The 59,192-nt window shown below is 38.7% G+C and overlaps 3 protein-coding genes across 6 annotated transcripts; 2 read left to right on the top strand and 1 right to left on the bottom strand.

The window, feature by feature from the left end:
* The first annotated feature begins 13,834 nt into the window (after nucleotides 1–13,834).
* Nucleotides 13,835–27,349, top strand: evpla (envoplakin a). The gene is made up of 21 exons (XM_059340320.1): nucleotides 13,835–13,912; nucleotides 14,007–14,161; nucleotides 14,384–14,507; nucleotides 16,101–16,232; nucleotides 16,361–16,402; nucleotides 16,782–16,943; nucleotides 17,095–17,202; nucleotides 17,348–17,443; nucleotides 17,618–17,728; nucleotides 18,570–18,716; nucleotides 18,857–19,008; nucleotides 19,099–19,196; nucleotides 19,331–19,503; nucleotides 20,678–20,847; nucleotides 21,040–21,178; nucleotides 21,268–21,461; nucleotides 22,003–22,153; nucleotides 22,273–22,356; nucleotides 22,454–22,561; nucleotides 23,326–23,418; nucleotides 23,574–27,349. Exons 1-21 carry the CDS (start codon nucleotides 13,850–13,852, stop codon nucleotides 26,955–26,957), a joined length of 5,886 nt encoding a protein of 1,961 aa, XP_059196303.1. The 5' UTR covers nucleotides 13,835–13,849; the 3' UTR covers nucleotides 26,958–27,349.
* Nucleotides 27,350–27,446: 97 nt separating this feature from the next.
* ten1 (TEN1 subunit of CST complex) lies at nucleotides 27,447–32,373 on the bottom strand. Of its 2 annotated transcripts, none has more exons than XM_059340360.1 (3): nucleotides 32,228–32,373; nucleotides 30,558–30,715; nucleotides 27,447–29,680 (listed from the first exon to the last, which is right to left on the bottom strand). In XM_059340360.1, the coding sequence occupies exons 1-3, from the start codon at nucleotides 32,314–32,316 to the stop codon at nucleotides 29,529–29,531; spliced, it is 399 nt and encodes a 132-aa protein (XP_059196343.1). In that variant the 5' UTR covers nucleotides 32,317–32,373; the 3' UTR covers nucleotides 27,447–29,528. The 2 variants fall into 2 exon arrangements, with proteins under 2 accessions (XP_059196343.1, XP_059196349.1); XM_059340366.1 differs by having other exon boundaries at nucleotides 30,579–30,715.
* Nucleotides 32,374–32,465: 92 nt separating this feature from the next.
* Nucleotides 32,466–58,729, top strand: acox1 (acyl-CoA oxidase 1, palmitoyl). Of its 3 annotated transcripts, none has more exons than XM_059340350.1 (14): nucleotides 32,466–32,665; nucleotides 38,940–39,099; nucleotides 42,780–42,940; nucleotides 47,538–47,645; nucleotides 47,870–47,989; nucleotides 48,080–48,195; nucleotides 49,753–49,922; nucleotides 50,646–50,808; nucleotides 51,149–51,339; nucleotides 52,174–52,350; nucleotides 53,462–53,567; nucleotides 54,639–54,782; nucleotides 55,196–55,402; nucleotides 56,482–58,729. In XM_059340350.1, exons 1-14 carry the CDS (start codon nucleotides 32,557–32,559, stop codon nucleotides 56,530–56,532), a joined length of 1,983 nt encoding a protein of 660 aa, XP_059196333.1. In that variant the 5' UTR covers nucleotides 32,466–32,556; the 3' UTR covers nucleotides 56,533–58,729. The 3 variants fall into 3 exon arrangements, with proteins under 3 accessions (XP_059196333.1, XP_059196325.1, XP_059196316.1); XM_059340342.1 differs by lacking the exon at nucleotides 42,780–42,940 and adding an exon at nucleotides 45,670–45,830 and having other exon boundaries at nucleotides 32,467–32,665; XM_059340333.1 differs by lacking the exon at nucleotides 42,780–42,940 and adding an exon at nucleotides 41,145–41,305 and having other exon boundaries at nucleotides 32,467–32,665.
* Nucleotides 58,730–59,192: the final 463 nt, after the last annotated feature.

The following is a 59,192-nucleotide window of genomic DNA, read 5'->3' as shown; positions in this document are numbered from 1 at the left end:
CAGCGTCACAACACTGCTCCAAATATCAGTCAACCTATCAATCAATGTTAAAAAAAAAAAAGGCAATACTGGAAAAATGAAATGAAAAGCAAAAGATTAGGATGTTATCTGTCCTTAAAAGAGACCATGAATTGGCAGAATATCTCTGTACTTTCAGAGATAGAAAGCAGAGACACGTCCTAACCATGTACAGCCTCAGTGACCACAGAATGGCCATTAAAACAGGAAGACGCAAAAAGCCTTATGTTCTTGTTTGCTCCATTTTGTTTATATCTTTCATTAACATTTGTGTTTACAGGTGTATCTCAATAAAATAGAATCATAGAAAAGTTTATCAGTATTTCAATTTTAAAGTCCATCACACACTGAATTCAACATTTCATGTCTTAATTTATTTAATGTCTTGTAATTATAATTATTTGGGCTTACATCTAATAAAGACCTAAAAAGTATGTTTAATATTGAAATGTTGGCCTCTGAAAAGTATGTCCATCTGTATGCACTTGATACTTGGTTGGGGCTATTTGACTTGAACTACTGGAAATGGACTTTTCCATGATATGCTGATTTATTTAGATGCACCTGTATATATATCCAACTTATTTTGATCTTTCAACTTGCAGACAATTAGTAACCCATTACTTTGTATCACTTTGTAACCCTATCCCTAAGTTTGTTCAAATGTCAATAGAAAGTTGATCAAAAAAACTAATCCTGACAACAACAAAAAAGCCGGATACGTGGTCATTTTTTATAAACGGTGATGCTGAGACAAACAACCTTTACTTAAGTGCAACTCAAAATTAAAAATACCTTCTTTTAAAAGCAGTTGTATCTTGCCATTCAACCTGTAACATTAACCAATATTAATATAGACAACATGTGATTTATTGAAATGTAATTGGAGAGATGGTCTGTTCCTCCATATCATCCAAAATGCTGCTGTTAAATACATTCAGAAGATATACTTTAAATATATACAATTTAAATTAATTTAAATATAATGGTAATGTTACTTGACCTTACTGTAATGCAGCCCTTAAAACAAGGTAAAGATAACACTTTTGCCATATAACAATATCCAAAATCTAAGAAGCTATCCAGTCTCATATGATATCGATATTTTGCCCAGCCCTATGGCATCAGCTCTGATTTTGTTACATTTACGACTAAATCTCACACACATTTTACACAGTAAAAGGTGAATTCCTGCAGGAAGTTAAGAGGCGTGTGACTGTCGTGGGTGTGTTAGTAGGATGCCTTCGTAGGGTGTGAATGTGTTTAGGTTTACTTTGCGTATTTGCATTTTCATCAGAATGAATAATTACAAAGGTGTGTTTGTTACCCAAAACACAAGAAGCCAGGAAAATTACTTTCTCCCCTACATTTTAACATTAAAGTCACAAGTTAATTTAAATTAATTCATTATCCACATACCCACAAACAAGCGGAGCATCTCTACTTGATGTCTTATTTGTGCCTGTCATCACTAAATGCCACATGCATTCCTCTGTCGCTCCAGAAATGTGCTCTGCCCGGACGGACTGAAGATGTTTGATGAGGCGGAGATAAATGCTTATCTGCAGGAAGAAAACCAGAGATAAGACACAGTATCACTAACAAGTCTGCTCTGTGTTTTTTTTACATTTATGTTCATCAGTTGTTGTTTTTTTCATATTCATATTCATTTTATTTTGCTGTGAGATGAAAAGACAAGAAAAAAAAAACATGGCATATAATATATTTACCAAAGAAAACCTAATTTGCTAATTAATTTGCTTGTTAACTTGTAAATATCTGCTAGTACTGTACAAGTACTGGTGAGAAGTGTAACCAAAAACCCAAAGCTGCAGTAAGAGCATCAAAGCTTTGTAAGATTGACTTTGTATACCAGACAACCACGCTGAGACTGACACACCCTCGCTGTGATTCCACCTTTGTTGTTTCCTCTTACTTCAACTGTTTGGAATTTAGAGGCATGCAAATAATTCTCTGCCTTGTTTAATCTTAACATGTAAACTATGAAAATTAACTCAAGGATTGATTGATCCTGATTGATTGATTTAAACCACAGTTAGCTTTGACCTCCAGTAACGTTGCTGGCCTGAAGGACCAGAGTGCTGCCGGTCATCTAGATTAACAGGAGAAATTGTCACTGATGTACTGTGGAGGAATTTATTACTTTGGTCGAGGCTAAGCCCAAGATTTAAGACGAGGTGTTGTACCACTGGTAGAATAATTCACGCACTTTTTAACGTTTTGGATTAATGAAAGACCCAGTCATATTTGCAATTAAAACCATTGGTTGCATTTATTTCCTTCAATTCTTCTTTGTTTATCCAGACAAACTGTGGCTTGTACAGTAGTGTTCAACATAATAGCAGCCCAATGTGACTAACCAGATGAATCCAGGTTTTTAGTATATTTTTATTGCTACATGGCAAACAAGGTACCAGGTCTTAAGGCTGTGCAATTGGGCAATTAGTTGTTTGCCTATGACTGGGTAGTCGTGTGGTGTGCCTGTGGTAATAGCAGTGTGGCTCTGTGGATGGCAATATCAATCTGTTGGATGAACTGCAATGCAATTATGTACAGACGTTAACGGTCCCGAGAGGATGAACCCTGATGACTTTGGTGATCTCATGATGTTTCTTTACTAAATTTGACATTTTTGTCTTTTAGTCAAATGTCTCTACAACTATTGAATGGGATGCCATGAAGCTTAGTTCATTTCACCCTCAGTATAAACTGTAAAACCTCTGATTCTTCGGCTTTTCATCTCCTGCCACAATCAGGCCAAAATTTCACTTTGTCTAATAGTTTTGTTTATGATCAAATACTTAATCTAATGACATTCCCATCAGCCTCAGCTGCAGGCTACTCTTCTTCTTTTACAAATATTAGCATGCTTACATGTTAGACGAGGCAAAACGGCTTGATTTTTCCAGCACATTTCATACACAATTACAATGCAAAGTGCTTTACAGAGAAAGTAAGAACAAAATACATAACATTTTTTAAAGATAATAATAATAAAAGAAAGATAAAATGTGTAATAGAACTTTTCTCTCACTAAGTACTTATTTTTGTGTCTTGGGTCAGTTAATAATTTTGAACAACTATCATGGCTAATCTGAATCTCTTTTGCTGAAGAGAGAGTCTTACTGTCCAGCGAACACAAATTCACCTCCTGATCTTGCCCAATTTCGAAATTGATTATTTTAACAATCCACAACAGCAGGGCTCCCCTCTGGGTATCTGCTCACAGTTTGATCTTATCTGTGTCGAGCTACAGCTACAGGCTGGCCCAGACTTTAAGATGCACAGGGACACCAACACAGCCCAACCGTCACCAACTGCAATGTCAAACTGATGCTCTTCTAAGATGGTGAACATGGTACCTGTAAAACATCACTATGTTAACATTGTTAATGTGAGCATGTTAGTGTGCCGTTCTCCATGGTTTTCTTGATAATAACCAAAATAATTATCAAGAAAATCATTGAAAATGGCTAGATATCACTTCTTAAATTTAACTCTTATGAGCTATTTTTGTTGTTATCATTATATTTGTCCAAACAAATGCACCTTTAGTTGTACCAGGCATTAAAATGAACAAGAAACTAAAGGAAACAAGGGTGGTCTAATATTTTTTTCCATGACTGTAGATCCATTACACACAGAATGAAACATTTAATGTCTTAATTTATTTAATTTATTCTAAATATAATGATTATGGCTTATATTTAATGAAGACCTAAAATTACAAAATACTAATTTTAAAAAGTATGTTTAATATGGAAATGTTCATCTAAATGACTCAATACTTGGTTGGGGCTATTTGACTTGAACTACTGAAGATGGACTTTTCCATGATATTCTAATTTATTGAGATGCACCTTTATCTCTGAGCAACAGAAAGAGTATCTGTTTTTCCAGACAGGTGGACGCACCCACAGAGAGAGAGAGAGAGAGACTGTATGACTGGCCGGATCAAAAATGTGTGCTCTCTGTGTCGTTCCTCACTCCGCTTCAAAGAACGCTGTCCAGCTGCATTCCTCGCCATGATTCCCTTTTGTTGCTATGCTGCAGAGAGACGCCCTGATCCTGAATGACTCGTGTGTCTGTAGCTGCTCATGGGACTTTGCAATGTATGGAGCCGTCTTTTATCATTAACACTGTTCATTGCACGTCCCTCTATATGAATGTATTACGTAATAAACTTCTTTCCGGCCCACTGGCTGTCAGATGCTTTTCCATTGTTGACTGTATACATTTTGTGTCTGTGTTGTAGCTCTCACTGTATCTGTCAGGCAGAAGATGGGTGTGAAAAGAGCAAGTACAGGCTCTTAGAAAGTAAAATTGTCATAGTAATAATAAAATTGCCTAACAATTCAATTAGTCTCAAACCCAATTAGATGTTGAATTAAAACACATATCCAAATAAAAGAAAATAGATAAACACATGTTTATATATCCCATTCTTATTACTTTATATAATGGGTCTCAAACTTGCGGCCGCGGGCCAATTGCGACCCTCGTGACAATATTTTGTGGCCCCGACCTTGATATGAAAGTTTAATGTGAGTTTTATATGAATGGCACTTTACCGTGTTGTGTGTGGAAGGTCCCTTTATTGCGCAAGCTGGAGCTTTGTTTCACTTGTTTCTATGACAACGGTAATTTGTGTCTTTTTTTGGTAATTTTGTGTCTTTTTTAGTAATTTTGTGTATTTTTTTTGGTAATTTTGTGTCTTTTTTGTGTCATTTTGTGTCTTTTTAAAATAATTTTGTGTCTTTTTTGGTAATTTTGTGTCTTTTTTAGTAATTGTGTGTGTATGTGTTGGTAATTCGGTGTCTTGTTTTGGTCATTTTGTGTATTTTTTAAGTAATTTAGTGTTTTTTTTCAGTAATTTTGTGTCTTTTTTGGTAATTTTGTGGGGGGTTTTTTTGGTAATTTTATGTCTTTTTTAGTAATTTTGTGCTTTTTGGTAATTTTGTCTCTTTTTTAAGTAATTTAGTTTTTTCTGTCATTTTGTGTCTTTTTTTGGTCATTTTGTGTCTTTTTTTGTCATTTTGATACTGCCTCCAGCGGCCCCTAGGTAATTTGAGACCCCTGCCCTAGAGAGTGAAATTACAAGTGTTTAGGGATGGGAAGCTATCATTAGGATTTTATTTATACTAATATCTATATTGCTTATTGATACGCTTATTAGTAGGCTATACTTCTGTCCATAATTTGGTGCAAAATATAAAGTTGTTTTAATTTTCACTTTTTTACAGATTTTTTCACAGGTTTCTTGTGTATATATATATATATATATATATATATATATATATATAAGGGAGGCGTAATTACTAGAAATATCTGGTCAGCAAATGTCTGGTGGTGACGTGCCTTAATGCTTCGTCATCATTCGGAATTTGAAAATGCCAGCTATGTCACAATGAATTAGCATTACACAAATACTAACAGCACTATTGTTTATGCAGGTGCTTATCAATCTTTGGATAATGACCAGCCAGGAACCGGTAATAACAGCTCTCGATACCTACTCCTACAGGTATTAGTATGCACCTTATTTTGGGGTGCTTCTGTAAGAATGAATATAGGTGTAACATCCAGTGAGTAAGCTTAAGTAGCAGTAAGCAAGTTAGTCCCTAGCTTAGTTTGTTTATTTTATTGTGTGACTACTGTTTCAAGTTTATATGGAGACTCTAGGTGAAATTATGCTGGAGAAGTAGACGTTTAAAAATCTCCAATTATTGTTCTTTTTCGCTCATTTTTTGTCGGACGTCCCATTCATTTCAATGCAAAATTTTGGGCAGTTTTTCGACTTACGTTGCGAAAAATTCGTATTCTGTAGAGAAAAGTAATAGCACACCGATCCCGATCAAACCGCACGTTTTGATATATAATTTGTCCTGCAACTCTTCAAGTTGTAGGACTAGTAGCGGGACGAAATTGCGTCCGAAAGAGGAAGAAGAAGAAATCCACAGTATAACTGGTCCCTACAGCTATTGCTGTATGGGACCAGTGCTCGGTGCGATTGCCCCGAGGCCCTCATTATTGTCCTTATGCCCCTGCTGCTTCCCATACTTGGGGCCCTATTCTACCTGTGATTAGTTTACCCAGATAGGAACCCTAACCAATCATCAGCCCTCATGTCTAATTGTAACCGACCCCACGAAAGGGAACGAGAATCAACCAATCAGAGGGAGAGCATGGCGGTTCATGTCGTCATCATCTCAGGAAAACAAACTTTCGCACGACAGATGATCCAAAAAATATTGTGAGCTGACTAATGCCATGACTGTCTTTTAGCTGAAGCGGAATGTTAAATGGTAAGAAACGACTTAATGTCAAAATATGAATTATGTTAATTTTTTGGGTTAATAAAACGTGTTCATTGATTCCGAAAGTGGCCTTGAGCCGCAATGGTTCAAGTTTCCCTGCCACTGACATCAAGGCAACAAAATCTGCCACAAACACCACCAACATGCAACATATGTCAACCAAAACACACACACATGTACCAGGGTTGCCACGGGTTAGGGAAGTGCATATTTGTTAGTTTAAAGTAATGTTAGTGGATAAACAGTTGAAATAGTTCTTGAAGATTTGAATAAGTGGCTAAAAATACCGATGAAGCACTTGAAATAACAGTTAAAATAGTTTCCTAAAAGTATCAGATAAACAGTTGAAATAGTTATCTAAAAGAAATGGATATGAGGTTAAAATAATTAGTTTCACTCTTGATTGCTGACCAAACCAACCTTTCAAATCCAATTATTTTAAAAATATTAGCAATCCACCATCCACTTCTACATGAGAATGATTGAATGATTAAATGTGTAAGGCCTTATATTTGCAGTATATGAAGGGGCATCCCCATGCTAATTTATGTCTCATAAATAATTGGATTGATAGCATATTTGGTGCCAAATTTGATCACTTTTAACACCCACAATCCCATTTAAACACATCAAGACCTTGAGGAACACCACAGAGAAGAAGAAACTGACTCTCATTGTGGAGAAATAAAAAAAATGAATGAATGAATAGACTGAGAATTTTCTCCTATTTGACAAAGGGCCAACACAAAAAGGGTTAGACCGCCACAGCACCCCAATAGTGTGAAAGATTGTGACTCATTAGCCAGATTTGGTATACACTTATATATATATATATATATATATATATATATATATATATATATATATATATATACTTACTGCTTTTTAAGTTGATTTCTGCTAACCTTAATCAGTGTTGAGTTTGTTTACTTGTGAATACCATTATATAAATGGTGTTTTGTTCACAATCCTTGCAGCAATTCAGTGTCCCTCCAGCCCTATGCATTATGCACCCATTCTAATTTAAAGGGCCCTGAGAGATCTGAGAGTGTGTCAGGGCCCCGATGAAAAGGAATGGCAGGACCGAGGGTGGGAGGATGGGAGAGCGTGCAGGAAACAGGTCCGTCCGGTCTGCAAGGTGGATGTCTGGGCGGTGACACACCTGTTAACCTGTCTGGGAGGAGCTGCCAGCGTCAAACACTGTGCTGACGTGAATGTGTGTTTGAGTGTGTTTGAGAGGAACCAAAGGGAGAGGAAAGACAGAGTGGGAGCCACAGGGTGAGGAAGACAGAGACGAAGAAGGAGTAGGAGAGAGAAGAGAGAGATTTCTGTGCGTCTGACCCCCCCCCACCACGACCTCCAGGATGTTTAAGAAAAAGGAAAGTAAGGACAGTACGCTCAAGGGCTCGAAGACCAGCAAGTGAGTTGTTTTTCTTTTTTCCCAGAGGACTTTTTGAATGTAACGTACGAATGTATGCGTGTGTTGACACTGTATCTCGGTCATGTCACCCCTCCTCCTGTTCTTCCCCAGCCGAGAACTGTGTCATGTTTCCTGTGCGTGCTGTTGTCCTCTTTCTCTCTGAATGTTGTGTTTCCCCTCCTGTTACATTATGGCTCAGGTGAAAGTTTTGTGCAGGGAGTTTCTGAGTTACATCTCCAGAGATGGTGCAAGCTTAATGAGAGGCCTTTAAGAGGGCGCTGAGGTCAGGTTTACTTTGTCAACATGAGGTGAGACAGTGTGCTTAAACACAACAGGTGAAAGTTGTGAAAATGTGTTTCATAACTCGGGGTGAAAGTCACAGAGAGACCAGATCTCAAAAGATCCTTTTCAACCTGCTTATTCAGGCTCCAAAATCCTTAAAATATGTCTTATGGGACAGTTTTTACTTTGCCCTTTTGATGGCTTGCAAACATTGTTGTTGGTGATCATATTTCAATGAGAGAAAAAACCCTCTGAGAAGTGTGTGGCTGTCAGGCTGCAAAAATCAGCAAAACAGTTCCTTTTTTCAGAACAGTTCCTGATTTTAGTAGGTGGAGAAGGAACGCTGCTTTCAACTCAATTTGGTTTGTTAAATGTGAATAAATGATGTCCTTTTCATGCATTAATTTTAATTAGCCATAGAGAGTAAAGAGCCAGATGATCATAGATCCGTATAGAAAGTTACTGACCTCGCTGCAGGGAAAGAGGGATGATGAGAGGATTTCACACTGTCCTCTACTATCTAAATAATGCGAGCGGTGAGGACAGCTTGTATTTGTGTTTGTACTTTCGTCTGTATTTGACTTGAGGTGATTGAATTGACACAACGCTTTGTGCCACACAGTTTGTGTCAGGACCACCAGAATGAGAGAATCTGAAGATCAGCTGAAATGATTCATAGTTTCTGCTTTTTGTACCTATAAGATGTCACAATGCTGGGGTGGTTTCACCTGGTCCCTGCCCTGAACATGATGTCTGAATGCTGAGGTGTGATGAGGGCTGGGCTCTCTGTACCGCTCAGCTGGTTTCTTTCTCTGATGGGGGCGTTGGTTCCCAACTGTACTCTACACTGTGACACAGAACATGATTGTTCATTTGGCTCTTAAGATCACCAATTAAATTAATGAATGTCTGGTACTGACTATGACTATTTCAAAATAATTTCCTTATTGATTTAGATTTAGATTCGTTTTTCAAATTATTACTAAATCGTTTAGATTATAACATTTCAGAAAATCTGGATTATAGTTTCCCAGAGCCCAAAGTGATGTTTTCATGTATTTTTTGTGTGACAAATAGTTAAAAACCTGTCTTTGTTATTTAAAATTAAAATGATAGAGAACAGAGATCTGCAGCAAACCCCCACACTTCAGAAACTAAAACCAGCAAACATTTCACATTTTTACTCAATAAATGACTAAAATTACTAAAATAAGAAAAGAAAATCTTTCATTAGTCCCACAGTGGAAAAATTAGTACAGATGCAAGATATAATTATAAATAAATCAGTTAATAGTAAGAAAGTAAAAAGCAAGTATTGCATGCAGGAGAATATTGATATTTCACAGTTTAAGTATCAATTGAGGTTTCAGGCAATCCATAATCACTTTTGTTGTTAAAATATTTTCTATTAATAGACAAACGCAATAACCAACTGACAGATGAATCAATAGTTAGTTTCAATTAGTTGGTTCTAGATCTCTTTAACTTTAGAGATCCAACTATAGTGTGACGAAATGCGAAGAAACTTTAAATAATCTGCAGTAATATTCAGAAATGATGACATGCACAGATAAAGTGCAGAACATAGTGATGTGTCATTGTGTGTGTGTGTGTGTGTGTGTGTGTGTGTGTGTGTGTGTTTGTGTGTGGGTCCTGGTGGCTCCATCAGGGTGAATGACGTGATGCCCCTAAGCACTGATGCACTCATTTACATCACGGCTCACGTCGTTGATGACACAGTTGAAACTACTAAAAACTGTTAAGGTCAATAAATCTCTTTGTAAAAAGTCAGAATGGAGCTTTTAACTTTCATATTCACATTAAATAAAACTCCTCTTTGTGATGTAAAATGTTGAACTGAACTGGCTGAGAAATCAAACCAAACTCTGCTGCTTCTGAGTCACTTTCAAGCTCTTCAAGAACAAATAATTGTCGCAATTAAATGTCATAATGAAAACCTCGAGCTGGGACGAGATTTGAAAGTTGTTACCAAATCAAGGCGTGTTTGTGGTTTGAGTTTTGTCATCTTGCAACTCACGCAGAAATGCGACAAGCCCTTCTAAATTATGCGGCTTATCCAGTTATTCTACATTCAAGTCAAATCAGCCGTAGCTGAGCGCTGTCCTGCTGTGGTCATTCATAAATGACACAGAGAACTCACTGTTAAGACTTTTTTAAACTCCTTTTTTTTATTACCTCCGCCAAGAACATTCTTTTTTCCGTTTGTTTTGTTGGTTTGTTTGTCTGTTTTTCAGCAGGACTGTTGAAAGCCACAAATACAATTTTGAAGCAAATCTGAATCACAAGCTGATGCATTAATTATTTTTTGCTTTTATTAACATTGCAGCATTGGACTGGGGGGAGGTCTCTTTCTTTGAGTGCCATTCTGTTGTTGTTTTTTTATATTTTGCTGCATTCTTTGGTATTGGAAGTTACAGTTGAGGACACTAAACATGAGAAACTGAGTGTTGTCAAAAGTATTCACTTTTTGAAACCCACACAAGCTACCTCCTCCACAACAGCTGACAGTAGAGCTGTTGGTGAAGAGCCCAAACACTCTGCAGCCCTGATCAGAGGAGACACACTTCACTAAAAGCAGATACACAGAGGTGTCCACACCTGTGACACCTGTTGTTCAGCTCTTTGGCCATCGGTAATCAAGAAATGTGAACTTTAGTGGACAGCCCAGATGAGGGAGACAAACAAACCTCTATCACTTATTTGTCATCACCCTCCACTCAATCATATCCAGTAACAGAAAAATGTAAAGAAATCAAATCAAACTCGTGCCACAAATATTATACATCACCAACATAAATTGAAAAAGAGGCAAAAAGCTTAAGGAGGCAACCTTAACTTTAATAACAGAATTTCCTTTTCTAAGGCCGTGCCTTTTCAATGTTTTTTATTTGCTTTATTGACAACTTTCTACTGTATTTATATATAATATTAGACTTTTTCATTGTTATTACACAGCACACTAACCTGGAACTGTTTCGTTCTCATATAGTTCCTACCACAGTCTTAATAAATAATGGACATAGTCACCGTGACGCCACTCATTGGTTTGTGGGCCTGCTAGCTATCTAGCTTGGTTGGCTAGGAAGAATTATCATTCAAAATGAACAGCTGACTAAATGTGTTTAAGTCCAAACAAACACTGAAGAAGGCATTTTTAAGTGACCAAAATGTTACAGTGAACTTTGATAACATGAACTTGATGAGTGAACTTTCCCTTTAATCTATGCTCTGTGGACACTTGTAGGTCCTCAATGCCTCTTTCTTTAATTTTTTTTTGCCAGCAGAGAGAGCAGTGGCTCCTCACCTTTGATGAGAATGTGTCACAGTTGGTTTAAACAATAGCACAGTATTTCTTTTGACTGAAACGGAGGAAGTTGAGGAATAATGTTTGTGTGTCTACAGTACATACCTGTCTCTCCTGCTGAGTGAGCAGGCATAGGGAGGCCATTGTCAGAGCGGCTGCAGAACCAGATCGGCTCGCACCTCCGTGAGTCAGTGCAGGAGGAGGAACACTGCATTCCTCCGCCGCTCCATCGTTAAAGAGCCACACAAATTTATGCCTAGCCCATCGTAAATCTACCCTATACGACATTGCGTTGTTATCTCGCCAGAGAGACACAACTTTGTACCGAGGTATCTTTGGTATGTGGGTCAATTAACCAGCCAACATTCTTTGGTTCAGTGTTACACACCAGCGTTAGTTTAGAGTCTGAGTCTACGTGCATGAATTAAGCTTTTTCAGGTTTAAAAATTCCGCCCTGCAGCAAGAACTGTCATGTAGGAAAGCAATTGATTGATGATACATGGGGTTTAGTTTTGCAGCTTCCTTTTAGTTTCCTAACTGGTGGGAGTGTAAGTGCTGCATGTTGTGAGGATGTTAAAGGGAATTAGAAAATAAAAAAATACCAACATAGTATTTTCAACCAGCTGACTTATTAGCCATGTTTCCATTTACATATTTTTATGCACATTTTGGCTTTTAGGCTCGTTTTCAGGTTGTTTTTTCCTTTATCGATGTGCTAAATGGGATTTGGAAATACTGACATAGCAAACATTTAGCTCACATGACTGAAGAGCTGCTTCAGCATCTTTCTGGATATAATTTCAATTTCTCTCCATCTACATACAGCATGAAACATTATTGACATTAAAGAACAATTTCAACTTTCCCAACTGAACCAAATTCATGAAGACGTCTCTCCATTTTTCTCTTGTAGATGGGTCAGACTGTCAAGGAGTTGTTTTGTTTCCTCTACTTCTTCTACTCATGAAGATTACAAATGTGTCATCTATCGCACCAATTTCTGAAGAAAAAAATATGTACCCTTGTTTATTGGCTCCAAATGTGGCCTAATTTGCATTTCTTTTTTGTGACATTTTAAAAGTTTTGCTTATAATAAACTTGACAATTGAAAAAGCCCTAGTGTGTAGTGTAAGACAGTAAGACATTCAACCTGCAAGTTAAATGGGAGCTAAAAACTTTATTTACTGTGAGTTTGAAATAAAACAGGCCTCATAAGTGTGTAGTTTCCATTTGATCACAAAGTTAAATACAGTTAAAAGTTTTCAAAGCTTCTCGCCCTCTCTTGTTTAAACTAATTGGATTTCTCACCTGTTTGCAGATGATTTTATTTAATTTGCATCCACTACAATTGATCGCTCACTCTCCATTTATTCAAACTCAGGAGACTAAATTACCACAAAGAAAAAAACAGGTTCATATTAGATTCTCTGTTATCTTTAGTCAAAATCCTGAGCTCCAAATCACACATAGATATCTCATTTAGCTTTATGGGTGTAGTTCATGTCTCAGTGCCTGCCTTTTGTCTGCCTGAGGCATTGCTTTATCTTTTCTCTGTGGTATCAAAAGAGGGCAACACAGACACTGAAAATCACCACACAAAAAATTCACCACGGTATGGTGAGCATTTAAGAAAGCTTCAGGTGAGAAAAGAAAAATCCTCGCACTGACCCTATAAGACTTCAATCTTGACAAACAGGCAATATAACAGAATATAATAGAATATAAACCTCAACACCATTTTTGATAGTGGAGATCTTAAAGTATTTTTCTGTCCTTATTGTCCTGAAAAATGTTTGATCCAAGCAGCAAGATGCAAAAAGAAGTCTAAATTGTATAAAAGTGAACAAGAAAATTGCCCTACTTCACATTTGATTCCTAACCTCAGTCAACATTTTCCTAACAAGTTTATTGTCTTAATCTTAGATTTCAGGTCTTCTTTCATTACAGCATGGTGTTCATTTAGTAACTTATGATCCCACGTAGAGACAATAAAGCAGTGTATGTTTTAAGCTCCCTTCTGACTGAGAGGTTGCTACTACTGCACACAGAGTGTTCTCTGTTCATCAAAGTTGATTGTAAAATGAACTCTGTTAATTAACTCTTTGGTGTATTTAAAATATGTTGCTGTGAAGTTTGTACAAAAATATAAACCAAATTGACTCCTGCTCTTGTACAAGACGGAATAATTCTCCCTAACTAACTAAATGAATCATCCAGATACCCTTAAAAGTTGGCTTCAGTTTCTGAATTTACACTTTCAAATTGTTGTTTTTAGAGTTTGAGTTTATCAATAAAATGCTTCCTTGCTTCGCTTTATTACAGTCTTTTAGCTGTGTTGACTGTGGGGGGGATTATGGAGTACGAGAGGGAATACCGAGCTGATTCTCAATCTGATCTCATGTCCATCTTCCTCTCTCTTCACCCTGCAGGGTCACGACCAACAGCTTGGCCTTGCTGATTGCTCAGATGCAAAAGAATGCCGACACGGTGGAGAAAGACATCCTCCGGTCTGAGGAGCTGCTGGCTATTGTGAGAACACACACTTTATAAAAAAAACGAACCACTTTTACTGCACCTCTCTCTAAACAAAATCCCCCTAAAAACTGCTGTCTACTTCCACCAGGATGCTGAAAATGACAAGAAAGAGCTGCCCTTTGAGCACCAGACTGAGATCTCGGACAAGCTGGGCGAGGCGGAGGGCCTTCTGAAGGACCTCTTCCTGGACGTCGACAAAGCCAAGAAGTCCAAACACCATCAGGCTCGAGAGATAGAGAGCGAGTGAGTTGTGACAGTAAATACAACACAGAGATATGGCAACATACAGTGTGGAACTCTAGGGGGAATACAAGCTGAAAATTAAGCTAAACTGGATGTTTTGGTTATGTTATTTGATCTGCATTTATTCGTATGATTACTTCAGAATGTCTTTCACACTTCGGGTCTCAATAAATACTCAGTTCTTTGTCTCTTTGCGTCTCCTCTGCCCTCTGGTGACTCCAGTGTCATCCACCTCCACGAGCGCTGGTTGAAGGACTGCGCCTTCTACCGAGACATCTTCGAGCAGGTTGACGACGTGTCCCTGATGCCCAGAATCAACTGGGGGCCTGTTTTCAACGGAAAGCAGGTATGAATAATAACACTGAACATTTAGGTCAGTCTGCTAAAAAACAAATCTTTAACCCTTTATCGGGCGAAGAACTATATTTGGTAACTTCAGTGGATATCAGAATGAGGTCCCCATGTCTCTCTGTTTGGTCGTAGAACCACATGGATTTCTTCCAGCTAATCAGCAAAGGAAAAAAAAATTGCAAATTTACTTGATTAAAGTGGCAAATCTACAAGAAAAAAAGTCGCAGATTCAAGAGATTTAAAGTGACAAATCTGTGCAAAAAAAGTCACAGATTTACGAGAAAAAAGTGGAAAAAAGCAACTTTTTTCTTGCAGATTCACCACTTTAAATCTCATAAATCTGCAAAAAAAAAATTCTCATAGATTTGCCACTTTAATCTCACAAATTAATTTCTCAAAATATTACCCCCCTCCCCATGGTCCGTATATTTTTTTTTACACATTCTGGCTGTATGTAATATCCTCCAATATTCTCTAGGGTTGAAATTTGGAATTTGCAAGTATTTCAAAGATCCAGGATTGATTGAACTGAGTTTTCAACAGAGGGGTCTGCAGCCCCTATGGGTACACAGAGTTACTGCAGTGGGGACGCCACATTATTACTACTTGATATGTGTGTTGTTGTTTTTGTTTTAAAAATGTGTCTGAAAATACACATTAACATGAATCCAACCTGTTTATTATCACAGATATTCTTTGCCTGTTTTATAAGAAAACATGTCATTTAACAACATTGATGACTAACTTTCACTGCATCAAGATCTTCAACCTAAACAGCAGAACAGGTCGTCTGTCAATACGACCCAAAACAAACCATATGAGCTTTAGTCGAATATGAGTGTAGCACACACGTCATTATACATACACCTTAGGTATGTCGTCAAATTTATGCTATAAAACCACCAAAAAGTTCCTGATTAGGTGTTATAAAAGACAGTTTAAAAAGTAAATAAATGCTGGAAGTGAAGCACTTTTGGAAAAAAGATGATACATGGAAGTGCAGTGATGTTTGAATCACATCATTGACTTTTGTTTCCAAATGGGACACAAACCTTGTTCTCCTGGGTGAAAGTCGGGGTCTGTTCGAACCATCCACGGGCCCCGAGTGCAACTTCTGTGCTTTATACTCCACCTCAGCATCATTCATAATTACTGTGGCTGCTAAAGGACGGGGGAGGACAGTCTGAAACTTAAATATGGGTCGTTTTTTGTTTGTTGTACAAACAACCTTTGGGATAGTTTTTGAGGGGAGAACAGTCTGTACACCACCATCAATCTCCGGTAAATCACTTTGTGGCACCTTTTCATAACAATGAGCTACTTAGCTATATATTATTGAATAAGTAGCTGTATTATCATTATGTACAGAGATTCTTGTGAGCCACAATGACTTCATATGGCTTCTTGTAACGTCTCAAACAAAACACTTTTACACATCCAGCTCGGGTTAGTCAAGAATTCTTATTTAAATAGTGAAGTACTGTGTGCACCTTGTGAAGATACTCAGTAACTAAATAGTGCTCATCCTGTTCGAATTGCCCTGTGGTGGTTAAATACAATTAACTGTATTCTGTGTGTGTGCTCTCAGAAATCGGTGAACTCGGAGGAGTACGGCCCCACCATGGCCGACCTGGAGAAGCAGGTTGCTGCTCACAACATCCTGCACAAAGAGGTTGAATCCTACAACTCACAGCTCTGCGTCGCCTCTGCAGGGAGCAAGGTGAACACACATGAAACACGTTGAGCTGCACTTGAGCTACAGCAATTAACGTCCTGTTTGCCTTTTTACATCTGAATGAAAAAGTGTTTCCAGCAGCTAACAAGGCTTGTTGTTATCTTGTCTTTTAGGAGAAATATGTCGAACTGAAGAAGCAGTACAACAATCTACTGGTGAGTTGTGTTGGTAGAGTAATTTTTGTAAAAAAAAAAAAAAAGAAAAAAGTAAAGTTTAGATGAAAAGTTAGATGAAAAGTCTTGACTATAAAGGCAGCAAGTGGACAATTATTAGGAGACCTTAAAATAAAACTTTCATCACTTTCTATCTAAAGTTGCAACAAAATTTGAGCCACAAGTTCTTTTTTATTCTGTTGACGTATTGGAGTTCATTCTGTTATTTTTAAGAAGTTTGAGATATTTTCTCCTTCTCCAAAACTGATTTGTTTTATTTTGTATTTTCAACAAGAAATGCATAGAATTAGGGAAGCAAAAGCCTTTAATTTAAACAATATTTTTTTTCGGTTTAATTGAGTTTTATTGAATTTCTCCTCAGGACAACTCCAAGTGGCGTCGCCACTACCTGAACAGCCTGTACGAATACATGCATGGCTGCAACAAGGAACTGGTCTTCCTGGGAGCCGAACAAGACAAGATCAAAAAGCAGGACTGGAGTGACCGCATGGTGGACCCACCTGATGTCCGCAGGCAGTATGAGGTCAGGACTGACGGGTTGCTAGGATAAAACAGTGTCATTTTATAAGTCTAAATAATGAGATGGTTTTGTTTGTCTGTAGTGATCAAAACTGAGTGGTATCTTCTGCACTCTGAATAACAAACACCTAAACAACAGCATTTTAATTTATCAGAACTTCAAGAACAACAGCCTGCTGTCCCATGAGAGCGAGGTGAACAAACTCCAGGACGAAGGAGAAAGACTGATTGGACTGAAGCACCCGGCCTCTGACACAATACAGGTAAGTCTGACGACCAAGAAGACCCTGCTCTCAACAGCAGAGACGACACTTTGAAAGCCAAAGGTTTAAACTTTTAAAATTACACAAACTCAGTTGAACACCACTTAAATCCAGGTTAAGCTAACTCATAACGTTACACCTCCAGGCGCAGAGAGATGCTGTTCGAAACGAGTGGCAGAAATTCCTCAATCTCTGCATTTGTCAGGAGACGCACCTGGACAATGTCGAGGAATACAAAAAGGTAAACATCAGACACTATTCACTACAATTTCTCATTTCCACATCTGCATTCGAGTCAAGTTTGTGCTAGAAGATACAGACTATTTCTCTCTTTTTCATGCACTGAAGATATCATCTCCCTGACACATTCAGGTTTTAAACAAAAAAAAAAAAAATTGTGCTGTTTTTTTTCTAGTATCAAATGGTGACGGAGCAGCTGTCAGAGACACTGTCCAAACTCAACAACAGCCTGGACCCAAAGTCTGTCAGCAAGAAGAGCAATTCAGAGACGCTGCTGCAGCTTGAGGTATGGAGCTAAGGAACTTTTAGAGTCCATTTTATCACAGAGAGGGAATCAAGCACTACATGTCCACATAAGAAACATAAGAAACCTCCCTCACTTCTCTTATTATAAATAGTTATGAGAAGAAGTGACTCGCTGGTTCTTACTTTATTATATGGAGCGTAACAAATACTGTTTGATTCCATAAATAAATAAATAAATATGCCTATAAAATAGAGATAACCACACCACATTCATTTCATTTGATTTCATCCTGAACTATCATAAACTCTCATTTATTTTCTGTTTTTTCTCTGTATTTTGTATCTGTATTTGTTTCGTGTCTTGTGTAAAGCGACTTTACCTTTTAAAAGCGCTATATAAATCAGATTTATAATAATAACTATTATTTTTTTTAAATATAAGAAATTGAAGTAAAAATACCTGGAAAGTAAATTTAGCATTATCAAATAAAAGTCCCATAAGATAAATAATAATAATAATAATAATAATAATAATAATAATAATAATAATAATAATAATAATAATAATAATAAATTGTATTCATTACCACTTTACATGGTACTCAAACACACTTTATAGTTTGAACACAATGAAAATGCAGTTAAAGATAAAAACAAACAATTAAAATCAACAGTATTTGTCATACATTAAAAGCAGTTCTAAGGAGGGGATTTTTGACAAGTTTTTTTGAAGGGGGTGGATCTCAGCAGTCTGATGTCTTTAGGGAGAGAGTTCCAGATGGAGGGGGTGGCTATTGACAAAGCTCTGTAACCCCAGGTTCGCTGCTTATGCGCATAAAAGTGAGTATTTCTAAGATACCTCTGTGTCTGTTTCCCACCAGGCCGAGGAGAAGGCCGTTCAGAACAGCGAGCAGCTGCTGGCAGACCTGAGGAGGCGCAGCACCACCATTGCTCCTCTGAAGCTGCGACGCAATGCCCCCAACAGACCCATCACTGTGGAGTCCCTGTGTGACTGGGAGACAGACAAGGTGGAGCTTCTTAAACTTTAATTGTTGTCAAAAAATATCCACAGCTGAGATGTTTCGGTCCAGGCGTTCTTCTTCATGCACATGCTGATGTTTCTTGTGTTATTACATTTTTTTTTTTAATTTAAATTATCATCGTGCAGGCAAGCCTGGAAAGAGGCGAGAAGTTCACCCTGAAATCTAACTCAGACGACAACTGGGACATTACCTCCACTGATGGAGCAACAAAATCCTTCCCGGGAGTTTGCTTCCTTATCCCTCCACCTGATCCAGAGGCCATCGACAAAGTGGACCTGTGAGTAATGCACCGTTGTGCTATTATGCAGCTACGACAAACAATGCAAGCACATGTCAATAATACTGTTTCTATTCTCCAATCCATTAGGTTGGGTGGTGAACTGGCTGACATCAAGAAGAGAAGAGCGGCTCTGGCAGCATCCCTGAAAAATCACAAATCGGACATCTCCAGGTCCCTACAATCAGGTAACTGTCTACTAATTAAATCCTTAATAATTCTAATCATAAGGTTAAAAACCAAGATATTCTTTTACGACCAGTTGCACAAGTAGTCCTTCATTTTAAAAACAATCAATTAACTTTCCCGTTTCCTCATTCAGCCCCAGTGTCTTCAGCCCCACTGGATCCCAAAGTGACAGCTCTGTCTCAGCAGTTGGACGAGCTGGACGGTGACCTGAACAGAGCTGAGGAGAGCCTCCTCAGCCGCCTGCGAACCCCGCTGAACCGCAGCGACACGGCCGGAGACCTGGCCAAGAGGCTGAGGGAACAGGAGGTGAGAGGAAGAAAGTGACACACAACTGTGTTATTCATTTAAAGCAGGGTTGCTCAATTAATTTTCCCAGGGGCCACATGAGATACTGCAAAGATTGCAAAGGGCCGGACCAATACCAATTCTGCTCAATATTAATTTAAAAGCTTTATAGAATGCAGTATATTATCTGGTTTTGAGCTGCTACTGCTAAGAATACATGTCATGATATGACTATGTTAATGTTGAGTGAGTCAAATATAGCAGTAAAAAATAGTAAAAACCATCTGTATCTCACTTTTCCATTTATCTTTATTATTTTAACTCAGTGTTACGAATTTTTGTGCAGGAGCATATGCAATGCACACACATATATGCAAAACGCTCTCAAAATAAAAGCAAAGCAGTTGCATTGATTTCTAATTTCGGGCTAACCTCACACGGGCCGGTCAGGACTACCAATTGGCTGGATGTGGCCCGCGGGCCACCTTATCCCCAGGTCTGATTGAAAGGGACAGTTCATATGACCTCTGATGGAAAAGTCTATTTCCAGTAGTCAAATAGCCCCAACCAAGTATTGAGTGCATATAGATGGACATACTTTTCAGAGACCAACATTTCCATATTAAACATACTTTTCAAAATTGGTCTTTCGTACTATTACATTTTTTTTGAGACACTAAATTTTAGGTCTTCATTAAATGTAAGCCATAATTATTATAATTAGAAGAAACGAAATAAATTAGACAGGAAATATTTCAGTCTGTGTGTAATGGATCTATATAATGTGTTATTTCCACTTTTTGAATTGAATTACTGACATAAATAAACTTTTCTATGATATTCTAATTTATTGAGATGCACCTGTAGTCCTTTTATATTCTCTTAACCGGATTATATGGCCCTTAGTTCTGACAGGCAACTGCTTACAACAAAGTCTGTGGATTTTCTTGAGTAACAGAGTCTTAATTCCTGGAAAAAGACACAAACTCTCCTTTTATTCACTGGCACGAAGCTTGCCAAATGACATCAACCATTTGGATAATGTAATTGTAGAAACTGTTTAAAAGCTTCTGAAACATTTAGACCATGTTTTTTTTTACTTTTATTTTGTGGTTTTGAGTTTAGTATGAGTTTATTCATACAGTATTTGAAAGCAAGTAAACTAAACTAAAACATCTACATTTGTCCCCTACAGGAAGCTGCCAGGGCTCTGAAGGATCTGGAGCGGCAGAAGGCGGCAGCTCAGGCTGACCTGCAGCCTCTGTTGTCCAAAGATGGCAGCAACAATGCACTGCCACTCAAACTGAGCGCTGCCAACAACAAGCAAGACAGCATCGCAGCACTTACTGACCTCTACACCAAAAAGTGAATATATTTTGTTTGGGAAGTTTGGAAAATATGCTTGTCCTGTTTCAAAATGGCAAACATTTTCCTAAAAGAATGCAATACATTTTTTATATATTATATTTTCATAGGCTTGTATCTGTCCTTGGCAAACTGCACTGTTCAACAAAATATTATTGTTACACTCACAGTTACATCTATTTTTTTTTTCAGAGTGAATGCATCTCTCAACCTGGAGAGACAGATTAAGAAGGTGGACGGACTCGTCTCTGGATTTGAGAAAAAGCTGAGTGACGATACTGCAATCCCTGACGTGCCGAATGCAATCCAAGCCCGCACTGACGACATTCAGGTGAGGAAACATAAAAGAAACATATTAAATTCTATTCCACTCAAACTTTAAACAAATTTTAAACTGCATGTTTTCTTTGCTGTATTCAGTACCAGCGAAAGGCTGTGGCAGCAGCTCAGGACGACATGAAGACGCTGAGTCAGGATCTAGAGACTACGGAGCAGCTGTGCAGCTCTCTGCAGCAGGGCTACCAGGAGTACTGCCCTGACATCGGGCGCCAGAGGACAGAGGTCAAGCAGCTGCAGACCCGCTACAACAACGTGGACAACCAGCTGAAGGAGAGGTGAGAGATCAAGATCAGGTTCCCCAAAGGAGTCCCAAGATCAATAATGACTAAAAGGATATGGAAGACGAAGAAAAAACATCTTTTATAAATTTAGAATTTAGCCTTTTCAGCCCTATAAAAAATATTCAAATGAAACTACAGTTTTTTTTTCTATTTCTATTTTTTTAAGGAGTTTACATGTACTATAACTTTACTACTCAGACTTACAGTATTACAAATGATTTGCGATGCTTTTTATGTTGCTTTTTAGCTTTGTTTGCCTAAAAAGACAATTAATATTGCAAGTAAAAGCATTATCTTGATCCTAACTAAGCTGAATTTATCTGTTACATTTAAACTACATACATACAACACATAAAGAAAGCAGCATACACTGATATAATGTGGTCAGGCAAATATTTATACAGATTATACGTCAGATGTCAACATGTTTTAAAAAACGGCAAGAAAGAAAAATAATCTTTTGAGTGAGAAAGTATCATAATGCAGACCTTTAAAGATTTTGTTAATGTTCCGTCATTTTAATCAATTCTTTCAGAGAAAAACTTTTACAAGAAGCTGGAACAAAGAACATGGAGTTCCAGAGTACATCCAGATCCCTGAAGTCCTTCCTGGACAACCTGCCGCGAAATGATATTAGCTACAATGACGGTCTGTCTCAGGTCACTTCCAGGCAGAGCTCCCAAGAGGTCAGACTGGGATTTATTCATACATATGCTTACATCTGTAAAAATCTGCACTTCGGAAATGATAGATGCTATTAATAACCCATGGTGAATAACTGAATTTGTTAAACTTTTCCACACAGAGGGTGATGGATGACCTGAAGAGAAAGGGAGATGACGTGGACAGAGTGTCTGACCTGTCTCAGGACCTGCAGAATCTGCTCAATGTAAGACTCAAACAAATTATAATACAAATCTATGCTTAGCTTCTTTATTAGTACTTGATTAACTGAATATACCATTTAATTCTTCATGTCTGTGCAGGACTACGAGACCAACGTTGACAAATACAACAGCACACTTGAGGATGCTGGAGCCAATGTTGCAAATAAACCTCGTATGGTCACACTTGCTGAAGCTGTTCAGAGAGAGGTAGCATTTAAACCCAGTCATAACATAACATAATGTGAAAGTCTCACATCCATTAAAGGGGTGAAATGCTCATTATAAGGTTCATACTTGTATTTAAGGTTTCTACTAGAATATGTTTACATGCTTTAAAAAACATTGAAACACTCCTTTTTAGTCTCTTTAAACCCTCCTTCTGTCTGCTCTGATTGGTTAATATTGGTTAGAAGTTATGCTTTCAGAAGTCTATCTCCTAAAAAGCTTTTCAAGAACATTGTTAATGTTCTAAAATGGTTTATTTTAATGGTTTACTCTTCCTCAAAATGACCAAGTACTTTTGTTACTTAAACCTAGAAAATGTTACTGAAAACTGAAAAAAGTCAGAAAAAATAAGTCAACAAAGTCTAGTTACGTTTCTTACAGACCACAAGCCCCAGTCTCCTTGATGAAAGTCCTACGTATACTCCACTCACAACCACAACCTCTTCCCTACGTGTACTTTGTCGTTCCTTTATACTACTTCCATAAGGCTGTTTGGCAGACAGCCTTAACTCCCATGTGCTCAAACTGTGGGTGGAGATACTCAGATGGAGGCAGTTTATTATAATGAGCCTGCATGTGACAGAGAGAAGGGAGTCACATCTGAATGGGTTATTACACAGGTTTTGGGTTGATATGCACTTCAGATACCCAATTTTATGAGCTCAAGCACTGAAAAAAGTGATTTTTTTTTTCACCTTTAAAGTTCATGATTATTCATGGTTTGCTGCATCTCTTGTTTATTACAGGAAAAGGATCTGATCAACCGCTATACTGAAGCAACAGCTGAAAGCACCCAGCGCCAAAAACAGATGAGCTTAGCCCAGAACTTCATGGTACAGGTAAGAAAACAGGTCATAAATGAAAAAAACAACAACATTCATATTATGACCTTCTCTATGAAATAAGTTTTCTATAAAACTACCTCAAGTTTGGTCACAAAATTAATAATTTAACAACTTATTGTCATTCAATTAATTTGCTTTTCCTGCTGCAGAATGAAGAGAAAGTCCAAATGGTGGCACAGCAACAAGTGCAGCTTGAAAGCCAGCAAAAGAGTGCTTTTGAGCTAAGCAGTCTATTAAAAGAGCTGGATGAAGAGAAGGAAAGGACAAATCATACTGAGACGGACCTGAGAACATTCAAAGAGAGGATGTTTTCGCTGAAGAGTCGCAGAGGAGTGGAGCGCGTTCAGGAGACAGAAGTTCTGCAGTACTACCGCGACCCGAAACTGGAAAGTGATTTGACTGAACTGCAGAAAATCCTTCGTGAAGAGTCCCTGAGGCGTAGCACCATCCACTCTGAGGTTGAGGTGTTTAACACGAAAATCACCGTTGTGGAGGAAACCCTCAAAAACACTCCACCCAAACTGGCGACCAGAGAGGTGACGGAGTTTGAGAGAGATCCTCAGCTGGACGTAGAGGCCGCTAAGATAAGAGACGAGATATCCAGGATGAGAGACGACATTCGGGTTAAAGATGGAGAGCATATTCAGATGAGGACAGAAGTCACGATCCTCCAGCAGAAGCCACAACGCATCAAAGAGAGGGTGGTTAAGAAGGAAGTGCTAAAGGTGGAACAAGACCCGCAGATGTTGAAAGCAGTGCGAACATTCGAGACGGAAATCGGTGATGAGGACAGCAAGGTCAAGCTGATCAATGATGAAATTTTCCAGACAAGGAGCCAGATTAATTCACTTGAGGTACTGATTCCTAACATTAAGCCAAAGGTCATCACTAAAGAAGTGAAGAAGATTGAACAAGACCCTGACCTTATCACTGAGTCAAAGAGGATTCGAACAACCATTGAAGATGAGAGGGTTGAAAACGACACTCTGTCCCAAGAGCTGATGACGCTCCACAGTCGCTACCGAGAAGTTTCAGACTGGAGGCCAAAAGTTGAGGTGAAGGAAATCGTAAATGAGATCTACCGGATAGACCCGAACACAGAGGTGGAGATAGTGCGGCTCAGGAAAGAAATACAAGACCTCAGCAGGCAGCGCTCTGATCTGGAGAGGGAGCTTACCCAGGTCAAGTCCGATGTGAATGTCCTTCGTTCTGAGAAGCCCAAGGTGGAGGTAAAGGAAGTTCTCCAAGAGGTGGTTAAGGAGGAAAGAAGCCCTGAAAATGAGAGAGAGATTCAGAGGCTAAATGATCAGGTGAACCACTTGCGCACCTCTTACACCTCCCTCGAGGACCAGGTGAGAGTGCTCAGGAGAGACAGAGATGAATGGAAGGCTGAAAAATCCAAGATAGAGACCAAAGTCCTCACCAGAGAAGTCATCAAGTATGAACCTGATCCTCTGCTGGAGAAAGAGGCTGAGCGCCTGAGAAGAGATTTGCGGGAACAGGCTCAGCTGCGGCGCACCACTGAAGAGATGGTGTTTGATCTGCAAAACAAATACATCCTGCTGGAGAGACAGAAGCCTGAGGAGAAGGTGGTTGTGAAGGAGGTTGTGCGTTTACAGAAGGACCCAAGGCAGCTGCAAGAACATGAGAGGCTCGGCAGGAGCCTGGATGAGGAAGTAACGACCCGACGTCAAGTAGACCTCGAGTTGCAGCAGCTGAGAACAAAGGTGCAAGAACTAGAGAGGATCCTCAGACAGAGCGATGAGCGCCAAAAGAGGATTCAAGCTGAGTCTGAACTCAGAGAGATCCGTCTGCGCATCACACAGCTGGAAAATGCCCCGCCTCCTGTTGAGGAAAGTATTATTGTGGAGGAGGTGCTGAAGGTGGAAAGAGACCCCAAACTGGATAGGATGACAAACGGCCTTCGGTCAGACATGGACAAGGAAACCAGCAATATTCTGCGTATACAGAGAGACATCCGCAACATCACCATGAAGCTTGAGATCCTGCAGAGGGAGAAGTCTGGTGAGAAGACAGTGTACAAAGAGATTGTTCGTGTTGAGAAAGACCAGGCTGTGCAAGCTGAGAGGGATCGGCTGAGGGAACAAGTGTCTGAGCAGAAATTTTCCAGACAGGACGTGGAGGATGAAATCAGACGCCTCAGTGACAAAATCAACCTTCTGATGAGCGGCAAATCCAGCTCTTCAAGAGAGGAAACCACCCTCAATATGAACAAAGAGGCTTTACAGAGAGAGAGGGACAACCTCACTCGGGAGCTCAGGACACTGGAGGCCTCAAGACATGACGTCAGCCTTTCCTTCCAGCAGCAGAGTAGGCTGATGAGTGAAAGAACACAGCAGAGCAAGCAGAGGAGCCTGAGGATGGGCACTGACACGCAGCGTCTGGAGAGGGAGATCCTGGACGAGAAAGACAAGATCCATGAGCGAGACAGGACCATCCGGGAGCTCCTGCTGAACTTGCAGAAAGAGGAGCATACAGAGACGAGGACCAAAGAGACCAATGTCTCCACCAAAATCACCATTCTGGATCCAGAGACGGGGAAAGACATGTCGCCCTATGACGCCTACCTGCAGGGCCTGATTGATCGCCAACAGTACATCCATCTGCAGGAGCTGGAGTGTGACTGGGAGGAGATAACGTCCCTCGGACCTGATGGGGAAACATCTGTACTGCAGGATCGCAAGAGTGGAAAGCAGTTCTCCATCAAAGAGGCCCTGAAAGAAGGCCGGCTGACAGAGTATGATCTACAGCAGTACAAAAACGGCAAACTTCCCATCTCAGAGTTTGCCCTGCTGGTTGCGGGTGAAAATAAGAAGCAACCCCAGTTCAACTCAATCACCCACAAGACCACCACACTGGTGAATTCGGCCCTCCCAGACGTCAACAAGCCTAAGGAAATCAACCCAATTGCTGGAGTAGTGGACACAAACACTGACACCTGCTACACATTACGCAGCGCTACCCTGCGCAAACTGATCGACCCCACCACCGCCCAGAAACTTCTGGAGGCTCAGGCAGCAACAGGCGGCATCATTGACATCAGCAACGGTCAGAAATACACAGTTCACAAGGCGGCATCCAGAGGCCTCGTTGAGGACAGTCAACACCAGAGGCTACTCAACGCACAGAAGGCCTTCAGTGGTGTTGAAGACCCCATGACCAGAGAGTGCTTGTCTGTAGGAGAAGCTGTGCAGAAAGGCTGGATGCCGCGAGACACTGCCATCCGCTACATGGAGGCCCAGCACCTGACGGGAGGGCTGGTCAATCCCAGCACCGGACGCAGAGTGGACATCTTTGACGCCATCAAGTCCAAAATGATCGACAGCACAATGTTGAGGGAGCTGCAGGCCGACACGAACTACGTCAAGGATATCGTCGACCCGATCACAAAGGAGAAGATCAACTACAAACAAGCTCTGGATCGCTGTAAGGTCGACTCTGGGTCAGGCTTACCCATGCTGCCTGCCTCCTCCAAAGAGTCTTACAGCTCTTCTAAATATGCAAGATTCTAGATATGTTTACAACATAGTTGGAGTTATCTGGTCTGTGCAGTGATGTGGTGAAAAAATGTACCATTAGATTATGGGAAATCCATACGTAAATTACAATGTACATTTTGACTCAGGAAATGTCTTCTACTGCAACGCTTTCTGTCTAGCCAAAATTATTGCTGCTGTGTTGCCTTTGTTTACCAACATGTCTGATGTGGGCAGATGTTTTTGATTTAATTTAACAAACAGAGAATATAAATGCAGTTTATCTTTGATATTATTGTGTTACAAGGGATACTGGGGCATGGTGCAATGCTATTTACAGGTTGATTTGACTCTGTATTACTCATGGGCTATCCTTGATACCATTGACTTTAAACTCAATCTTGTTTGATACTTTATGAAGAAACAAATATCAATAAACTTAAATTATAATGTTAAAGAGCATGGACTCCATCACTTTTAGTGCTGCATAGTCTTTTAAATAAAAACCACATACACTCAAACATTAACTTAAGAATGACGTACCATATTATTTTAATAATCCAGTTAAAACATAAAATCTGTGTGAAAAGTTTGAAAAAAAATATGTTGTGAAAAACAATAAAAAATAGAATACAATTTGCAAATCATTCCCGACCTGCATTCAATTGAACCCAGTTCATAGAAGATATCTAATCCCCAAACATGGAAACTTTTTTCTAAATGAACATTATATAGTATAAGTAGAGTATAAGTAAAGTATATACACTTTACTTAAATTACATAGCTAGATGAAAATAAAAAATACAAACAAAATACAAACAAAACAATGATACAAAGATCTGTAGGATTTTTTGAGCTTGGTCTTAAAAGTATTTAAAGAGGAACATGATTCTGTTAGACGTTTTATGTTGTTCCATAGCATCGCACCTTGATAGACAAATAAGAATTTGGCAACAAAAGTCCTACAAAAAGGAATATGTAAGTCATTCTTTCTTCTTGTAAGATGTTCATAATAATGACAATTGAACTCAAAGTAACTTTGAAAAAAAATAAGTAGAGATGCAGGAAAGCAAATGACTTTATACACAAGAACCCCTGTTTGATACTTATTGACCTCAGAAATTGTAAGTAGTTGCAATTGTTTAAATAATGGTTTAGTTGGGGCTAAATAAGAAGAGTTAGTGGCTGTTCTTACAAAGGATTTCTGAAATCTATGAATTGCTTGTAAATAAGAATGGTAAGTGCTGGCCCAAATTATATTACAGTAAGAGATCTAAGGATACATTAAACTGTAATACAATGTTAGAAGTGTTCTTTTTTTAAATGGTGTTTAACCCTTTTTATAATGGCCAATGATTTTGAAACCTTACCAACAAATTCACAATGATTCTTAAAGCAGAGTTTTTCATCAATGTAGACACCTAAGAACACTGATGAAACTTGTGCAAGTGCACTGTCATTGATATACATTTTGGCTAAAGTTAGATTTCTTGACATTGATAGATAACTTATTTAACTTAACCAATAAAAAAATGAATGAGTCCAGCATTTGCTTTAGCAATAAGGTAATCAAAGTTCTTGTCAGTGACAAAGAGATTTGTGTCATCAGCGAATACTACAGGTGACAATAAACTTGAAGAATTGGCAAGATCATTAACATACATAAGAAACAACAAGGGTCCTAGAATAGACCCTTGTGGGACACCACATTTTAGTACAGTCTTCTGTGATCGATTACCATTGAAAACAACAAATTGCTCTCTTCTATTTAAGTAATTTGCTACCCATTGTAAAACCATTTTTTAAAACCGTAATGTAACTTTTGATAACAAAATTTCATGATTCACTGTATCAAAAGCCTTTGATAAATCTAAGAAAATGCCTAAGGTGTATTCATTTTTCTCCAGAGCAGCAGTACTTTTTTTCTCTGAGGTGTAAAAGAGCCATATATGTAGAATATTTTTTCTAAACCCATATTGATGTTTGAACAAAATATTGTTAACATCTAGGTGTTTCATGATTCTACTGTATACCAGCTTTTCAAGAATTTTAGAAAAACAAGGAAGTATTGATATAGGACGATAGTTTGAGAATACAGATGGATCATCAGATTTAAAGAGCGGAATAACTTTGGCAATTTTGAAGGCTTGAGGAATAGTACCTGATTTAAGGGACATGGAAAAAATGAATGTTAAGGGCTCAATAATTAAAGCAGCTACCTTTTTGATCAAATAGGCTGGAATTTCATCATGGCCAGGAGAAGAGTTTTTGAGACTCATGATAATATCAACGACTTCTGAAGACTTTGAAGGCTCAAAAACATTTATATAAACTGAATTGGACGCATTCTGTATACAAGCATGCTGGTTCTAAAATAAACCATTAAGTAGTCGATGTAATATCAAGGTTGCACCTATTCTTTAAAACAGTTGCTCTCAACCTGGAGGGTCAGAACCACCAAATATCGAAACATTAGTCTTTAATAAATAAAATTTATATTTTTAGCCTTTATCTGTGCACTCTAGTCTATTTTGGACATATTGCTTAAGTTTTTCCCATCTTAAAGTTCTCCCGAGCTCGAGTAGTCCTGATCCTGGGAGGGTCTGATCAGGTTGCATCTGCAGGTTGTGCAGCATCCCCTTGTTTGTGCTCCCTCTCCCTGAAGAAGCTCCTCTGCTCATTGATGGCTTTCTGTAGAAGGGCAACGTTTACACCGTCAACGCAGTTCAGCACACGTGCACGGACCATCACACCGACCCCTGTTAGATGAGAAGAAGTACATTATTGAGGCAAAGATTTAATGAAAACAAGCAAATAAAAACATATATATAATGGGTTAAATGGTTGTATTTTAACCACCACTGAATTGTTTTGACCTGTTCTGTCAATTTGGTTGACATTTTCACCGTTGCAATATTGTATGCAAGTTCATATTGACCTGCTCCAGTAAATTATTATTAATAATAATAATAATAATAATAATAACAACAATAAACTTTATTTGTAGAGCACCTTTCATACATGAAACTACAGGCACATAGTGCTTCACATTCCACAGACATAAAAATTAACATTTTAAAAACATATTAAAAGCTTTCAATTTATGAAATGGAAGTTAAAAATATAGATAGTAAAAAAGAGCAGCAGAGCAACTTATTTTATTATTATTTCATTATCACATAAAAGGGTAAAATTAATACATACAATCCAAAGGATAGACATAAAAATGACATAAAATCAGTATTAAGAAGTGCAGCAGAGAGCAAGTGCAAAGCTATTTAAATGCTTGGGTAAAGAGATTTGTTTTAAGCTTTCTTTTGAAAATATCAAGCAAAAGAAATTACATATTTGTAATGGTAATCATTTTTCAATTAAAACATCTAAAATAAAGTGTCCACAAGCACTTAAAATATATAAATACATAATTAACATGTACACTGCACAGTGTTTCTCCACAATGTTCGTGGCGTGAAGTACTCATCAGAGTAACGGCCTGATTTTATGTCTGCTTGTTCAGGTTGAGTCACATTTGTTGATACTACTTTCAGATAGTCAATTTATTTTCTGTGGTTTTCAAATCCTGATTAAACTATTCATCATTCCCCATTCACAACAGATCAGAAAGTCTATCCTCACCATCAACATTTTCAGTCTCACCCAGAACGATGTACTGGGCTCCAACTATTGGGTTAAAAGGCTCCACAAACGGGGTGTGGATGACCACGTGGTGGTCTTTGGAAGCGTGCTGAGCTGACAGCGTGGCCCTGGACTCCTCAGGCTGATAGCAGACAAGTCTGGAAAATTAAACAGAAAGTTTTAAGATCATCTGAGTGATACAATTTAATCTTCTTTTTTTAAAGTTTATTCCTATTTTCTTTAACCTGCCAGCTTTGTTAAGTAGTTTAATATGAACATCTCATACAATATGATGCATTATTATAGATCGAACTACCAAACACAATATAAAGAGGAACACAAACTTCAGATCGACTAACTGCAACAATAAAATGCTGCTAACATGTTAAGGCTACATTAATAATAATTCAATATGTATAAGAAGAAGATACCATCGGAATCATACTGCTGGATAAACAGTACTTTTATTGCACTTCCATAAGTTTACTTAAATAGACTTTTCTCCATTAAGACCACATAAGACCAGGTTTAGTATAAAGTACCTAGATTTGTCAAACCTGACTGTTCCTCAGATATATGACACCTTTATTCCACACAAGTCAGGCCAGATTTGCGAATCATTTATACTGTTTGTGAAAAGGGGAGACTTCACTGCTTTTTCTCCACCCACTACATTATACCAGGTGAAATAAAAATAAAATGCTGTACTTAACGAACTGCTAGTGATGGTTAAAACCCCCTTTCAGATTTATGAGAGTTAAATATATTTGTGGAAACAGAAAATAAGGGGGGAAAAATTCACCTTTTTTCCCCAAGGTAAATTTGGCATCTTTGTCATGTGTCAAACATTCTCATAATAGTTGATCAATATTTTGTGTCCACTGATTTTAATGTTTATGGGGAAGGTTGTGTGCCAAATTTGTTTCAATAGTTTGTGAAGGCTCATAACTGAAAGTCTTGTAAATTATTTGTTTTCACATTAACTGACCTATTAACCTACCTATCGACCTATTATCAGGCCACCATTGTAAATAAGAATTTGTTCTTAATGACCTGCCTGGTTAAATAAAGGTAAATGAAAATTAACACAAATAATAACTAAATGATCCGTTTTTTACTTTCACACTTACAACTTGTTATGGACAATTTTAAGACAGGTTTGAAATTTTTAAACTTTTATTTTATGTGTTATTTTATACAGTCTATGGTTAAACAAAAAAAGTGATGGTTGCACTGTTCTCCATCCAGATCACATAAGACCAGATAAAACAATGAAAATGAAAATACTGTAGTTTAATTTAAGATTAACAAGTAGACACAAAAGAGACAGTTTCAGATCTCGGAAACTTTCAGTATGTTTGTGAAAAGCGACAAAAAAAGGATGTATGCACAGGCTTTTTCTCCATTCAGATTACATTAAACCAGATCTTTAAAAAATAAATACATTTATTTTAAAAAAAGGATGCGTCCAAAGCCTTTTTCTTCATTCAGATCACGTTGAACCAGATTAAAATGAAATAAAAAACAAAATATTACTGCACTTTTGTTTGCCAAACCTGGACTGCTACTTCTGCCACTGTTCATAATCTCATAAAATAGATTGTAACAAGCAAATTTGTTGCAGTCAGGGCATCCAAATTGATGTGCTGTGCGTCAGAAATTAGACTAACCTGCCAAATACTCTCACTGATTCTCCTTCCTGCACTGTTCCATCATTTATTTCCCAGGGGAAATGAAAAACTGCAGCTGCGGGAAGCATAGTGGACAGAAAAACCTAAAATACTTGAATAAATGTGAGGAAAGTGTAGAGGAAAGTCTGTGTACTTCCGGGGTCATGTCACGTGATTTGTCCCCGCCTCTCTACAGCTCTTCTGCGGCTGCGTGGGGAACAGCAGGCCGTAAGGAGGACTACTCAGGCTGAGGTTACAGGAGGTTATACAACACGACTCGCATCCTACTTTCTTCATTATAATTATTGTTTTCAGACAGATACATCACCATGAATCCTGATATCATGAAAGAGCGGCAAAACGCCACTTTTAACATCGAGAAGCTGACCAACATTTTGGACGGGGGCCCCGAAAAGACCAAAAGACGCCGAGAAATTGGTGAGTTTGAAATGTCTTCTTTGCCCGATAGCATTAGTAGTTAATGTGCTCGTTACCCCCGAAATAAGGTGATGATAGTCATGATAATTGCGAAGATATTAAGTATTGCAGAGGAAACTAGCTAATGTTTTCATCGGTTGTTTGCTAAACAGTTGCTGGCAACATTTCCTGTTGACCGTTGACGTTACTGACGTAGAGTAACTTTCTAATGTCCTGAATCCAACCAAACATTTGCATAATTTGGAAACATAATTTAGAAACCTAAAATCTATTTAAGGCAGCTTTTATAAAGTGAAGCACGCCAGGTTGATATAGTATCTTCCCAAGGTAAATTCGGCGTACTTGTCATGTGTCAAACATCCACACAAATTAAATTAAATTATATGATTCCAACAGTAAATCCTCTCATCTATTTATCTGCGTAGATCGTTTGATGGGGAATGATGAGCAGGAGTCCAAGTTCTCAGTTTAACATAATTTTATTACAATACGTCAAGAAATTTGCAGATACAGAGTCTCTGGGTTCAAACATCACTTCCCTGATTTACATGGTTAAGGCAGATCAGTTCATGAAGTCTGGACCCCCCTTCTGTCCCTTGAACCCTCTTTTATATCCCAACAGAGGATTTTTTAAAAGTATGTATGTAGAACTATCCAGAAGGTGCCTCCTCTCAAACTGTTGATTTGTCAGTTTTAATCAATATTGTGGGCACGCCATTTCACCAAGCAAACAGAGACGACAATTATCTTTCTGCTCAGCACACCATGTCTGTGACCTGACCTGACCTGACATAGAAAGTTTAGGCAGATAAAATAAATGTATCTAGAGTAATCATTATTTTAAAACAATATTGGCACATGATCATTGTATCAAATAATCTTGCATGCATAGAGAGGACACACACACACACATAGTGAATTACGCATGCATAGATAGAAACGTACGTTAACAGAGACAGACAACAGAGACAGAATAACAGATTATTTCTAACACCAGTGATGTTAACAGTTAACGTCAGCAAACTTAGAACTGGAGTTAGACGTTCACTTTACGCTTTGGAGAGGGAGCCAACATGACTGACAGCTCGGGGCCTGTTCACATTGTATGAACACTTGTACTGCTTAGCGCATAAAATGCGCTCCTAAAAAGGAAGCTATAAAAACAATATTACAATACAATACATTAAATCTTTATTATCCACCATGGTGGAAATTTGCCTTCGGCTCACCGTAAAGATATAGAATTTCATTAAAAACATACAGCAGTTGAGAATGCAGTTAAAACATAGAATATTAGAAAAGAAAGACAATTAGGAGCAGTTAAAAGTTAGTGCATCACTTATGTTGAGTTGAGGAGGTGAGTAGCGTTGGGGATAAAAGATTTTTTAAAGGCTCCCTTAGCTAGTGGGACCCTGTAACGTCTACCGGACTTCAGGAGCTCAAATTGGTTGGTTATGGGGTGGGAGCGATCTGCTGTAATTTTTCTGGCCTTCCTCATTGTCCTCTCTGTGTACACGTCTGTTAGTGACTTTATCTGCGTAGATCGTTTGATGGGGAATGATGAGCAGGAGTCCAAGTTCTCAGTTTAACATAATTTTATTACAATACGTCAAGAAATTTGCAGATACAGAGTCTCTGGGTTCAAACATCACTTCCCTGATTTACATGGTTAAGGCAGATCAGTTCATGAAGTCTGGACCCCCCTTCTGTCCCTTGAACCCTCTTTTATATCCCAACAGAGGATTTTTTAAAAGTATGTATGTAGAACTATCCAGAAGGTGCCTCCTCTCAAACTGTTGATTTGTCAGTTTTAATCAATATTGTGGGCACGCCATTTCACCAAGCAAACAGAGACGACAATTATCTTTCTGCTCAGGGCACCATGTCTGTGACCTGACCTGACCTGACATAGAAAGTTTAGGCAGATAAAATAAATGTATCTAGAGTAATCATTATTTTAAAACAATATTGGCACATGATCATTGTATCAAATAATCTTGCATGCATAGAGAGGACACACACACACATAGTGAATTACGCATGCATAGATAGAAACGTACGTTAACAGAGACAGACAACAGAGACAGAATAACAGATTATTTCTAACACCAGTGATGTTAACAGTTAACGTCAGCAAACTTAGAACTGGAGTTAGACGTTCACTTTACGCTTTGGAGAGGGAGGCAACATGACTGACAGCTCGGGGCCTGTTCACATTGTATGAACACTTGTACTGCTTAGCGCATAAAATGCGCTCCTAAAAAGGAAGCTATAAAAACAATATTACAATACAATACATTAAATCTTTATTATCCACCATGGTGGAAATTTGCCTTCGGCTCACCGTAAAGATATAGAATTTCATTAAAAACATACAGCAGTTGAGAATGCAGTTAAAACATAGAATATTAGAAAAGAAAGACAATTAGGAGCAGTTAAAAGTTAGTGCATCACTTATGTTGAGTTGAGGAGGTGAGTAGCGTTGGGGATAAAAGATTTTTTAAAGGCTCCCTTAGCTAGTGGGACCCTGTAACGTCTACCGGACTTCAGGAGCTCAAATTGGTTGGTTATGGGGTGGGAGCGATCTGCTGTAATTTTTCTGGCCTTCCTCATTGTCCTCTCTGTGTACACTTCTGTTAGTGACTTTATCTGCGTAGATCGTTTGATGGGGAATGATGAGCAGGACTCCAAGTTCTCAGTTTAACATAATTTTATTACAATACGTCAAGAAATTTGCAGATACAGAGTCTCTGGGTTCAAACATCACTTCCCTGATTTACATGGTTAAGGCAGATCAGTTCATGAAGTCTGGACCCCCCTTCTGTCCCTTGAACCCTCTTTTATATCCCAACAGAGGATTTTTTAAAAGTATGTATGTAGAACTATCCAGAAGGTGCCTCCTCTCAAACTGTTGATTTGTCAGTTTTAATCAATATTGTGGGCACGCCATTTCACCAAGCAAACAGAGACGACAATTATCTTTCTGCTCAGGGCACCATGTCTGTGACCTGACCTGTTCCCAAAACATTCAACACAACCTCCTGCCTAGTCAGAGATATTAGTGGAGACACAAATTTTGCAATGTTCACATAAAGTATAAAACGTAAAATATATATTTTTGTGTTTATAGAATCTTACTCTAAATAGGACATAGAAAGTTTAGGCAGATAAAATAAATGTATCTAGAGTAATCATTATTTTAAAACAATATTAGCACATGATCATTGTATCGAATAATCTTGCATGCATAGAGAGGACACACACACACATAGTGAATTACGCATGCATAGATAGAAACGTACGTTAACAGAGACAGACAACAGAGACAGAATAACAGATTATTTCTAACACCAGTGATGTTAACAGTTAACGTCAGCAAACTTAGAACTGGAGTTAGACGTTCACTTTATGCTTTGGAGAGGGATGCAACATGACTGACAGCTCGGGGCCTGTTCACATTGTATGAACACTTGTACTGCTTAGCGCATAAAATGCGCTCCTAAAAAGGAAGCTATAAAAACAATATTACAATACAATACAATAAATCTTTATTATCCACCATGGTGGAAATTTGCCTTCGGCTCACCGTAAAGATATAGAATTTCATTAAAAACATACAGCAGTTGAGAATGCAGTTAAAACATAGAATATAAGAAAAGAAAGACAATTAGGAGCAGTTAAAAGTTAGTGCATCACTTATGTTGAGTTGAGGAGGTGAGTAGCGTTGGGGATAAAAGATTTTTTAAAGGCTCCCTTAGCTAGTGGGACCCTGTAACGTCTACCGGACTTCAGGAGCTCAAATTGGTTGGTTATGGGGTGGGAGCGATCTGCTGTAATTTTCCTGGCCTTCCTCTTGTCCTCTCTGTGTACACTTCTGTTAGTGACTTTGACTTTTGGGGTGGTCCCACTATTTTGTTTGCCCTTGTCAAAATTTTGTTTAGTTTGGTTTTACATTTACAACTTAAGTTAACAAACCAGCCAGGTAGATGGAAGGTGAGCACACTCTCTACATGTGTGGTGTACACCAATTCTAAAATCTTTTTATATCCTTTAATATTATACATTATGATATTCTGCTTTCATTGTCAAAATGTCGCGATCTGGTGGAAAGTAGGAAAAATATGATAAATTCCAAGGCCAAAGCCCAAAATGATTGACACCAAGACCTAATAAAATGCATGTATTGTGCTTTAACGTGAGATCAAAATTTGCATTTTGAATGGGTTTCAATGGTGCATTTTACGCGCTCAACCGTAAGAGTGTAACTATTGTTTGTATACAATGTATTTTAGCCATAATGCAGGAGCTGAGCTGGAAATAACAAGAGCAAATAAAAATACACAATCTTGCCAAAATTCACAAGAGGTCCTGACTGCAGACCTCCACTGTCAGGCCCCTACCTCCACTGTCGGGCCCCTCCACTGTCAGGCCCGGAAGGGCACGGCATACATTTAAAAATAAAACTGCAGACCTCCACTGTGAGGTCCCTACCGCCGCAGGCTCCACTCTCAGGCCCGGAAATGCAAGGGATACATTTCAAAATAAAATCGCAAATGCACTTGCGGTTGAATCGTTTTCTTCACAAATGAATTAATTTGTTTGCTCGGTTTAAAGAGGTGTTTGGGACACAGGGGGCAGTGGAACTGACTGCAGCATGTTGTGCAGCGTTCCATTGCAGGTATTCCATCCAATGAGATAACTGAAAGATGCATCTAAAAAAACACATAAAATATATCATGTGTTTGAATTATAGTACATGAACTTCAATTCAAATTAATGTATACAGCCTGCAAACTTATTGTTTGTCTTGTCTTTGCTTACAGGTAAAATCGCCACTTGCACCAGGCAGTGTAAATGAAGCCATACTTATGTAGAAGAAGTAATAATGACTACGAAAGTACGAAAGCCGGCATGCTTCTAAATAAACACACACCACAGCAAACCTCTCAACTGGACTCGATGATTTATGCGACAGTTAAAAGCGAAATATACTCAAGTATCAAAAATAAAAGTACTGATGGTGCAGAAGCATTTCAGTTACTATTCGTTTTTTATACACTGTAGTATACAACAGAGGTGGAAAAATAAAAGTAAAAATGTTCCATGTAGTTCTGCCACATGTTGATTCCACTTGTGCACTTAAACAGGTGATATCACTAATTAGCTTGTGGAAACATCCTGGTATGTTGCATCGTGTTGATCACGTCCGTGAGTTCAGAAAGGTGTTTTCAACTTTGTGACTATGCTCAATTAATGCACGGAGTTTACAAAAATATTTCACAACTTACATACCAACAAATGCGAACAGTTACTTTACGTTATGCACTAAAAAGTTAAGAATCATTAGGTGTTGATGCAAACCACCATTGGTGAAAGTAAACTTTGAAGTCATCTAACTTAGCTTCAAAACGACAACCCAAACCGACATAACATTCGGTAATTTGCGTCATTAATGACTTCTATAACAACTATTACAACGGCACGTATATTGACGAAGAACAAAAACCATGCATTTACTTTCTCTGGATAATAAAAATCAGAAACTCACCGCTACTCGCAGAATAAGCTCACTCTTCTTCTTCTTTTCGTACATATGCGCTCTCGCTGGTCTCTCTCGAATTTAAAGGGCAGGTGAAAATGACCCTCCCAAAATGTCCTCCCCGCGCCCCAAAAAACGTCCTCACTTCCGGGCCTGACAGTGGAGGTCTGCAGCCCGGTGCCTCTCAAATTTCATGCCAAATGCATGAACATAGCCAAAACTATTAACAAATGAAGAATGTGCTCAACCTACCCTGAGGGTTAATATAAACAATTTTAAAACAGTAGTAACTAACAGATGAAATGTATTAACAGTAAAGAAGGCTCATAACTCTTGACGTCTTTATAACTAACTTATTGTTAATAAATAGACTGAGGAGACCCAGTCAGCTTAGGATAAAAAAAATAAAAACAGAAGCTGTTTTTTTAAAGGTTGTGTTGTCCCTGTTTTATTGTATTTATTTCTATTCAAAGTTAAGGTGGTTATAGCATGTACTTTAAAAAGGTATGGTCGTTTTTCAGCCTGGGAATGTGTTTAAACAAGAGGAAGCTATAGTTTATGAATCTTCAAATCTTGAAACTCACTCTTAAATCATACACCGGTGTGTACACATTCATAGATGTTAATGGAGTTGTGAAAGGTCCACTTAACCTGTGACATTTGTATTGTATAGATCACAGCAGCTGTGTAGATTTAAAAATACATTTCTGTTTTAATTTCCACTATCCCCTGTAGAGTCAATGGTTCTCAGCGATCCAGACTTTCAGGAGGAGGACCAAAATTTCCTGTCTCGCAGTGAGCGATATGACCAGGCTGTTAGAAAAAGCGCCCAAATGATCCTGAAGCTCAGAGAGTATGGCATTGCAGACCCTGAGGAGATCTACATCTACAAGAAGTATGTGGTAAACAAGTCAACTTGTGAGGCAAACTGTCAACTGGCGTACATGCTGTTGATCCAGATAGGTATATGTGAATGTAAGGCTGAGGGCAAGCAGCACACACAGAGTCAAGTCTGCTGCTCAGAGAGGAGGACACAAGAAGCGTACGAAGGAATTTTGTCCTTGTAAAAAACAGAAAAAGATCTCAAGTATTTAAAATGTTGAGCTCTTTCTTATTGATTTGTAATATGATATGTCAGTATGGGAATATTACATGCTGTAACCATATGCCGTCTTGTTACTAAAATCATGTTAAGCAAACATTAAGCCAGAAAAAAATTAATAAATATTGTTTTTTGTTTGCTTGTCCTCATAAACATGGAGGGCACAATGATGAAGTGATACAGACACACAAGAAGTGTAACATTACATCAAAAATAAGAAAAGAAATTGTAATTTACAATCCAAACTAAAGAGAGGAAAGTGATGAAATGAAATACAGATTTCCACAAGCTAAAGCTTACAAACCAAATACTTTCTACTTGACTATACTGACCATATGTTTTAAATATAAAGCAAACTATTCTCACCTCTCGGATACTGTTATATGTTGTGCAAAAAACAATGGCTGTAATGTCACCACACCCTGACCCCTGACTGTACATTATGGCAGTAATCAAGTAATATAACTGGATTGTATGTTAACTGATGTGCAATATACCAAATGTCATTAACAATGTTTGTTTCAAACACCAAAGGGTAACATCAGGTAACACCATGGTTTAAACACAGACAAAAACAAAAATGGTGGGCCATTTAAGCATGTTTATGGCACCAGATCCACAACTGTCCTGAAACTACTAGTCAAACAACCTAACAGCAGGATGGTTTATACATTTCCTGGTGATAGAAAAAAGTTCAAAGAATCCCTTAAATTTGTCTCTGGATAACACCTGTGATGAGAAGTTTAGCTTGACCGCTGATCTGCGCAGCTCTGTGCGGCCTTTAAGCAAATATTCCCCTGGAGCAGAGTTCAACATGAGATTAAATCTGTGTCTGAGGTTAAGAACCCAGCTTTTATGAGCGGGGCAATGTCTTGTCAGTGTAACTGATAATACGTTTTTATAGGGCAAGACTCACAAGAGATTTTAGTCAGTCTTTGTGCAGTTACAAAGTACAAGCAGTATAAATGTGATCCACATCTATCCCTTTTACACAGCCACAATTAACATGATTCATTTTTAAAAACCCACATTACATATGAAACATCAAATAGGCCAACAGAAAGCTTGGGAGTGAAGGAACATACCACACAAAGAGTAGCATGTCCAAATAAGTACCTGTGTGTGAGATACACTTGACCCTTGGCCATAAAAGCCACCATATGTTAGTGCCTTCATAACATAATAAGTTACATAACATTTATACCATGAGCTGGGTGAATACTGGATTCTGATTGGCTGCAGGGTATCACCTACTAAGTAGTTCCAGTCAAACTGTCTGTTCACCTTTCTAAATGAATGCACTGGCTACATATCTATAGTTTCAATAATGTGTAACCATATGATTCAAAAGATCCTTCGCCCCTTTGAACTTCCTAGAACTGTGTATCACATAAGTGATAGTCTTGTTGATATTTGAGGACCGTGACATGGTTGCACAGCTAGCTAGTTTTGTTGTTAAATTACTGTAAAATTACCGTTTGTCCACCGTACACAGTGTTATTGACTTTCGTATTGACCTTATTGGATGGAAATAATTGTTCCAGACATTAGTCAAACCCTCAGGTTTTGCCAGTTGTACTATGTGGAAAAAGTCCAGATTTTTATTGTCAAACAAATGACAATGTAAATTAATATTGTTAATACAAGTGGCCATGGTATACGTGGGTCAATGCCCCTCAAGTTGTCCATAAATCGGGAATTAATGGACTCTGATGCACGTTGGATGGTTCTGCCCTCACTGCCCTCTGTTAATTCCTGATAATGGACACCTTGTTGGGCTCTCAAGTAACAGCAAGTCTGAACTTACATTGTATGTCCTATACCTTCCCTTCACCCAGAATGGCCCAGGGCAACTGTCATGAAGCCATGGGGCTACACTTTGTCATGTTCCTCCCAACCCTACACAACCTAGCTGACCCTCAGCAGTCCAAGAAATGGTTACCTCCGGCAGAGTCCTTCCAGGCCGTAGGCACATATGCCCAAACTGAGATGGGTCACGGTCAGTCCTGGAATCAGAATGATACGTATTTACTTGTTGTCGTGAAGGCCCTCAGACATCTTCATGATGCTATTAGAAAACGGCACAAATTAGCATTTGTGTTTTTGAATCTTGAACCAAAATTACATTTGAGGGAGAAAAAGTGACCCATTGCAGCAGGTTTGGAAAACTTCTGAGCACCAAGAACAGTGATGATGTCTTGTTCGTGTTTGACAGATCCAGATTATGTAGAATAGTAATTGATGTCAAATGTAGTTGCATGTGTGTTTGCATCTTACAGTTTGCATGTATCGAAAATGTGTAACCATACTCTAACACATCAACAAACTAACACCTGATTACAACCATTAGTGACTTCACCATCCTCCTCTGAACACCAAAGCATGGCAACTGTAACACACAACCTGCAAGAAGTACACTGCCCCTCTGAACTTACTGGAACTGTGTATCACATAAGTGATAGTCTTGTTATTGATTTGGGGACAGTGACATGACTGGATAGCTAGCTAGTCTTGTTTAACTTACTGTCAAATGAGTGTGTGTCGACAGTACAGTGTTACTGACTTTTGTGTCTTGCTGGCATAACATAAGCTTATGTTAGGTTCTAAGAGCTGAGTGGACTAGTCATATCTCCCGTTGTCAAGTCATATCTAAGGTTTGTTCTATTTACTGGAGTAGGGAGTAATGTTTCCATTGCATACGAACCTAATGGGATGGCAATGATTGTATGATTGTTTACAATTTTTTGCTTTAACAAGTGACCATGGTATATACTCACTGGCCACTTTATTAGGTAGACCTTTGCAACTGCTCATTTATGCAAATATTTAATCAGACAATCACATGGCAGCAACTCAATGCATTTTGGCATGCAGACATGGTCAAGGCGACCCGCAAAAGTTCAAACTGAGCATCTGAATGGCATGGTTGTTGGTGCCAGACAGGCTGTTCTGAGTATTTCAGAAACTACTGATCTACTGGGATTTTCATGCTGAGCCATCTCTAGGGTTTACAGAGAATGGCCGAAAAAGAGAAAATATCCAGTAAGCAGCAGTTCTCTTGGCCATGTTAGTGCCAGAGGTCAGAGGAGAATGGCCAGAGTGGTTGGAGATGATAGAAAGGCAACAGTAACTCAAATAACCAGTCGTTATAACCAAGGTCTGCAGAAGACCTTCTCTGAACAGACAGCTAGTCCAACCTTGAAGTAGATGGGCTACAGAAGCAGAAGACCACATTGCCACTTTATTAGGTACACCTTGCTAGCTAATAAAGTGACAGGTGAGTGTAAGCAGGCTAATGTCCTTCCAAGTGTCCATATTTTGGATTCAGTGTACTCCGATGTATGTAGAACCGTTCTAGCCTGCCGGTCATCCATTAATTCTTGATAATGGACACATTGTCAGCCATTATGTCTCAGCAAATTAACAGCAAGTCTGAACTTACGTTGTATGTCCTATACCTTCCCTTCACCCAGAATGGCGCAGGGCAACTATCGTGAAGCCATGGGGCTACACTTCTCCATGTTCCTCCCAACCCTGTACAACCTAGGTGACCCTCAGCAGTCCAAGAAATGGATACCTCTAGCAGAGTCCTACCAGGCCGTAGGCACATATGCGCAAACTGAGCTGGGTCACGGTCAGTCCTGGAATTAGAATGAAACGTGTTTACTTGTTTGTTGTTGAAGGCCCTTAGACAACTTCATGATTCTGTTAGAGAACAGCACAAATTAGCATTTGTGGTTTTGAATCTTAAACCAATATACATATGAGGGAGCAAACGTGGCCCATTGCAGCAGGTTTGGAAAACTGTTGGGCGCCAGGAGCAGTGGTGATGTCTTGTTCATGTTTGACAGATCCAAATCATGTAGAATACCAGAACAAGAGTAGTTGCATGCGGGGTGGCTGACTGGTAAATCACATCCCACCAAGGCTGAGTCCTTGTCACAGCAGACCCCAGTTTGAATTGAACCGAGGTCCATTTGCTGCATGTCTTTCCCTCTGGTCTCCTCCTTCCATTCTCTATGTCACTATCTAATGAAGCATGAAAATGCAAAAACAAAAAATCTTTGAAAAAAAAAATGTTGCATGCGTGTCCTGATGATTCCGTACATATGTCACATTTTGCATACATCGAAACATCTGTTTAGAATTCACTGCAACATGTTAGCAAGCGAACATGTTATAGCAACCATTATTGACTTCAACATCATCTGAACACCATAGCATGGCGACTATAACACACAATCTGCAAGAAGTACATCGCCCCTCTGAACTTACTGAAACTATGTATCACATTAGTGAAAGTCTTGTTGATATTGTTTTGAGGACAGTGACATGGCTGGATAGCTAGCTAGTCTTATTGTTTGACTTGCTGTCAATAAAAGCTGAGCAAGACATTTTTAAAAGAACAAAATGTCATTAAGTGAAAATACAGTGTGAAAGTTCTGAGAAATCGAACGAAAACACAGACAACAACAAACGAGTTCACGGCTATTTTAAAGTCCACAGTGCCGTGGATCCGCATTGCTTTGCTTCTCTTCTGACGGCTGCTCACCTTGTTAGTAACCTGTCAATTAAAGGTAGCCACGCCCCAAATTATACGATTCTTTAGCATCTATTTTCTTCTAAATGGGGCCATTATTTACACAATTAACATCATATTGTCTTGAATAAGATTTTTTACCAGCAATTGAGACCATAGTGTTGTCATGAGAATTTTTACTGAGGTAATAAATCAAGTGAGAATTTGACTCATTTTGTATTGAGATAGATGGGACCAAAATGGATACCTCTAACAGAGTCCTACCAGGTCGTGGGCACATATGCCCAAACTGAGCTGTGTCACGGTCAGTCCTGGAATTAGAATTAAACTCATTTACTTGTTTGACTTCATGATTCTGTTAGGAATCAGCACAAATTGGCATTTGTGCTTTTGAATCTTGAACCAAAATTATATTTGAGGCAAGAAAAGTTGCTCATTGCTCCAGGTTTGGAAGTCTGTTGAGCACCAGGAGCAGTGGTGATGTCTTCTATGCCGGTTAAGTTAGTAGTTGCATGTGTCCTAACGATTGTTAGGTATTACCTAGGTAACCTATAGGTATTAGGCTAGTCAAGTATAGCTGTGTTACTAACATTGCTACACTATTGGCTGTCCTTAACACACTAAGCGTTAGTCGTATGTTACTACATTAGGTAGTTCTACTGCTTTCCTACTCACAACACTCATTCTTTTTTATGTCATGATAATGATCTAATGGAGAAGCTTGTCTGCATTTTGATTGCTGTGTCTTGATCACTCTTCATCTCTTTGCAAATGATGAACTCTGTTTAAAATCAATTCTTATCAATAGTTAAGGCTGTCTTTGGTTTGGCTGTGGACATCTTGAATGGCAAGAAATTATGTTCTGTTTGTGCAATTTGTAGGTAGTGGATACTGGAAACTGAAACTGGTCAACAACCAGTTTTTGTCCCTTTTATTGGCCAGAACTACATTTGCTGCAGAAATATGTGGTCTGGGATCCAATAATGAGTCTGACGTCTATCTTCTGAATGTCTCTTTGTAATCTGAGAGAATGTAGGCCAGCAAGCGGCTATTGTTTGTTGCCTTGTGGCAACAAAGTCAAGTGGATGTTATTATGAATCAGTATTTCATCCGTGCAAACCTACACTAAAAAGTTTAGAAGCAATGGCCCTTTTAATTAACCTTTTGTCCACCTGTGTTTAGGCAGGTTTGGGCCAACACTGGGCAAATTAAAAGAGTATCAGTTATGTTGTGACCTAATGTGCCCTGACCCGTTTTCAAGGGCTACAAATAACAATAGCTTTTATAGTCATTTCATTTATTCATCGTTTGGCTGGGCGATATGGTCAGAAAGCTTCTATTCTTATTTAATTTATTGTCTCAGTAACTGTATATCAAGATATGTTTTCTAGTAATAAGATAAATGGTCTGCATGAAAGACTGTGGAATTTAATCTGTAGCAGGGGAACTTCATTGTTGTGGAGTTTTTAATCCGAATTATGACCACATTATCAAATCAATATGCATGATAAATTCACAAGCTGTTTTTATTTGTCTCTGTCACTTCTGCCTTTACCTCTTACTTGAACAATCTACTTTCTTCATCTCTTTCCTCACTACTTCATCATTTGAACCATGTCCATTCTTACCCATAATCCCTCCTGTGGATTTTTGTAAAAAAACAAAACACTTTTTCTCACATTCTCCCCTCATTCATCTGCACTTACATGGTTCAAACTTTCTGTATTGCTTCCCTCAAAAATCCCACGGGCTTGTCGCTCCTTGTCCTCTCTGCATCACCACCTGCTTTTCTTTTCCGTCTGCCCCTGTTCTGCGTGGCCTAGCTGTGTGCACCCAGACAGGCCAGAGCCCTTGGATCTGCATCTGGGGATGTTCCTGCCCACTATGCTCAACCAGGCCACGGCAGAGCAGATGGACCGTTTCTTCATGCCCGCCTGGAACCTAAAGATCATCGGCACCTACGCTCAGACTGAGATGGGCCACGGTAAACTAAACCAAGCAGTCCGAAATATCTGGCCTGTTTAGCCCTATCAAAAACAGGGATTCTTTGTTTTGTTTTTATAATAGCCATTAGACCCCAAAATTGCGCAGTATGGATGTAGGCTGTTGACTTCGGTTGTACTTTAAGGCAAAAACAGACTGGTTCTACAATTTGATTGGATTGGATAGTTAATTAAAACTTGGATAGTTCTCATGCCTTAGTATAAACTAATGTTGACCTAATCAGCACTCATATGCATTTGTGTCTAATAACTTTGATTAATAATTCACAAAGGAAGTTTATTGTGTACTGACTTGCATGTGTTTTTAACATCCTTTCCATTATATTTTGCCCATCTTTTGCATAGGATACAAGTTAATTCAGTGAACAAGGAAAAGCATCACGAGTGACATGTTGTAAACAAACCCCAGGTTTAAAGGTATACAATGCAGGATTTATCACCCTAAAAAAGACAATAATATCAGCTCATATAAAAGTAATCATCACTAATGATCCACGAGAAGTATTTGGCAGTGAGCCGGCAAAGCACAGGACAAATGTCATTCCAAAACAAATCTGGTGGTTTTGCCACTTTTGTTGAGCTGGTTTGAAAGCTTGAATGTTGTTAATAACAGTAAGTGACAATTCCTGCAAAGTATGCCTTTAACTTAATTTTCTAAGCTGCTTCAATGTTGAAGAAACTGTGTGTGAGCAACACTTCTTCAAAGACAGTAGGTCAAATATTGGATATGGTTAAACATATTTTTGACCCTTCTGACCACTTGTGTCTATGGAAGCCCTGAACCGCAATGTTATCTTGATCTTATCTTGAGATGTTATCTTGTTATTTCGAGATAATATCTCGTTATTTCAAGATAATATCTCATTATTTCGAGATAATACACATATGTAAAAAAAAAAAAAAAAGAATTAAAAAAAAAAAAAAATCTTCCAAAATTTGGAAGATTTTTTTTTTTTAATTCTTATTTTTTCTTTTTTTTTTATCTCAAAATAATGAGATGTTATCTTGAAATAACGAGATATTATCTCGAAATAACAAGATAACATCTCAAAAAAAAATTTCTTCACTTGCGGTTCAGGGCTTCCGTATGTGTCTGTTGACCCACTGGAGAAATATAAAGTTATCAAAATTAGATTTTCCTTTAACTTGCATACCCGAACCTCTGGAATAGAGTCTGTCACGAGGTGCTATGCTCCCTGACCACCAGCCTGCATCAGGTAGCTGTCTGAGAAAAAGTATCTCTCTTGATCTCGATCAGATCTTTTCAATCAACTCTTTCCTTTCCTAACAAACCTAAATAATTTGTATGTTTTTAACATTTAGATCTAGATTGTTTGTCTTAAATTCAAAGGACATCAGGCCTTTAGATCTGTCAAACACCTACAAAGCACTCATTGCTCCTTTTATGTTGATTTCCTACATTTCTTTTGAATTGTAAGGATATACCTTTTAATGCATATTTCAAATTGTGCAAAGTTTTTTTTCTAACCATTATGTTTTGTCATGATGTTTTATTTTTGTGCTTGTATAATTGATGCTAAAGTATTATTCTGTTCTTTATGTGTCATTGATTGTGTGTATGTATGATCTTGAGTTTGTTCATGTTACATCAATTTATTTTTGCTTATTGTGTACTCTGTATGTGTGTGCTTGTGTGTTTGGTGGACTTTGATATGTTTCCTCTGTAGGCACACACCTCAGGGGGCTGGAGACCACAGCCACATATGACCCCGCCACACAGGAGTTTGTGTTGAACAGTCCCACAGTCAGCTCTATCAAATGGTGGCCTGGAGGACGTAAGTACATCGAAACGGTCATGTCTCTGCAAAACTGAACTGCGAGTTATTTTGCAGCCTGGAATTGGCATAGTATCAGAATCCCTGTAAACATAAGTTATGTTTTGTTTTCGTCAAGATGTGACATGTCCTTTCCTCATTTCTCATTCAGGCTGAGAAAACATTTTGACATTGTGAACAAACCAGTTTTAACCCTCTCTATCTGTTTCTTTCTCTTTTTCTAGTTGGAAAGACCTCAAACCATGCCATAGTTCTTGCCCAGCTTTATACTCAGGGAAATTGCCACGGTCTGCATGCTTTCATCGTACCAATCCGTGACATGAACACACACAAGCCCCTGCCAGGTAAACACTGTCTGTGATGTCTCTCTAGATGTGGTGTTTGTGGTAAACTCCTGTTCTTCCTTTCATTAGCTTGTGTCTTTTCCCTGTTAGGCATTGTGGTTGGAGATATCGGCCCCAAGTTTGGCTTTCATGAAGTTGATAACGGCTTCCTGAAACTGGAGAACGTACGAATCCCACGGGAGAATATGTTAATGAAATACGCCAAGGTAATGGGACAATATTTGGGTTATTGATTTCCCTTAAATCAAATGGCTCTGTTTGCCATTAGAGTCATGCTGTTCTTTGTTATTTTATAATAAGTTATTTAACCCTTACTTAACAAAGAAGTCCCTTAAGATTAAAATCTCTTTCAAGCGAGACATGGTCAAGGTGTACAGGCTACGAAAATGATAAAATAGAGCACATTGAAAACAAACTAGACATCTGATACATAATACAAGATCCAGTTTAGGAATAACAATTCAACTCTTCAGTTACACTTTTTTTTATATATATTGTGTATTCAAATTGGTTATGTTGTGTTTAATCTCAGTTACCAAGCCAAAAATAATGCATTTTAATGCAATATCCTGCTGTACATCCAACCTCCATGAAGGCTATAATTTGCATTATTTTATTGAAACCTTTTAGAAAAGTGTTGATTTGAGTCTGTTTGATTGAACTGCACCTTTTTAATTGTAGGGTGGATTTGGGTAATGTGGGACACTTGGTAATGTGGGACACTTAAAGGAACACTCCACTGTTTTTTCATATTAAAACATGTTATTCGGTCAAGTAAGACGAGTTGATACAGACCTCTTGCGTCTCAATGCGTGCACTCAATCGCCCTGGCGCGTGGCGCCACTTGGCTAGCACTTAGCTTAGCCCAGTTCATTCATTAGGATCCAAACAGATGGACAGTTAGAAGCGACCAAACTCCTCCACGTTTTCCCTATTTAAATACAGCTACACGAGTAGTTAAACGACCAAGTATGGCGACACAAAATAAAACGTGGCGCTTTTCTAAGCGGATAAAAAGGATAACTATAATGTATGGCGGAATAGCACTTGGGAGCACTTCGACTCGGCGCAGTAATATCATCACTCCTGAAAAATCTTCTCCCCCTCCCTCTCACTTCCGTCAACAGAACCAACGTGAGCTGCACCAGGAGTAGTAGTTCGAGCAGAGCTGACGAAGTATCAGGTTGTAGGAAGATATTTGTGAACAATCATGGTTATAACGTGCATCGTAAGTTGTTCTGTTGACGGAAGTGAGAGGGAGAGGGAGGGGGAGAAGATTTTTCAGGAGGGTCTGTATCAACTCGTCTTACTTGACCGAATAACATGTTTTAATATGAAAAAACGGTGGAGTGTTCCTTTAAGGTTTGGCTGGTTCATTTCCTGCTTAAAGTAAATATAGTCATCAAAACCTTTACTATTGGTCTACCATGGGTGTCATGTGACTGAAATTACATAAAATATTTTTAAATTTAGAAAAATATAACAAAGTCAAAATTGCAAAAAGTGTCCCACATTACCCGAATTCACCCTATAGACTGCTCCAGTCCCTTGTAATTAAAATGGAATAAACATCTCTATTAAACAGTCTCAGCAAAAACAGAAAAATACAACATTCATGATGATAGCAATTATTCCAGGACTGTTGCATTAGACTGCATTACATTTATCATTGTGTGCATAATACACTGAGTTTATATCACATTTAAAGTGGGACTTATGCGCCTGAAGCATCTGCAGTTTGAATAACTCTGCCTCTCCACCAGGTGGAGCCAGATGGGACCTACATGAAGCCGCCCAGTACCAAACTGACCTACGGCACCATGGTGTTCATCCGCTCCCTGATTGTAGGCGAGTCAGCTTTGGCCCTCTCCAAATCCTGCACCATCGCCATCCGCTACAGTACTGTTCGGCACCAGTCTGAACTCCGACCGGGGTCAGTCAATACAAAGGAATACATTAAGACACTTCAGCAAACAGCTGCACAAACATTGCACAACTTCTAAACGTTACACAAAAAAACAGACAAATACTTAAGGTTATGCATGCACATCTCATATGACAGGACTCAAAATTAGACTTTGCTCTGTAGAACCAGATTTTTTAACACTTGTTTGAGGAAAAGTCTGAGATGGCAATTTATGAATATGTTATTGCGTTTAGCTAAATGGTAAACATTGTACCTATTTTTTCCCAAGAAAAAAATGAGTACAAAACTATTAATTTACTTTTGTGTTTTCCATAAGAAAATTACAGGAGACAAATGGATAACAGGGATGTGATAAAAAAAAATGTATACAACCCAAATTCCAAAAACAGAATGCAATGATTTGCATACATTCAATTGAATACAGTACAAACACAACATATTTTAATGCGCAAATATCGGGATGTTTTCTCGTAATTATATACATTCATCCTAAATTTGATGCATTCTGTGTTTATTTATACATCTTGCATGCCTTTGGAATCAGTATTGTAGGAAATCAATTAAAGAAAAGTCAAGTCAAACACATACAAATTCAAGGGCGATACAAACCTATACAGACAACAGGAGACGACAATAGAGTCAATAATGATTCAGTTCAAACAGAAGCAGACAGTGCAAATATATATATATATATACTGAAACTCAAACCTGTGTGTTTGTGTCCCACAGAGAGCCAGAGCCTCAGATCCTTGATTACCAGACGCAGCAGTACAAGCTGTTCCCTCTGCTGGCTACAGCGTATGCCTTTACTTTTGTTGGAAAGTACATGAGAGAGACCTATCACCGCATCAGTGGAGACATCCACCAGGGGGACTTCAGTGAACTGCCCGAGGTACTAATTGCACATCCAGGTTTAATGATTACTGATTCAGGATGATGCATATTGGAACCGCCAATCTTTTCAGATGTTTGTGTGTTGAATGTTTGCAAAAACCAATTCAATCATTTAATCTACAAACAGGTTTGTTTACAAATAGCAATGCTAAGCTTGGTTAGTCAGCATGGAAGCAGATGCAGCTTGCAAGTTCTTCAAATCTAGTAGTTATTCAGTTAGTTTCAGTCCCTCAGTCTCTGTGGCTTGTTCACAGGTTATCTGATTACACTCCATTTACTCTCTTCATTTGATTTAAGCATGAAGCTCTTTTCACCCTCTTTTGTACTCCAATCTACAGCTCCATGCCTTGTCTGCGGGTCTGAAGGCCTTTACCACGTGGGCAGCCACTTCTGGCATCGAGGTGTGCCGCATGTCATGTGGTGGTCACGGCTACTCTTGCAGCAGTGCCTTCCCGGACATTTACGTCAACTTCACCCCTACGTGCACCTACGAGGGCGAGAACACAGTCATGATGCTGCAGACTGCACGGTAACGCTTCACACTGAATCGTTTTGGCCAAATATAACACGTCACCACACCCAAGTTCACAGCTGCCAATATGCCATTTAAAAAGAAAACATTTTCTGACTGTTGTCATTGTGGCCATACAGTAGGAGGGATGTTACTTTACTTTTGCTTTTATTTAAAAAAGCACATCTGCTTAATTCCAAAAATGCATTTTAGTACTGCTTTTTGTTCTTCTTTTTTTTTTTTTTTTTTAGCTTTTTCACCCCCCTTTTTTTTTTACTTTATATGGCTGTTTTGCATAAACTACCTCCTTACTGTTGATTCTTAAAACTATCAGTAGCTGCATTGTTTTTATGCTGCTGTCCAATGAATAAATAATACCTTTTTAGAACGAGACAGACACACAAGCAGACACACAGACATAAACATACACCCACTCAGCTGCCCTATCATACCACAAATGCAGGGGACACACCCACACTCCTCCCACCGCAAAAACAAACATTGGTGACATTTTATATCCCTAAATGATAGCTGTTATGGTTTTATATCACCAGTGGTATAAAGGTCAGTTGCACAGGTTAAAATAAAGCTACAATATTTTGTTCATGAAAGGGATATTGTTTCCATGACAAGAATGTGTGAACAGTTACTGAAGTGTTCAATTACACAATGAGCTTGAACATGAAGTACACTCTGCAAAGGTGTTGTGAATGGGAACGAAGGAAGAGGTTGATATATTATACCAGGCTTGGACTTAGTGCAAGTAAATGGATAAGCAATGGGTCACTTGCCCTTTTATCCACCCGTGATTAAAGGTTTAACTGTGTGCCTCCTCAACTCTTGTCTATGCAGATACCTGGTGAAAAGCTACCGGCAGGTTAAGGCAGGACAGCAGCTGAGTGGCCTTGTGTCATATCTGAATGAACCAAAGCAACGGATCCAGCCCCAGACTGTTGCTGCCAGACCAACAGTGGTTGACATAAATGACCTGGCAAGCCTGGTGGAGGTCTACAAGCAACGAGCTGCCATGTAAGAGTCAAGGGCAGTAGAGAAAATAATCTAGTTTATTGACATAGGGTTCATGTTTTCATCCTTGCCTTAGTTATTTAATGCCTCTTAGATGGGACACATTTTTGTTGTAAAGTAGTAATATTTATTATCCTTACTCAATACACGGCTGCTTTGACCCTTCCACTCTTGGCTCAAAGTTGCATGTAATGTATGATTTATAAAAAGAAAAATCTGTTATGTCAGTGTTATGAAGCTGGATATGGGCATATGCTAACGGCCCAACAAATCAGTTTAAGTTGAAAGTGTTAAAAGGAGATAGATGGATGTTGACACACTGTCTGCTGTTACGTCACACGGATAGATTTTTGTTGGCCAGAGCTTCAGTTGTCAACGTGAATCACTCTGATAGTCTTTTTCCAATTAGTGTCTGCCCAAATCTGCTTTTCTCTGCTGTCAACCATATTTCTGCCTTTGTCCTTTTCACAGTCACTGACATAATATGCTGCTCTGATCACGTCCCTGCATACTGTCAGCCTGAGTCACATCTAAATTCATTCAGCAGACAGTGTCAGCTGTGTAGCTAAGCCAGTCTAGTAGAGGACGAAAAAATGTGGCCTGCCAGTTAAGACTTTAGAGGGATAAAGGACAATTATGTTTTTACAACCATTTCTTCGTTTGGTCAGGTTTCCTCTTTTAAAAATAATACAGATTTTACTGATAATAGTGAATTTGTGAAAAGACCATCTTATTGCACAGGAGTAGATGGAGATTTCAGGGAAATTAAGCAATTTTGTTTTTATACAGATGGTATAAAGTCAATGTGGAAGTGTCTTAAACCCTGCATTTTTTTCTAATGGCCTGTAGGGGGCGACTTCACTGGTTGCAAAAATATGTCAGATTATCTCAATGAGAACATGATCTTACTTCTCACTTGATTTATTACCTAAGAAAACATTTTTCTAATGAGTTTATGGTCTCAATCGTTAGTTTGAAGTCTTCTTCAATACAGCAAGATGTTCAGTTGGTCCCATTTAGAAAAAAATGGACAATGTAGACGGTGGCTTTAATATTTTTGATTAATTCATATTAATGAGATCTTTGGTTAATGCAGATGATGTTGTGTTTGTAGTCTTGTTGAGCTGGCAGCTAAGAGCATCCAGCAGGAGTTGCAGCACAGGAAGAGTCAGGAGGACGCCTGGAACAACAGCTCTGTTGACCTAGTCAGAGCCTCAGATGTAAGTTCAGCTCTGTGTGTGTTCATATGTGTGTTTGTGATCATCATCATCACATAAGCCCCTTTCACAGAGAGGTTTTGTAATACTTTTGTGAAGGAGATCGGCCCCTCTGCTTTTTTATAGAAAAGTTCTGACAAGTGCAGGAAACCATTAAACACTTGAATTTTGTCACCCTTGTTGCATAGCCTCACAGCAAAAGGGTCACCGGTTTGACTCGGGCCTGCGGCTCTTCTATGTGGAGTTTGCATGTTCTCTCCGTGTCAGCGTGGGTTCTCTCCGGGTACTCCGGCTTCCTCCCACAGTCCAAAACATTCACTTCGGTTTAATTGGTGACTCTAAATTGCCCGTAGGTGTGAATGAGAGCATGATTGTCTTTCTCCATGTGACAGCCCTGTGATAATCTGGCGACCTGTCCAGGGTGTACCCCGCCTCTCGCCCAATGCCAGCTGAGATCGGCTCCAGCCCCCCGTGACCCAAGTGCGGATAGCGGTTAAGGATAATGAATGAATGAATGTTTATAAATCTGTAATTTACCTAAGCTGTAAGGTGCTGGAAAAGCCTGAAAATGATTGAAAAGTGCTCAAATTTGACTTTGGAGTAGATCTAGTAACCCTAAACCACCCTGATATACCGCATTGGCATTCATGGTGCAACAGAGGTATTCACCTAACATTGTTGGATTCTAATGTGTTTGTGTGTACACTAGTACTAATTACCGGTTGTCTCATTCACACAGATGCTGATTTAGTGCTGTTATTACCTCAGTTACTCCCTAGAACAACTCGTGTTCATACCATTCATACACAACTTCAAGGTGAAATGACAGACAGCATTCTCGCCTTGAACATGCTGTGTGAGAGTGGCTATAGTTTGAAGCTTTCCATAGTCTGCAATACACAGCTTAGACGTATGGGTAATTGTAGAGACTGATGCTGAGCCGAAGCCCAATATGTCGTTCCAATCCTGATAAGATCAAACTCAAATCCCTCTAATTTTTCATCTAGTTTCTTCCATCTTATTTTTTGCCTTGAATTCCTTTCATTCAGCTGTCCCCATGTTTTCTGTCTGCAGGCCCACTGTCACTATGTTGTAGTGAAGCTCTTCACTGACAGCCTGGGGGAGATCGGAGATATTATGATCCACTCTGTGCTGTCAACCCTGGCTCTGCTCTACGCCCTGCATGGCATCAAAAACAACTCTGGAGACTTCCTAGAGGTCAGAAAAGTCACAACACAGAGAAACAATATGATTCACACTCACTTTTTCCTCTTATTGCAGGTGGACATATTGTGCAAAGCTGCTCCAGTTATTAGCATACTCCCTTTACTGTCTGTCATACTGTCTGCTTCCACATGAAAGAAAAACAGCCTCAATTGCCTCTTTGTCTCCGAGCAAACAAAATGGGGTCTTTGTGTGTCTGTGTGGATTTGTATGCCTGGGTAGCTGGAGGCCTTTGCTCATTAAAAGAAGCTAATGAGATTCAAATCAAAAACAAAATGTAAAACTTCATGCATTGTTTTAACAGGCACATTCATCCATCGTCTCTGCTATGTTTCCTCACTGTTAGGGCAGCTGAGTGACGTCCAGCAGTACATTTTCAGCAACAGTTCCATCTGTTTTTATTTCAGGCTGGACTGCTGAATGTGCCACAGGTGCACCAGACTTCTGTTCGTATCAAGGAGCTGCTAAATCAGCTGAGGCCCAACGCTGTTGCGCTGGTAGATGCATTTGACCTCCACGACAAGAAGCTGAAATCAGTCCTGGGACGATATGATGGGAACGTCTATGAGAACATGTTCGAGTGGGCCCGCCGCTCACCCTTAAACGCCACAGAGGTCAGTCGGTTGAAATTATAATGGTACTGACAAAATGTTTTGCCTTTTTCCCCAACATGTACGCTAAATATAAGCAACCAGGAAAGGAAGCAGGTCAACCTCACCGGGTTCAGGTTAGGCCTGCTTCCTTTTCTTCAGTCACACCACAGGTTTCCCCCACAGCGGTGCTTTCTTAATTTTGATGGTTGGCAATTAATCAAAAATAACATGTGACAGCATTGCGTTTGGCAAAAGAAGCAATTTGTTATGCATGGTTCCCACAGGTCCTGGAAATTCTTAAAAGTTTGTGAATTTGAGTATAAATATCAAGGCCTTTTTGGAAGTTTTTGAAAATAGACATAAATAGACACAAACAATTATTTGAAGTGCTGGAATTTATATATACAATTTTATTTCTTTTTCTTTAGTAGACACGCTACAATCTGCTGTCTGCATGTGTGTCTCCCACAGTTGCCTTGTTGTTTCACACACCGACTGACTCGAGAAAGGGCAATGGTCGCATGCATGAGTGATTGAAGAGCAAGCATGATGCAGTTTCTTATTTATGTGCGGGTTAAGCAACAGCAAGCAAGCAAGAGAGGGCAAGAGAGAGCTGTCGTTAAGCGATCCTTCAGCTATGGAAAATGTAAATACCAGGACTTGTGGTGTTGCAAAAGTAATTGTAAATTATCCTTGCTAAAGCTTTGCCTTATTAGATCCTTACATTTAAGGGAACTTGGCTTGAAAGCCCTTTAATATTCTGTGAATTTGATATTTAACAAGGTCGAGGAACTCTGAATCGGATAAGGGCGGCTTTATTGGTTGAAATGATGACACTATTACTAATTTGTGTAGAGCAGGACTTGTTAGACACAATAGCAAACAGACCAGATCAAGCTAAAGGTAAAGACGTTTTGTTTCCCCGTGGGATCCTTTACACAATGTTGTCACACACATCTGAGCCCGTCAGTGGCAAGAACAAACACTTGTAGTTGATTTCCCATTGGTCACTTGGACCAAAAAAAATTATGAAAAAAATCCAGGTTAAGAATATCTTGGTTTCCCTTTATCAAATGCTCCTTTTCTTCTTCCTTCCACAGGTCCACGAATCCTTCCACAAGTACCTGAAGCCCCTGCGGGCCAAACTGTGAGCTGACCACGGTGCACCACGATTCCTGGCTGTGACCCTTCAACTCTCGCCTCATATCAACCCCATGATGGCCATCACTTTCAATCACTGCTGGTGTTTTCCAGTCTGATGGCATTTAGCCTTCCCTACTCTACTCTCTCTACAAGTGGTCAAGCTGAACACCTTAATGAGTCACTCTAAAGGCCAATGTGTACTTTAACCTTTTTGATCACAGCTGCCTACATTGATCTCTTCAGTGATTTGCGATGATGGGGAAAATCACTATTTGTTCAACCTAAAATTAATTAGATTAAAAATTGACCTAAAACCTCTAATGAAATCAGGATTTTGAGCCAAAAATAGTTACGAATGCTGAAAACAATCAAGTATTTGCAGTTTTAGATGGCCATATTTTCTGTAGAGAAATTCCTTCATGAAGTTTCCTTGTATTTCATTTTTTTCCCATCTTTTCTTCTCTCTCTGCTTTGTGCCTGACGGCTCCTCTCTGTGAGCCAGCCAAGATGGAAATGCCATCTCTCTCTTTCTTTCTTCTAACAAGAACAGAATGTTATTATCAATGTTACATAATGTAAGAGCGTTTTATGTTCGGAACAGACCAACAGCAAAATAAGTTTTAGTTGTTTCCCTTGATAACAAGGACCAACATGTTATTTGAAAGGACACTGTGTAATTTGTTATTATTTCAGAGGCAATAATTAATCCATGACATTTATTAGTTTCTGGAGGCAACAAGAAGGAAAAGCACAAGCTTGAAGCAACTTTTCCTCCTAAGTCTGCAAGGACAACCCCCCACCTACCCTCCGTACCCGTAACTAATAGTGTATTATGACTGACTTAAATGGCAGTCATAATGTAGTTCACATTGTAAAAAACAGCCTATCATATTAGAGCAGAGATCCAATCAAGTAAAGACATAAAAATGAAATACTGTGACAATACCATTTTTATGTACTTTTCAGTAGACAGAATCTCTGCCTATACAGTTTAACAATGCTTCAGAGCAGTCAGAATAAAAAAAATTACTATGCCTTAAAAGTCGCTGTCCTACATTAGACGTGTTTCCATTCACATAGAAGAAGAATGCTTCAAATCTTCCAGTTGCTGTATTTTAATCGCTAAAGGTTAAAACAATCTCAGCTCCTCCACCTGTCACATCTCTTGCTGTATAATAAATAACATGGTCCTACTTTAGTGATCCATTTCACAGATACTAGTGTGCAGGTTATACCCGACTCCACATTTAGAGAGAAGAGAGGCTCATCAAATACAATGTATGTGAGACAGTGGAATGATTTATGAAGACACTTAGTAATTTGTTCATGGCAACTCTCTGCTTGTGCTGTGTGTTTGATTGTCAGAGTGATAGACACTATTCTATGCGTCCACATGCTTCTGAATGTGATTGTTGGACAGGCCACTTAGTGCAGATACTAGTGGAGTATGTAAAATGTGTACAAAAGCACCTGTGTAATATACACTGTATAAGTGATTTAGTATTCTCCCTCCCTGCTGTGTGGGGTTGATATATTCTACAGAAGGGTCAAAATCCCGGCCAGCATCTACATGGATACTTTTTTCTGATTTTTAATCAAACACATTTCAAACTACACACTTGAAATAAATCCGTTAGTAATAAGCTAATGTAGAAATCTTCTGCTTCTTACATGATGAAATATGTGCACTTTTTATTTTTTATTTTAGATTGATGCTTCTCTATCTGTTATTACAATGAAACAAATACAGTTTTAGAAAAAACTTAAACTGACCTAGCAAGCAGTAGAATATTCCATAGAATTGGTGGATTTGTGCTTTATCTGAGCTTACAGTAGTTCATTTTCTAATAAAGAAACCTGATTCAACAGTCAGTTTGTGTAACTGTAATTACACGATGATAAAAAGGAGAAATGTAATCTAAAGCCTCACTGTGAACTGTAAAGCTGATTTGTGGGATGATTATGTGCCTGATGAAATTGTCTTTTCTTACTGTAATTAATTGAGAATGGTTTCTCAAGACTCGTAGTATTTCATTTCTGCATTTGTACGACTTTTAATCCGTTAATTTCTGCAGTATGGCACGATTGTCAATATGTGATGACTAAGCTCTTGTGTGATAATGTTTTATTGAATAATGATTTTAAACATGATTTAAATACTTTGACCAGTAAGTTATATTAATTAAAAAAAAACTAAACAATCAATATGTATTGTGTTCGTATCTCTCGTCCTGTGGTTAACCAGCTTGCACTGTATAAAGTCCACTTTTGCTTTTCAGTATTCTTAACATGCATCCTTGAGCCTAAGAGAACGTTGTACGGACAACCTAACACGGGGGCATAAAAAGTACATTTCAAAAACTTGTTTGTGTGTTCACAAATTCAAATATAAAATTTAATCCGTCATCCAAACTCAGGTCACGGGGGACTGAAGCCAATACCAGTAGACTTTGGGCGAGAGGCGGGGTACACCCTGGACAGGTCACCAGACTACCACACTGACGTATAGAGACAGAAAACGATTCATACTTACTATATAACATACTTCACAACTTCACACAAACATACTTCATACTACTATACAATTAATTAAGCTAAAATTAAAAACTCATACTGACTTCTTCCAAACTTAAATGGATGCTTTGCCATTAAAATAACCATTTGTTTA

The sequence above is a fragment of the Centropristis striata genome, chromosome 1 (genome assembly GCF_030273125.1).
Source record: "Centropristis striata isolate RG_2023a ecotype Rhode Island chromosome 1, C.striata_1.0, whole genome shotgun sequence".
NCBI classification, from domain to species: Eukaryota; Metazoa; Chordata; class Actinopteri; order Perciformes; family Serranidae; genus Centropristis; species Centropristis striata.
The sequence above is the reverse complement of the archived record's forward strand: the minus strand, read 5'-3'. Positions and strand labels throughout refer to the sequence as shown.

Bases quoted from the DNA above. Each gene is read 5' to 3' on its own strand.
- evpla (XM_059340320.1), top strand. From the start codon at position 13,850: ATGCAAAAGAATGCCGACACGGTGGAGAAAGACATCCTCCGGTCTGAG. The intron at 16,233-16,360 runs GTGAACACACAT...CTTGTCTTTTAG, and splicing joins TCGCCTCTGCAGGGAGCAAG to GAGAAATATGTCGAACTGAA. The intron at 22,357-22,453 runs GTAAGACTCAAA...ATGTCTGTGCAG, and splicing joins ACCTGCAGAATCTGCTCAAT to GACTACGAGACCAACGTTGA.
- ten1 (XM_059340360.1), bottom strand. From the start codon at position 32,316: ATGCTTCCCGCAGCTGCAGTTTTTCATTTCCCCTGGGAAATAAATGAT. The intron at 30,716-32,227 runs GTTAGTCTAATT...TTAATTTTCCAG, and splicing joins TCAGTGAGAGTATTTGGCAG to ACTTGTCTGCTATCAGCCTG. The intron at 29,681-30,557 runs GTGAGGATAGAC...CTCATCTAACAG, and splicing joins TGAGACTGAAAATGTTGATG to GGGTCGGTGTGATGGTCCGT.
- acox1 (XM_059340350.1), top strand. From the start codon at position 32,557: ATGAATCCTGATATCATGAAAGAGCGGCAAAACGCCACTTTTAACATC. The intron at 42,941-47,537 runs GTCAGTCCTGGA...TTTCCTCTGTAG, and splicing joins GCAAACTGAGCTGGGTCACG to GCACACACCTCAGGGGGCTG. The intron at 50,809-51,148 runs GTACTAATTGCA...TCCAATCTACAG, and splicing joins ACTTCAGTGAACTGCCCGAG to CTCCATGCCTTGTCTGCGGG.